The 72,089-nt window shown below is 44.1% G+C and overlaps 2 protein-coding genes across 2 annotated transcripts in view; one reads left to right on the top strand and one right to left on the bottom strand.

Moving 5' to 3' along the window:
- Positions 1-2,190: 2,190 nt before the first annotated feature.
- LOC146191563 (sodium-coupled monocarboxylate transporter 2-like) lies at positions 2,191-56,785 on the bottom strand. The gene is made up of 15 exons (XM_084600348.1): positions 56,456-56,785; positions 54,082-54,147; positions 49,217-49,268; positions 44,535-44,602; positions 43,553-43,710; positions 42,972-43,112; positions 25,402-25,531; positions 20,703-20,791; positions 19,501-19,610; positions 16,951-17,018; positions 15,974-16,060; positions 13,201-13,332; positions 7,877-8,024; positions 5,508-5,605; positions 2,191-2,277 (listed from the first exon to the last, which is right to left on the bottom strand). Exons 1-15 carry the CDS (start codon positions 56,783-56,785, stop codon positions 2,191-2,193), a joined length of 1,764 nt encoding a protein of 587 aa, XP_084456474.1.
- Positions 56,786-66,561: 9,776 nt separating this feature from the next.
- LOC146191564 (uncharacterized) overlaps positions 66,562-72,089 on the top strand; it is a 107,414-nt gene continuing 101,886 nt past the window's right edge. The window contains exon 1 of the mRNA XM_084602072.1: positions 66,562-66,841. Within this exon, the coding sequence (XP_084458198.1) occupies positions 66,709-66,841 (133 nt within the window). The 5' untranslated portion in view covers positions 66,562-66,708. The remainder of the gene's footprint in view (positions 66,842-72,089) is intronic.

Consider the following 72,089-nt stretch of genomic DNA (forward strand, 5'->3'; position numbering starts at 1 on the left):
CACACCAGGTATCCAGCTCTCCTCGTATAGCACCCGCAAGCGCGAATTATCAAAAATTCGGCTGTCATGCACCGAGCCTGGCCAGCTGGCAACAATGTCGAAGAATTGCAGCTGTGGCCCGGTGACAGCTTGCATCAAACCAGAAATATACTAGTTAGAAAAACTATAGGGCTGTGTACGGTGCAATTTTTTTCCGGCTCCAGAAAAACAACCCATGTATTGGGAACACTTTATACTGCAAACAACTACTGCTCACACGGTAGATTCGTTAACAAAACGCCAATTTAAAACATCCAAGAGATCCGCCCTTAGGATCTACAAGAAATAGATTTGTTAACAAAACGCCAACATCCAAGAGATCCGCCTTTAAGATCTATAAGAAAAAAAAACGTATTATTGTGGCGAACGAGCAGTGGGATGCATGGGAGAAGTTACTGACCCACCCTCGTGCGCTACGAGCACAAAAAAAAAGTATTTTACATATATCGTTCCAATTACGCACTGCATAGGAAATAAAGCTACATTCTAAAGCAATTACTGTGTATAAAAGAAGAAAAGGTGGACATCGAGTGCAGCGATTTGAGTACACAGAACAACACGTCTCGTTTTTTTTTTTTTTTTAAATTCCGATAACGCTAGACTCAAGGTAGTTCACAGCGCCGTGGAAAAAAAAAAATTAGCACGTGCGCAGCACTATAAAACAGCTCAGAGCTCTTTCATTCCTTACCTGGACATTGATAGAAAAGTACCCCTTGCGGTTGCGGAAGACTTCCGCGTTGTCACCGCCGGGGCTTCTGATGCGCACATGAGTGCAGTCGATGCACCCCGTCACTCCAGGGAACTCAGCCAGTTCGCAGAACTTCCGCATCACACTCGAAAACTGGGACACGGGTGGAAAATTCACCAGCATTGGACGCAGGTGCTGCGCTATCAGCACTGTCACCCTACCGACTGCGCGGCACACCGTTGATTGCGCAATCCTCACAAGATCTCCGGTTACCGTCTGAAAAGTACCGGCACCATAAAATCTCAAGGCCATGAGTAGCTGGAGCATTGGAGGCACGGGCTGTCCCCTGTTGTCGGCACTTTCTCGCAGCGGTAGCATGGCTAGCAGTCTTTTCACAGCGCTCTTTGAAAATCTATAACGAGAGAGGAACTGCTCGTCGTCGTATTCTTCAAAAGGGTTACCCCGATCACGTAGGGCTGGTCGAGGAATCTTAGGGAGGGAATGCGCTTCCGAAAACGTCACATCCATCGCGTAGCACGCAAATTCGAAAGACGCAATCCTGCGCGCAACGTCGCTCCGGCGGGCAGCCATGTTGAAAAACTCGTCAAGTCCGTTCCATGCTTGCCCAGAAGCTGACTTGAAACTAGGCCCGACTTCGAGCGAGCCAAGTCGAGCGCAAGCTGCCTTTGAAGTCAAGTACGATTTATGACACGCGTTGCGGCTGACTTGAGACCACTGGAAGTCAAGTCCGAGTCAAGTTACATTTCTGCATTCGGGGGCTAGCCCCGGTCGCGTTAAACACTGCCGGATATCAAATAAAGGTATTCCTCTTCCTCCTGCAGGATCAACAGCTTGTAACCATGTTTATTTGCTGGTTCGTGCGCAGCGGGAACTACATGTACAATCTCAAGAAATCGTACTTCGAATCTTGAAGTTTGTGAACACATTTCCGCCGCGTTTACACAACCTGAAAACGTATCTCACGGCCCCTCTGTCATTGACACAAAACCTTTAGTAAAACATACTTGTGAGAAACCGTTGCACTCCAAATTTTATTCGAAAAAGAAAGTAATCAGGGGCAGTCGCTCCTAAGTAAGGGGAAATTCATAATGGACTATGACATGAAATTAGAACTCCTTCCAGCAGTGAAGAAATAATGCAGTATTTTTACAGCACTCCTGATATAAACAATGACCTCTTGACGACGACTGTTATACACTTGCAGCTCTGGACAATCAGCACAAATTACATGGTGGTTAGAAACCGCCATTTATTCCTGAATCCAGATCATAACGTGACATGCATAGTAATGGATAAGATGACGTATTGTAGGACTTCGTTTAGATTGTTCCAAGGGAGAAAAGCTGGTGTAAGAGTTTGTGCCTGTTGTAAAACAGCCTCGATGTATTTTCACCGCAAATGCGGGCTTTTCTTTCGTGCTGCTGGCGTAGTGCTGCTTTCCTCTAGACGACGGTGTCCTTCTCAAGAAGCACCTGACTCTGCGAAATGAACTCCTGCTTGTTCTTGCTGTCGTCTGTACAGTGGATAACCTGTAAGACACAAGAAAAATATTGCAAGACACAACACACTGAATAATAATTATTTGCATATTGCGCTATTTAGAACAAAAACGTCATGAGGATGAAGTTTCAGGATATCAGTTTATGTGAAACAGATAACAAAATAAATGTGCTGCATGTTACGGGTTGCTCTTCCTGCATATCAAAAATGACCAGCGCTGTGAGAGAAAAGGAAAAGAAGACGAAAGCGACAAGCAATGGAAGACAACATGTCTGTGCACGGTCGGCGCTTTAACCGAAAGTGATTGGTTGATAAAACAAGAATAGCATTACCATTTACCACATTGGAGTTATGGGCTGCTATAGAAGAAGCTAATGGTAAAACTGCGCATGGACATGACGATGTTCCTTATGAAGTCTTCAAGAATTTAAAAGGAACCGCAGTTGACAGCTTGTTGGATGCGGTAACTGAGGTATGGCAAGGAGGAGAGATTGCAATCAGCTGTAAACACTCGGTGGTGGTCCCAGTGCCAAAGGCTGGGAAACCTCCCGCAAGCCTAGAATCGTTGCGGCCTATATCGTATAAAACCCACAATTTGCAAGCTCTATGAAAAAATGATAGCCACTCGCCTGTCGGGGTGGTTGGAAAGTAATAAAAAATACAATGCTCGACAAATTGGGTTCCGAACAAACCTTGGCACAGAAAGTGGACTGACTATGCTCCATCCAAAAAAAAAAACAGCGTGAACAAACGGGGACGACAGGAAGAAGCAACAGGAACAGCGCTTGTTCCTGTTGTTTCTTCCTGTCGTCCCCGTTTGTTCGCGCTGTTTTTTTTTTTTGGATGATGTATCACCAACTCGCCCGCTTAACTATCCTGTTGACTATGCTCGCTGAAGAGGTAATACACGTGTCGCCTTATAGCCACCTTGTGCGCACTGTAGTGGCTACCGACGTGGCGAAGGCAAACGACAATGTGCTACATGCCAAGATTCTTAGCAACATGGAATGTAGGGCATTCGATCCCTTGCAGGTCTTAAAAGCAGTACATAATCTGGTTAAGGACAGGACGTTTTCTATCCGGATAAACTGAAGACAAATTGGCAATTACACCTCGAACAGAGGCGTGTCACAAAGGTCAGTGTTAGCACCTTTGCTATTTAATATCGCATTGATTCCATTGGCGTGGAAATTAGCTGAAATGCCAGATGTGCGGTTCATTATATACGCAGGTGATGTCACGATTTGGTCTGCTCGTAAACAACTTGAGAGACAAAATCTGTATCTGCAAGAGGCTTTAAATACCATAGATGAGTCCGTCCAAGGTACAGGTCTCGAATTGTCACCTCAAAAGTCCAGCTACGTTCATGTTGCAAACAAGAATGGAAGGAAACAATTGGAAACGCAAAGAGTCATCCTAAGGATTGGAAATCAGGCATTGCAAGAGGTGGATGAGATGAGAGTTCTTGACGTAGAAATTCACAAATTCGGCAGAGCAACACAATGGCTCCATGAGGTGAAAAAAGTAGCTGCGACTTCCCTAAACATGATAAAATGCATTTCGTCTAGGGGATGGTTTGGCTTGTTTGTTTGTGAGGTTTAACGTCCCAAAGCGACTCAGGCTATGAGAGACGCCGACCTGGGGTTCTTTAACGTGCACTGACATCGCACAGCACACGGGCGCCTTGCTTTTCACCTCCATCGAAAAGCGGACTACCTAGGCCAGGATTCGATCCCGCTTCCTTGGGCACAGTAGTCGAGCGCCGTAACCAGTGCGCCAGGCCGGTGAGGCGTGTCTAGGGGAGGAGGAGCTCGAGCGGACATGGCAAGTCGGCTTCTACAATCGGTGTTACAGCCGAGGATACTATACCAGGCCCAATTTCAAAGGCTCACGAGGCGGCAGTGGGCGAAATTGGAAACAATAAATAGAAACGCAATACGCACAATCACGGCCTTACCAAACTTTACCCCTATCCCTATTCTCCAAGAATTTGCACAGCTGAATACGTTGACAGAATTAATTGAACAACGAGAGGCAGCAAGGTATATCCAGCGAAAGTACGTTATGCCGATATATCATCCTTGTATGATGAGGTGACAGTGCAAACACCAACAATGGCTGACCCCCCTCCGTGGGATTTCGCGACTATTACGACAAACAAGACTGCTCAGCTTCGTCGTAAAGAAAAGCCGGCATCTCGACCTCTGGTTGATGTACTTCCAGGTACCTGCATTGCATATACGGACGCATCGATTCTTGAAAATGGCGGTAGAACAGCAGCTACTAGCCCAAAACAGTGAACTAAAAGTACATAATGAATATGTACCAGAATACCCGGACCCGCTTGTGATGGACCTATGTGCAATCCGCGATGCTATGGAGGCCATAAATAAAGTATATTCCATAACAGAAGCCCACATCTATACAGACTCTGTAGCCGCCATAAACAACTCAAGAAAGTGACAAAGGCACTATATATAACCCAGGAAATCCACGCACTCAACAAAAAAAAAAAAAAACACGCATCCAGATACATTGGCCACAAGACGATGCTGAGAATGCTGAACAGCAAAAAGTTGACCACCTCGCTCACGAAATTCCAAACACTAATGCACCCTCCCCCCCCCCTCCCCCCCCCCCCCCCCAAGGCTTCCTTTTGATGCCCGCTCCGCTGCTGCCATCTTAGCATCCTCTTTCAGGAAAAGTACACGTGCCCTCATTACCCCTCCCTCATAACTTAACAAGATTGGAGGAGGTTTTCCTTATAAGGATAAGAGCTGAGGTGGCCCTTACCCCATCGGTAACATGCCGATTGGAATCTCAAGAGGACATTGGGTCCACCACATACCCGAAGTGTTCCACACCAGCTGCAGAAGTGGATGTTCGCCACCTGCTGTGGACTTGTACAGGGACAAGGGCATCAAGGACACAGATTCTGCAGGAAGTGGGACTAACCGCAATAAGGGAAGAGAACTTCTCCAAATGGCTCACTGAGAACAATAAGAGCACGAGCCTTCTCCGGTTCCTTACGGCAAATAATTTACATGGGCTTTTATAATATGCCTTATGGCAAGCTTGCGTATTAAAAAAAAGATAACTTGTTTCTATAAAACCTAGCGAAGGTGACTATTTCATGCATTCTCCACATATCATTCCATACAGGTAATAAGTATCAAGCGATATTCGTATGTAAATAGCTGCACACATTGCTAATGCTATCTGCGCAGGCCTTTTGTCTCCCGCCGTCGAAGTCACTCACATCACTATTTGTGTAAATGGGCGGCTTCTTCCAACATCCCCACATTCTCACAAGAATGTCATTGTACAGTTCCGGTCGTGAGCTTTGCCAAATTTCCCCTAAAAAGGAAAACATTTTAGAGTTATTACCACGTGCACTATCAAGTAAAAAAATTAGACGCATCTGGACGCATCTGCAACACCCCTGCTGAAACTTTCACTGGTGTTTCGGCGACACAAATAGGCAGCAGCGCGAACTTGATCACGTCGGAAAAGTTCTAGAACTAGTGATTTATGACCATTGTCATATTTTTGGCTAAGTTTCTGTCTTTCTATCGATCTTTCCAGGTCTTGTGATTTTTAATTGGAAACAAAAATGCATGCGCGTATGAAGTTTAAAACTGCGTCGTCTGCCTTCAAACTGATACCTTGCCTTACTGTTGTGGTCAAGAAGGGATGGCGCTTGGTGTCCTATTGCCACAAACAGAAATCCCTTTTTGCCAAACGAAAGATGGACCCTTCCTGATAGTTTCTGTATCTCAAATACGCCTGTCCTTCTTGAACAGCTTTCTAAATAACGGCAGAGTGCTGTCATGAATCAGAACATTCTAGTTCTGCCCTTTGTGATGAAGGCATAATGTAGGTCGTGTCCTTAGAGCCAGCGGCTGCAGTTCTCTCTTTTTGAAATTCATCTCAGCTTTTCGGGATCAGCTAGTCTGATAAAACAATTTCTTGCTCCTCAAAACAAAGCTTTCGTGGCTAATACATGACTGCACCTTTGTTGTGGCTCTTCCCCATTAAAATCTGGTGCTCTATTACAAAGCGTATTCAAACGACAACATACTGGACCATCCTACAATGCTCTGCAGCGATAGGCGAGGTGACTGAAGCGCGGACCAGTTTGATACCGTTCTTCCTGGCTTTTAAAAATGATCCTGCAAACCACTGGTGCCCCTGTAACCAGAACATCTCTGCTGGAGTTGAATGTCGCCGCTCGTGCATGTGCATTATCCTGTCGCCCTCTTCTTTTTATGCACCCCCCCTTTCTCGCCTAACAAGTGTCCCCAAATCTCCCAATTCTTTACGCGTCTTCTACTGGAAGCCTTTGTTTGCTTAGAAGGGCAGAAAGTTGGACAAGGTGGTTGAGAAGGATGGTTTGTAAAGCGCTTAATGAAACGTGGACGGCACACAGGAAGTGACACTGGCAGGCGCATTTCCGTGTCTCATGAAAAAAGAACAGTGCTGGCAGAGCAAAGGAGGAGGAGTTGTGTGTCCTCTTCCTTCTCGTCCTTTGTCTGCCAGCGCTGTTTTTTCCACGATGCTAACCCAACTCGCCCAGCAACAAACTCTCCCTGTCGCTTTTTGTCGGTCGTCCGCGTCGAGCTTTACCAACCATGCACCTACCTGACCTGTGTGCCATTGGTCATAAGTTAATAAAATAACGATATTAAGTGACATAAACACTGGAATAAAAGAGCGAAATAACACAAGGAATCAAGATCATAATGGTTTAGTAGCGTATATTCTATTCAGCAAATGCGCTGTTGTATGCCAATAACTTTGAGAAAGAATTATAGCACGCAAGCCATCGCTGGACACATGCACAGCAAATACCTATCGTTAGAAACGTCCAGCGAACGGTTATGATTGGCAGCTGAATTTGGTATTTTGGTTTATGGTGGAATATAAAGAACGCAAAGACATGGGGCGTATGAACACGGCGACAAATCTAAAAATGCCTATACCGGCTTTCATAATCCGGATGTTACACGTTCTGTTCCCGTCTCTACATACACAAGACCACTTTCGTTATTAATATCTCGTTTCAGTTTAGCGCTGTGTTTTTCTGTCTCTGCATCAGTACTGCCTGGCGCAGTGTTCCTGTCGTGATTGCCCCTGCTTCCCCACTTCTTCGACTGCAATGAACAAGTATACAACAAACCTCTTATCAACTAATTGGCATCTGGTCATCTCACCATCGATTGTACACAGGTGGTGCATATGCTGCACCTGCCTGAAAACAGCCCCGTGTGAATTCCTTCTTCATCCGAGTCAACCTATGACGGAGGCGCGATGACATTTTGCAGTTTGTCCGTTTGTTCGTTTGTTCTCTATCGGATGACGTGCAGTTGTAGTAAATAATGCAAGACAGAATTTGAAGGATCGACCATGGCGCAACCAGTGATGCATCAACTTGTGTCAAGATATTTACTTGAAGATCAGGCGCAGTTTACATTCCCTGCAACTGAATATGAACAACGAGTAACGTTCATCACTCTATCCGTCTCCGGAATACTAGCCCATTAGACTTCAAACAGCATGGCGACTAATATTTTAGAGCAAGTTTAAGAAGTTTTTCAAGTGTTGTTTAAGAAGAAAGAAGACTGTCACCAGTGGCGGCGCTAACGAGGACTCCAATGATGATTGTTGCGAATACAGAAAAGAAGCTTGACCACATATGTGACAAACGAAATATGATCATTGTATCTTCTGGTCTGTGGAAAGAAACAAAAACATTAGGAGGACGAGAAAGCTTTGCCTTGACAGTAGACGCGGTAGCAGATTTAACACCGCTTTTGAGTTCGCATCCCATTTACAACTTGGTGAGCCATAGGCACCACAAAGGGTGGGGTGCTCCGCTAACACACCTGGCACTAAAGACCCTTCGTACCTTTGACAAGAAAGAAAAAAGAAAAACCTTCATGGCCTATGCGTTAGGTTCCCGGCTGGCATGCGAAGGGCCTGCGTTCGAACTAATGGCGGCCAATTTGTTTTAACAAATTACTTCCATTTTCCAAAACAAACTGCTGCGATGATGCAGTGGTTAAGGCGCTCAACTGCTGCGCCAAAGAATGCGGGATCGAATCCCGGTCGCGGCGGCAGCTTTTAAATGGAAGTGAGAAGCAAGGCGCCAGTTCGCTGTCTAATGTCAGTGCACGTTAAAGAACCCCGGGTGGTTTAAATTTCTGGAATCCTCCCTACGTCTCGCGTAGCCTGAGTCGCTTTGGGACGTTAAAACTCATAAATCAACACTTAAATCAATCACACTTCTTTTAAGAAGGTCCCACTAGGGGGTGCCTCTGCACGAAATTTGGCAGTGTTTGAAGTTCCTACGCAAGATAGATCGTGTGGGTGTGACGTCATGACTCTGTCGACACCTGGACATTTTTACGAGACTGTTTATGAATGCGACAGGTGTTGGACCGATGCCAAGTTTACGGCTACGGCGGTGGCTTTACGATGCATCGTGCTATATACACTATTGCGCAAAGCGAGAATCTATTTTTGAAGTACGCAGGGCGTAGCCACGGAGGAACGAGAACACAGACGGATTTAGCATCCTAGACATCAGCTGTGCAACGCGAAACTTCGGTGCCAAGGAAGGCTTTGCATTCCACATTGAAACAGCGACCGCTACGTGAGACGACTCTTACGCTTCGAATATATAAAAGAAAAAGCAGTGTTCACTAGGAAGCTTGATAGGCGCTACTAGGCATATAGCGAACGCTAAATCCTTACTTCGTTTACGTTCTTCGCATACTCCAGGCATTTTTTTGCTATACGAGAGTCGTTCATAAAGTTCGTATTGTTTCCATTAAGGAACTCAGATGTGGTAGCGATAATTAGGTGTGAGTTTAATATTTATCTCTAGGTTTTCCGTCTAAAACCACGAAATTCTCCCGCTGTTGGACGAGCTGTCGCAAATATTTTCTTTAGTTGGGGAAGAATTCGACTTGAGTAATCACTTCCTTGTGGTTCCGGCAGCGTCACCCGCGCAGTGTGTTCTTCGTGGCAGGAAGGAGGATGAATTCACCTCATACGAGGTAAGCCGGATATGCACAATGGTACAATATTTTGTATTCAAAGACAACCAAGTGTGCCATCCCCACCTGCGCTGAGTGTACCAGTGCAACGTTGTGTCAAGGCAAACGTATGTCTTTTCCAAGAACGGTAACCTTTGTCATCTACAATCTATGATGAAGAGAGGGTGCACAATCATTGTTTTTGGTGTCTCGGTCACTTCATTACAAAATTTAATAGTAAGGCCGGGAAAATAGAACATGTGCAAAAACTTGAGCATTGCTACCTCAGGTATTTGCTTTGAATAAACAAACTTGTGACTTGGGAAGTCCAAGTGGATTTGAATCTATTTTTCAGCAGAGATTTTATATCTTGCTTTGGTCATTAAAATCAGCACTGCAAAACACTGAATAGTCAACTAACACGAGAGGAAGTGGTCCTTGCTGAGGTCACATATTGTATCAAACTGTGAACACAAAGATATTCGAACGTGCAACAGCATCCTTTCGTTGCGGAAATGTACTCTTATTTTAGGAATCATATCCTCTGGCTCTTGCACAGTTTAAAGAAGAATGTAGCGTAAAGGCTTGGCAATATTTTTAAACACTTTGACCCGTTTAATTTTCGAAGCCTATTTCTTGTGATATTCGGAGCTCAAGTTTCGCAAACGTTTGCGACGTTTTAAAAAAGGTTCTGGTGGTATAAGGAGTTTTCGAGAAGGTGCAGCCAACGACGCGCACTGCGAGCTTTTTTTTTTTTTTTTTTGCCGCCATGCGATGATCATTTCTGCCAAATAAGCTAAGCGATAATTCGAATAGGGAAAAAAATATTGTTTTCATTTACGTATGCGTTGACTTTAACGCAGCAGACTCATAAGATGCCAATGGGAGCGTACGAAAGAGTGCGATGAATTGTGGAAGAGCAGCGTTGCTTTTTGCTGCTACCCATCAAGGCTGGCTCTTGAGGGAGGCTAGAATATTTCACTGCATTGGCTTCGATTCGTTTCGTTTACCCTCTTGGTTACCTCCAGCTAATACGGGGAAAGTGATGGACGGCAAATAGCAGCGGTAGTCGCCTCGTTTGGACGCCAAACTAAATGGTACGCGAATTAAACGCAATGAATACAAAATTGATGAAATAAAGATTAAGCTTTTATCCAAGCTCAGCTTTGTCAGACACCTTATCAGATAGCCGCGCAAGCAGATGAAGGACAAAGAAGCAGTGCAAAACACAAATGATGGTCGCAACAATAACCACCAATGAAGACTCGCATCAGATGAAGGACAAAGAAGCAGTGCAAAACACAAATGATGGTCACAACAATAACAACCAATGATGACTCGCATCAGTGAGGTTGTTCTTCAGGCATCAGTGTTTGAGGTATTCGTTTCGACAAGATATGGTCAAGATAGGGGACGAGGAGTTCTATACAGATCTCTACAGTAGCCAAAGTAGTCAGGCCGTAACGAGTTCGGCGGTAGGGAAAAACAGTCAGACGTTCTACCAGTTACGAAGGACGAGGTCAAGAAAGCAATAGAAACTATGAAAAGGGGGAAATCAGATGGAGAGGATCAGATAACTACAGATTTGCTGAAGGATGGGGATGATATCGTGCTAGACAAACTGGCCACCTTGTATACGCAGTGCCTGGTGTCATCGACGGTACCGGAACCATGGAAGAATGCAAATATTATCCTCAATCATAAGAAAGAGGACTCTAAGGGCCTTAAAAATTACAGACCAATCAGCTTACTGTCTGTTACGTATAAGGTATTTACTAAGGTAATCGCTAATAGAATCCGGACAACCTTAGACTGCAATCAAGCAGAGGATCAAGCAGGTTTTCGGAAACGGTACTCTACTATCGATCATATCCACACCATCAGTCAGGTGATAGAAAAATGCTCAGAATATAACCTGCCCTTATACATAGCATTCATTGATTACGAAAAAGCATTTGACTCAGTTGAAACCTCGGCGGTTATGCCGGCATTGCGAAATCAGGGGGTAGACGAGCCGTACGTGAAAGTGCTGGAAGATATATATAGCGGCTGCACAGCAACCATAGTTCTGCATAAAGAAAGTAACAAAATTCCCATAAAGAAAGGTGTTAGGCAAGGAGACACGATCTCGCCAGTACTATTCACAGCTTGCTTAGAGGAAGTATTCAGAGACTTGGAATGGGAGCAGTTAGGGATAAGGGTAGGTGGAGAATACCTCAGTAATCTGCGATTTGCTGATGCCATTGCCTTGCTAAGTAACTCGGGGGATGAACTGCAAATAATGATTGATGACCTAGACAGGAAAAGTAGAAAGGTAGGCTTGAAAACCAATATGCAGAAGACTAAGGTAATGTTCAACAACCTCGGGAAGGAACAGCAGTTTACATTAGGTAGCGAAGTACTGGAAGTAGTAGGCGAATATGTCTACTTAGGACAGGTAGTAACCGCTGATCCGGACCATTGAAAGGAAATAACAAGAAGAATAAAATTGGGGTGGAGCGCATTTGGCAAGCACTCGCAGATTATGTCTAGCAGCTTACCGGTATCGCTCAAGAGGAAAGTATACAACAGTTGCATCTTACCTGTACTCACCTATGGGGCTGAAACGTGAAGGCTAACCAAGAGAGTTCTACTTGCGATGAGGACAACCCAGAGGGCTATGGAACGAAAAATGGTAGAGGTAACATTAAGAGATAGGAAGTGTGCAGAGTGGGACAGGGAAATAACTCAAGTTGCCGACATTCTAGTGGAAATTAAGAAGAAGAAACGGGCATGGGCAGGACATGTAGTGCGAAGAGAGGATAACCGATGGTCGCTTAGGGTAACAAACTGGATTCCAAGGGAAGGAAAGCGTACCAGGGGGCGGCAGAAAGTTAGGTGGGCGGATGAGGTTAAGAAGTTCGCAGGGGTCAAGTGGATGCAGCTAGCACAGAACCGGGTTAAGTGGAAAAATATGGGAGAGGCCTTCGCCCTGCAGTGGGTATAATCAGGCTAATGATGAGGATGATGATGATGATGAAGAAGACAAAATTGATGAAATAAAGATTAAGCTTTTATCCAAGCTCAGCTTTGTCAGACATCTTATCATACAGCCGCGCAAGCCGATGAAGGACAAAGAAGCAGTGCAAAACACAAATGATGGCCACAACAATGACAACCAATGATGACTCGCATCAGTGAGGTTGCTTTTCAGGCATCAGTGTTTGCGGTATTCATTTATTTGTTCCGCGTCTTCCTCCTGTGTTGTTTTGAAAGATGCAATGAGAGCGACTGTATGGAGTACATTGGCAAGCACTTTATGAACGTTTCGACAGAGCCAACGAGTAACCATCAATTGGTGGATTTCTCCTTTAAAATTCAAGTCCATCCCTAGAGCCTATTCAAATGTAATGCGCTGTCAAACTAGGTAATCAGCGAAAGAGTTTTCCTCGTCTTGAAACGGCCTACAAAGGAGGACTAGTAGTCGTCTTCTCCGAATGCAACTTGTGAGGCAGAAGCTAAACATACAAAAAGCTTATAATTAGTTAATTGCCTGACTGTTGCGAAATCTGTGTGCATATTCGATTGCATTCTGCTGAACTGAGGCTGACGAGCAATCACTTTTATTTATAAATGGCAAAGTTGGGGCTATTGGACTCACAAAGCACTAAATGAAAATATGTAGCGCATTGTAGCAGTAAGTAATATTATGGTCGTGAGCAGAAATATCTGTTCGACTCTAGGATATATTCGATGCTCTCGGCAGAAGCATTCGATGATATCTACTCATTCTGGTGGTTCAAGGACCGAGTTCTAACAAGCATGCTCATTTGATCGAAAACGTTAGAATCACTTACCTCACACGGATGCGACAAAGTAAAGTACTGCTTACCCAGTGTTCGCTGAAGGAACTGTGACGTTGGAAAAGTGAACGTTAGCGAGCATGTCTGCTGAGCAGTAGTCCAATGAAACTGGCATTCTTGGCGCCGTTCTTCCGCTGCGTAGTTTTAGCATCATGTGCCATAGCTGATATACAATTGTGACAGCAGTCGCCGTGCCAGCGCCCTACAAGGGGGTGATATATAACAGTTACCGGCGTACATCAGTAACACACCTTTTAATTCAAGTTGGCCTTCCGACAATAACTGAGCGAAATCGTTGTGCACGACTTAAATTTCTGTATCAATTAATTAAAAGACACTAAAGATCAGAACTCACCGATTTGCTTGTTTTTTCGTCCGGATACGCAACCAGACAACGACACCAGCTAACTTTAACTCCTTTTCGCGTTCGAAATAACTGCTTTAAATACTCATTCCTTCCACGAACTATTTCCGAATGGAATAACCTCACTAACAATGAAGTGCTGCAGCCATCACTGACGTTGTTCTCGCAACATAACACCTAGTTTCTTTTTATTGCATTTGTTATTTCACTGCTGTGTTGTATATGTTTGGTTCTATTCCTAATAGTGCAGAAGAGCTTCAACTTGCACTGTAATTATTGTTTATTTTTGCCTTTTTTTTAAACTGCTTAGTTTGTATTCCCATCCTGCTAAAATCCCGACACTGGGATTGCAGTATCAATAAATAAAATAAATAATAAAGTGACATCACACCCATAATTGATGGCCCAGAACTGTTGGGAACTAACGCACAAAAATGGCTGAGGCTCCGATACAGCTCTCAGAATGGTATAGGGCGCACAAGAATAAATCAATAAATGCGTTCAATTACTCTGTCTCGTTTTTCAGTTTTGTTCACCGGTACTAAACATCAACAAAAATATATAAACACATATCACTTGTGATTAGCGAAAGGTGTTGTTCACATTGAGGTTTCACATCCTATAGCTAAACCGAAAATATACTTAAATAAAGCATTTACTGAGCAAGACCTAAGTGACCGCTGAAATCAGAGCAACGACGCTATAGCTCATCAAGACTTCGACAAATGTGAGAGATGTCTAAAGGCACAACAAGTTTAAACGTTACTAAATCAAGCGGGCTGCAACTACATAGGTGAAAAACTGTGACGTCGACTTTCAACTTCCAGCAAATCAATTTGGCTGCATAGGCATTGCCATCTAAAACACAACTGCCCCATATTGTTAAGATAAAGGGCGGTTATACGGACCATTCGTAGAAAGTTTAGGTGTTTTAAAGTGCAATGTTCACATTCGGTATTCCTTGACCTCTCGACCTCTCGGGATCAAAAAACATTGAGCTGAATGCCGGTTTCGAATGCAAAATCGTGTACCGATTATGTGTTGTATTCTATGCAGAGGCTCGTGCTTTTCAAACTTCTCTGCTTTTGACAATAGTGTCTACGGTTGATGTTGCTTCTACGCGCAAGACAAAAATCACAATATAGTGCATTTACGGAACATACACACATGCTTCATTCCACTGCTGTGTTAGAAATATCCTAATCAATCACCCACGCTGTAAACCCTAACAATGCAGTTTTCTATGATCGTTTCTTCAGAGAACAAAACTCCTATTTAATAAACGTTGGGGTCAACGCACGATGCCACGTACAGATATTACAGACATTGTATGAGCAAATGAAATTCCTTTCCTCTACATACTGCAGAAAGAAGCATTAGATACGTTTCGTGCTCAAAAAAAGAACTCAAATGACACAGACTTTCAAGCTGCAGATATGGCGGCTTCAAAAATACATATCGAACTGTTTTTACTGTGCTGTATTTTACTCGCATTTCGCACAATAGTAGACTAAGAACGAGTTTCCAGGATTGCATAGCATAAAGATGCCTCTCATTAAAATCTAATTTTTTTTAGTGCACGTATTGAGGAAATTGAGAAGAACAGTGGAATAATATCCGCAAGCACTCACATTGAACCGGGCACCCCGCACAAACGCTGATGCTAGTTTATTTAGGCACGTTGTTGGGCAGGATTAATTTTCGGGCAGATGAAAGTTCTGCACCGTGGCAGTTTCATTCATAGCAAGCACAAAGTTTTCAAAACTATTCAGCGTTCAGATTTGTTCCGTGGATAGCGGATGATTACCGAGAGGTGGGGTGAGTGCTGCTGACCTTCTTTTACATTAATTCTTACCTATTTCATTTATTCCTTAACCCGTCTCTTCACGGTAATTTATAAGTATTCATCCGCTCTCAGACACCTAACGCGCCCTTCTTTAAACTACTCCCCATGCCTAATCCAGCATGCACCCTATGTGATTGCCATGAGCAGCGCCCTCGTGCCTCAAGCTAATGCGCATAGCACTAAATTTGTCAGTTTTACTCAGTGAAATGTGCAAGTATCACCTGTAGTATGTTCTTAGGTTAGGTAAACAGCGTTTGTTCGCTTGCCGGCTATGTGCACACTTTCGTGAATGGATTCCGACCGTTAGGCGACTTACTGTCCCCGTTCCGCAAGAGAAAGCGCAACGAAGCGCAAACCTCGGAAAGTATGCGGAGGTTCGCCACGTGATCTTGGGTGAGAGAGTGCCCCTCCCGATGACGACGAATGTAGCGCTAGGCACGTTAGAGGTCGTCGTGCCTAGCGCTACATTCTAGAGGGCACCCCATCTTCCCAACGATGGAAAACATAAAGCGAAGCACGTGGGGGGTGGTCACGTGTTTAGCGTGAAAGTATGTACGCGTGGGGACCGAGGTTATGCCCCAGGCACGAGTTGCAGCACAAAAATTAATAAACGTTTGGAGGTTTAAACTTTACCTTACAGTGTACAAATGGGAACAACATAGCCAGGATGCATAGCCCCACAAACGGCGCCGTAAGAGATGTGTAAACCATCAGGAAGACCTGCAGAGATGAAACGCTTCTAATTAAATATTTAAAAAAGCTAAAGTAAAAGACAAGAGAAGTGAAATTTATCTGCGACACAATGCTGAAAGAAAATAATTTGGTTTGATTCGCTGCACGTATGCTAGTTCAGGTATATGCAGCCAGATTTTTTATCTGCGACATTGTAAAACAGTTCACCATGGCTATAAATACATCAATTGTTCTCCACAGTCCCTAACTATATAGTTATTATTGCAGGATTATTCTTTTCACAGTTCCACGCTGCAATATTTGCATATATCAACAAAGGGAATACGTCTATAGAGCGTTATGAAACCCTGAGCACTGGTACCTGCATCATGCTGGAAAAATGTCTCCAGTGCAAAAGCAGTGTGACCAAAAAAAAGTACTTTTACCAATAATACTTATAATTACTTAATTAAGAAGGCATATTTTGCTCATGTTATCAAAAATCAAAGTCCGTGTTTTTTTTCTTTTGTTTTGTTTTTCATATTACCACTTACGCTGTCAATGCTTTTACAAAAATAAATAGTCCTGCAGTGGCTAGCGCACAAAATATTCTATTTCGTTTGGATCTTTCCTGCTTATTTAAATTTTATTTTCTTTACTCTGCAGCCTACTCCGAAGAGAAAATTCTCAGCATTCTAAATCAAAATAAAAAAACACAGCCGCGACTTGAGACAAACAGAGGAAGAGAATAACGAACAAGCGCTGACTTACAACTGAAGGTTTAATGAAAAAGAAATCGGAGCGGATATTTAAACATTCCTTTTTTCAAGGACTAGGACGCATTCTAAAACATTGATCAGATATATTAGGTCAGAATCAGTAATAGCTGAACTTAAAAAGAAATACGATAAAGAATCGCAAATGAATATCTTACTCACCCGTGTTATTGGTCCCATATACGCGCATAAAGTGCTGTACACCGTTACTGTTATCCCGAAAGCAATAGCTGAAAAAAGAAATGCAGTGGCGATGAAGCTAGCGTTTTGCCGTCTATTAATGCCAGTAAATATTTCACGCGTACTTAATTTCGCCAGAATGCACTTCTATAAACAGCCCCAATCCCGTTCAGCCTTCCTTGATGGTGATGATAGTGAGCTTACAGTGAAGCAATTTATTTGCACCATTTTATCTGGCCTTTTTTCTTAGCGCTTTTCTTAGCTGCATAAATATTAAGCATGTCAAAATGCATAACGAAAGAACAAAGTGACAAACTTGTACCTTTTATATGCCAAAGGTCATGCGTGTAAAACTACATTTCATCCACTGGACGCAAAGAAAAAGTATATATCTAGTACTATAAACTAGAGCAGCAGTGAATTGTGTTCTGCGTGTCTATACACTTCGGCCTTAAATAAAAAATGGGAAGAGTTCGCAATATATAAGGCGCCAACCATACGGGCTGCCCGCAGCGTACAAGATAACGATTCACATGCTCCAGCAACGAAGCGGGACGTGGCGATGGCCTTCTCTCAAGAAAGACTGTGGAAGAAGTAATGCTATTACCATAACGGCCTTTTTACGCATCTCGCGGCATGCGATAAAATGCAACAACTATAGTTGTTTAAAGTTTTTGAAAACGTATCAGAAGATATCGAGCGCCATGAAAAAACACCATCGTACTCTGAAAATACCAGCAAACAATGAACATTTTGACAGGAGGCAAATCATAGAAACATTATTACTATTACAATACCTTTATACCTTTATTCCTATAGCAAATAAATTCAGCTATTTTTCATACACACCGGACATTGGCATTACTGAATAAGCTGGCGTCCAATAGGTTGTGTTCATGTCTTAAGCCACGCCGTGGTTTGATGTTGACTACCGTTTACAAGGCAATACTTGGCACTGCTATGCTAGTAAAATGCTAAGCCGGTCTGCACGCGCTTCATGCGGCTCCTGGCGTTGAGCTTACACCTCTCCTCTTTCAGAACAAGTGTGTAAGTTGAAAGGGAACGGTCAACATGAATGGATTCCATACGAGCGTGCTTGTAACATTCAGTGGCTTGATATTTTTCGGTATCTTAAAATGATCTCAGCGGCACAAACTGCCGATATTTTTCTGGTGACCGAAAAAGCCTGGTTTCTTTTACAAAATAGAGAGAAACATGACGTCGATCTTTTCAGCAAATTGCTTCTGAGGAAAAGATTGATTCGTTGTTGTACGCTGTGGATTAGTCCGAAGTTTTGTAGTGAAAAATAGACTCACTCTTTACAGTTTCTTTACATTGCTAGCTAGAAAGGTCGAGCTTAGGAACAAGCTCACATGTTCTTCGTGGAGCTTACGCCGAAAGAAGGTTTCTTGAAGGCTGCAAGCCGCTTCATATGTTTTCCGAAACACAGCACCATCCGAACTGTCACTATTTTAGCAGATAAATGAGAAAGATTGCATGGAAGAATGCCATATACAGTGACTGTATGAAGCTGTTTTGCAGTTTTCTGCTGGGTTCTTTAATGTATTACATTGCACAGCCGGCGCTAGGAAAAGGGTTAGTCAAATATTTTAGGAAATCTCCCAAGGCGGAGAAGATTTGCAATTAGGGAGAAATTGTTCATTGACATCCACCCAAGCGCAATCATACGGCTGCAAAGGAAATCTGTACAGCTTTCTCCGAAACTCCATATTTAAAGAAAAATTGGTTCTGGTCAAGGGATCGAACCCGGGACCACCGCTTTTCCAGGGCAGTCGCTCTACCAATTGAGCTAACCGGGATGGTCTACGGATCAGAATCAGCAGAGAAGAAATGGGAATAACTAGCAGTGGGAATTATTTCCGCTTCGAGTTATTATTCCAACGTCGAGTTACTGGTCAGTTCCCTCTCGCCCTACTATCTTATCTGCTGACCATTCAAATTAGCTCAGTTGGTAGAGCAGCTGCCACGGAAAGAAGGTGGTCCCGGGTTCGATTCCCGGACCAGGACGAATTTTTCTTCAACTACGAAGTTTCTGAGAAAGCTGTGCAACTTTCCTTTGTAGCCATATGGCTACGCTTGGGTGGGCGTCAGTGAATAATTACTCCATTTTTTTATGATAAAAGGGTTCTATCTGCCCTTTGACGACGTCAATAATGTCGTCACGTATGGGCAATCACAACAGAAATACCTCTAATGCAAAACCAAATGATTTCCGAAATATAGAGAGAACAGAACTATATGGTCAAGCCGATGTGTGAAAGAATAGGGTGAGTTGAGAGCTGCAACATCAAAACTATGCATAAATGGGCGCTAAAGCTAGTAGTATAGATGTGCACTATTAAATCTCTTGTGAACACCTCATTTCAGCTCCTATATAGATATGGTGCATTTATGACATATATAACAAAATTGGCAGTTGCCTAAGTTTGTGCCTCTGTAACCTGACACAAAGCATCCGTGCAAAAGACGCAGAGAATTTTAGCGATGACCAAGGTCCCCGCCTGCTCTCACCCGCACAACGTGTGATCAACAACACATGGTGTTCAGCGTCCTTCCACCGTGGGGCAATGAAATCTACGTACAAAATCGTAGCTTGTGAGTTAATCACGGATGAGATTGTGCTGCAAGAGAGGAAAATACGTGATCTTGAGAAAAATGCTGAAATTCACGGGGAAAATGCTGGCAAAGATTATGCAGCTAGAAAGAAATTGTGATACGATAATGGTCGAAAGTGTGAAAGCAGTGTCTCCAACAGCCTTTTGTTTCAGATTGTACAAGTAAAACTGGTCAAAGAGGGACGTGGAGAGTGGTTGGCCTCAGATAAGCACGGATTGCTACCGCCATAAAACTGTATTGTCCAGAGCGTAGAGCGTTAGAGCATGAAACAACTTACAGAAAAATTCTCTGGAGAGGTTCAAGGTGCCCACCCAGCAGGACTACCATAAATGTCGCCGCTGTTATTCATTATTATAGTTTAAAATATTATTCTGTATGAATTGCCCGAGTGCTGCCATCATGAAATAATTTAACATGCTTTTACTAATATTTTTAGCATGTTAAACTATTTCATGATGGCAGCACTGGGGCAAGTATTACAGGGTAATATTTTAGACTATAATAATGAACAACAGCGGCAACATTTATGGCAGTCCTGCTGGGTGGATGCGAGTTACCTTGAACCTCTTCAGAGAATTTTTTTGAAAGTTGTTTCATGCTCTAACACTGGTATTGCGTGCGTTTTAGTTATGGCTCAAACCGTACCAGAACTCAACACGCTATTTTGCAATGTGTATGGTCCTTTGGCTTTGGTATAGGCATTTCTGACCTTTGCACGTCACTAATCCTTATTAGTATTGCATTATTATCTAACCTCCGCAAAAAAAAAAAAAAAAAACAGTGCATTCTTTACTATGAACCATGTTCATTGTAATTGGGTTCTTAAATCTACCGCCTTCTGCTGAAAATGGCATCCTCTTATAGCAGTTGCACATCTCTTGCAGCCATTGAGCCGCGACAGTTCTCTTCAGTGTGCTGCCTTGTTAGTTTATGCCAGTTCTTTCCACTCAGTAAATAAAGCTCGCCCGCATTTACTACCACCAAAACTTCGCTATATTTTGTCACATTTTTCTTTTTAACAAAACTACTGCAACTTCAGGATACGGCTGCTTTTCTTATGCTTATCTAATGATTATCTAGTACGTTCATCTAAATACCTTGTTGCAGCGCAGACAATTCCAGCCATGAAGATTCCGCAAAATCCAGGCACGTGTATCATGTAGTTATTGATGTAGTACGGCAATATCTGAAAATCACGTTGCACAATATTAGTGAAATAACGTGCTGCAAGTGCAGTGTAGTTTTGCAGAGCTTGAATGCATCAAGACCCAGCCGCTAAGCACCGTCGAGATAGCGAAGATGTACGAAAGAAGAAAGGAATGAATGATTCGATCGTAGTAAAATGCTCTGACGGGCTAGTTGTTACATTTGAAGTGAAAGGGTGAAGCGGCGCGAAAAATGCTGGACTGAAAGACACACAATCACAAACAAGGCGCTGACTTCAACGAAATTTATTTATGAAACAGGTGGCTTATAAACACGTTGAACATAACAAGAAAGACACTATTGCGGAAAACTCCTGACTTAATGACAACAGCACTTTACAGCAGAATTATAGCGGCTGTGCAACCCAAACGTGCATGCCCTGCCAGATACTGAATCTCTTGTCACGATAGTGATATCGACGGTGAACTGACGCAGCAATCAGGAAGGCTTGCATGGCCTCCCCTTGAGGTTTGTCTCATGTCTTACAGGGGAAAGTGGTTTTGTCCAGATAATGAACGAATCCGCACCTTCTGCAATGCAATTGTAAATGGCTGCCTGTGCCGGTGCGAATCAACCTATTGTGTTCAAGGGCCCGCTCATTGAAGCACCGGCCTGTTTCGCCGATGTATACTAGACCGCAAGACAGACGTATCTGATAGATAGCACCTGATGGACTCGGCCAGATGGCTTATTTTGCAGGCGCTACGCTCCGTGTTTCTTTCCTTTCCTGCTAAATGCAAGAGATAAATGTTTTTCAGCTTGACGGGAACCGGAAAAACAGCATCTATCCCGCATCTACCTACCACGTTCTTGATGTTATGAGAAAGAGCAATAATACGGCATGACAAATGCAGATGCTCGGTCAGCCCACCGTACTTTCCTTTCAGTGTTTTTCAACTTCTGAAGAAGGCCTTCACATCAGTCCCTAGCTCACCATATTATGGAGACCTAGGGTTAGCGGCATCCAGCACTTCTCAGTTTTCAGTGCTTCGTTACTTCGACTGAACCTGGAATACTTTTTTACTAATTTCTGAGAAAATGAAATAAACGTGTTACGATCCCGTAGCGCGCTCTACATTCCTTTATTTCTTTGTTTAGTGAATTGTGCTTCCCTAAACTTTCTTTCGTTTATATGGCAGGGCAATTTAACCTTATCAATATCCTTTGAACTGTCAGGTCGCGCTAAGCAAACTCTGCTTTGATATACCCCTGATAAGATACTGCGACCTCAAACAGAAAAAGAAACATGCATAATTCTTCATGCTTATAATTATTGATCAGTTCTTGGGAAATATTTTGAACGTTATTTTGTTATAACTTCACGGCAACAAACGATTTATTATCCGCAGGTCTCTCCTCGGCAGGTTTCTTGTTTTTCGCCATTATCTTCAAAAATTCGTCTTATTGGATGTGTACGGCTGCCTGACTTCATTATTGTGAACAGACGGCCCACTTCTGAAGCTAACTTTTTCTGCGCATCAGAAGTTTAGGGCATTTTTACCAACACCTTCATAAAAGGATGTTACAATTATCCCCAGTTTTCACGCTGCTATTTAAAAAAACGCAGCTCATTAGATTTGAATGATCACAGCAGATTGTGGCAAGCTCTCCAAGAGATGGGAGTTCCAATTCACCTCATCTGTCTCCTCAGGAACCTGTATGAAGGGCAAGAGGCCACAGTCAGAACTGGGCATGGTCTTACTGATTGGTTTCCGATTGAGAAAGGAGTGAGGCAAGGCTGCATACTGTCGCCCTGCCTATTTAACCTATATGCAGAGTGCATTATGAGGAAAGCCGGTCTGGACGAGTCTTCAGCTGGAGTGAAGATTGCTGGAAAATGTATCAACAACCTTAGATATGCGGATGATACCACTTTAATGGCAGAAAGTGAAGCGGAACTCAAGGGACTTCTGATGCGCGTACAAGAAGAGAGTGAGAAGTTTGGGCTTAAACTGAACATTAAAAAGACAAAGATCATGGCGTCTTGCCCTATCAAGTCCTGGAGCATCAAGGGACAAGAAGTGGAAGCTGTGACATATTTTCTTTTCTTGGGCTCCAAGATTACCTCGGAAGGAGACTGCATCCATGAAATTAGGAGACGCCTGCTTCTGGGAAAGAGAGCAATGGTTAGCCTTGACCGCCTAGTAAAGAGCAGAGACATTAGTCTGCCAACCAAGATCCGTATAATTCGTGCTATGGTCTTTCCAGTTGTGATGTATGGATGCGAGAGTTCGACTGTGAAAAAGGCTGACCGCCGAAGAATTGACGCGTTTGAATTGTGGTGCTGGCGAAGACTCTTGAGAGTTCCTAGGACTGCCAGAAGATCAAATCAGTCAATATTGTCGACCATAAATCCTGACTGCTCATTGGAGGGTCAAATTCTAAAGTTAAAGCTCAGCTACTTTGGTCATCTGATGAGAAGAGAGGTGTCGCTGGAGAAAGATTTGATGTTGGGAAAGGTTGAGGGTCGCCGGAGGAGGGGTAGGCAGCGAACGCGATGGTTAGATGGCATCCTCGAGGCACTGCAGATGAAGTTATGTGATGTTAGGAAGATAGTGAGAGACCGGAAAGCGTGGCGTGACATGGTCCATAGGGTCACGAAGAGTCGGACACGACTGTACGACTGAAGTGAACTGAACTGCGGGCGCACAAAATTTCATAAAGGTAAATTTTTGCTACGCATCGGAAACTTTAGAATGTTCCCACATGCGTGTGCATATACGTACCGAATAATAACCCGCGGTAGCCTCACATATAACATTCACAGAATTACTTTAGGACTGTTTAAGAGCTGAAATAAGAAACATCTGTCTGTCTTCCGCTCATTTGTTGCGCCCGACAGCTTAAGACTACCGTTCTATGGTGTTTTCTGGTAACCTTGGTAGACGGCGCCGCATGTCTGTTTATATACAGCAAGGCATGAGGAACCCCTGAAACAGGCTTCACAACGAGCGGAACACGTACATACTGCGAAGGCGATGCCTATGGGGCTGCAATCGCTTTGTTATGGTCCGCGAGCTGTGGAAAGCAGTTCATGTACTCCCACTGTCATTTGATAACGCGGTCATTTGTGTGACATCGCCCCCAAGGGAGTGGCTTGAGCGTGGCCAACGAGCGGTGGGACGTCTGGTGCCGGGGTGGCATGGGCGAGTGACTAACGAGGCAGGGCAGGGAGACCTCAGTTGGTCGACCTTCGAGGCTCGAGAAGCAAAAAGAAAAATAGCCTACGATGGCAGGCTGCGACTGATGCACAAAGATGGGTGGGCGCGCAGAGCCTCCGAAAACTTCTTGCGGACTACATGGGTCCAGCGACTCCACCACCTTCGTCGCAAGTTCGGCTTTTTCAGCAACAAAATACAAGCCGACAGCGCGAAGAAATGGGCCACAGCAATTGACGCCAAAGTGCACGCGCAAGAGCGAGAAGCGTGGATGGCAGCCATGGAAGAAAAGTCGACGCTTGAACTGTACCGGGAAGCCAAGCAAGACATCTGCGTCGAGAGATTCTACGACAACAGTGTGGGTAGCCGCTTGCTGTTTGAGGCACGCCCGGGTGCTATGCCAACGCTTACTTATCGAAAGCGTTTTGACTCTACTGTCGAATGCACCCTGTTTAGAGCCTGCACAGTGTACGAAGAGACAACGGAGCACATCATCCTGTTCTGCGAGAATCTGCCAACGCCACCACAGGAGGGCGCTACGCTTTGCTTACTTACTTTACTTACGCTTTGCTTTCCTACGCATTACTAGCAATGGTTATGTACAGTTGTTATTTCGGATGTGATGCCTTTAGCTCGCGGTTATTCATTTAATCGTTTTGAATTTTATTGTAGTCTCTTTCTTTTCGTTACAATCATGTTTTTTTTTTTTCTTACAAGTGTGCGTTGTCCACATTTTAACTTCATATTCCTATTCATACAGTTGGTTGGTATCCCTTAGTGTGAGTGCCGGTGCAATACAGCCGTTATAGGCTTCTCGCTTGAAATATATTGTTAAATAGTCGTGCATCCACTGAGAATGGCCACAAAAATTGCTCCGTCCTAATCTTATTCTCCTAGTAACTTCACCCTCATGAAGTGGACCTGCGCTCGGTATCTGCCCTGAATAGATGTATTTCCTTGTCACAAACGTATGTTTCCTTTAGACCCCTCTGAACATTACCTTATTTTCTCTATAATAAAGCTATATCAATCGTCCGGCTTTGCTTGTACATGTCTTAGATCATTCTTTGCACATTGTTCTTTGTGCTATGTAGTAAGGTGAATTGCAGATTACTTGTGTTCGCTATTATTTTTTTAATCCAAACTATCCCGAATACAAACAAGCGATTTTTGAAACATAGCAAAAAAATACGTCCAGTGGACGCAATGATGCGCATCGACCCAATGCGACTTTTGAAGCCGCCCACTCTGGTATCGTGCTAGCACCGGTCTTCTATGTATCGCTTTATCAGACGAAGTCACAAGTTTTGTCCCTTGTTGCAGAGTTCCTACTGCCGTCATCTGCATGTTTGGCCCCGTGAGAGGTATTTGTAGTGAAACGTCTGAGGACAGGTGAAAATGTTCTGATTCTGCATGAAATGCGCAGACGTACCTGGTCGATGCTGGTAATCGCTCCCAAAAGTCCAGGATCACAGCCACGAAACCATATAGTAAGTGAAGCACCCATTACAGTGGTCAAGGCATACATCAGGGAAACCAGAAGCGCAGTCGTAAAGGTGGTTCTGCAAAAACATATCGCATTTTAAATATAACGGCATTGAAACTGATCCTCCGTAAGCATCAAAAAATACATTGCGAAGATATCCCTTTAGGCAGTATGTTTGCTGAAAAGCTTGTCTGAAAAGCATCATACTGTGTTGAATAAAAGTTATTTTCTTCTAAAAGCTTCCATGCAAAAATGCCAGTATTTTGTGTTCTTCCTCTGCTTCCTTCTAAAGGGCGCGGAAAATTCCCGCTGACCAAATCTTTTCAAAACCGTTTTCCCATGAAGATACCATTTGTTTCAATTTCTTTCAAGCTGCATGTAAGCAGCTTTGTTAATTTAGACAGCGCAAACAGGAAGACACAGGACAACATGCAAGGAAGCCACATTACAAGCGCTGTACTGTGGCTTCCTTGTATCTTGTCCTGTGTCTTCCTGTTCGCGTTGTTTAAATTAACAATGGACGTTTAGCAACTCGCCCTACAAAGTATCTATGTAAGCAGCTTAGTTTCCCCGACCAGAATCGCCTCGCCATAACCTCAAGGCGGCACCAAAGAAGAAACCAACGTGAGATTATCAAAAGATATGCTTTAATTGAAGGTATAGTGGTAGAAACGCGGCTTGGATCTTGTCATATTAGCATATTTCCTTTTTCCAGATGCTTGTTCTATTCTGCGCAGATCATTGACGTGGCTCTTCAAGTAATGTATCCCAATTCAGACAAGTAGCACTGTTGCGTTTTTCACAAGATAAATGTTGATGTATAATTCGCGATACAATTTACAGAACATTTTCTGGAAATCAAAATACGCCACTAAGCTTCTTGAGTTTTGCCCTCTCAAAATTAGGAGGAAATAACCGGCTTAGTATGGCATCTCCTTGCGTGCGATTGTGCTCAGTGTGGGGAGGATGAGGGTGAACGAAAAGACAAAACTCAATGTCGCGTAACTTTCCACTCAATCCTTACTGTGTACCGCAGTACCTGGATTCGAACCCGACCACCGGCGGCTGCGTTTCGAAGGAGGCGAAACGAAGTGGTGTCCATGTGCTATGCGATGTCAGTGCACGTTAAGGAACCCAAGGTGGTCCAAATTTCCAGAGTCCTCCACTACGGTGCCTCTCATAGCCTGAGTTACTTTGGGACCGTCGACCTTAAAAACCAACCAACCAATCTTTATTTGACATAAACGGACGTTTCGTGTGGAAATGCTTAGAGAGCGCCTACACTTGAAAGAGTTACAGACGTCATAGCTCTGCTTTATTGCCTCCATTTGAGTGTTGAAATCTTCATTCCTACCCCCTAAATCTCACCACAAGCCAATGTTGCAGAAGGAATGATAGCGAAACATTTCATCTTTTGCTGATAAAATATGCTTAAAATGCTTCCCTGCCTAGTGGGAACGCCTGCATATAGTAAGTACACGATTTTTCAAATTTCAATTTTTCGTTTTTGCAGATTATTAGCAGATTATTATGGCAGATGTTATTGCATATTATTAGCGGATGTTACTAGTTATTGTTATTTTAGATTATTATCAGATGTTATTAGGTTATTAGCAGATGTTATTGCAGATGATTAAGACGGCAAAGGGCCAAGACATTTCGGTGAACTGCTAGGTTTTGAAGTGCTCTCTGAAATTTTTTATCTTACAAGTTACCTTGTGAGAGCATCTTGAGATATATGGTTTATTGACAACAAGAACACAATTTCTAAGAAGTCATGATAGCTTTATCTACAATATTATCTCTTTTATTCATTTGGATTGTGTTTGAGTTACATAGCTGTGTGTGTACGTGTCAGCGCGTTTGTACGTTTTAGGTATTCTTACAAGGGCATGCCATTCATGAGGCGCCCTTTATTTTATAATATTTATTTCTCTATCTTTAACTAAAATATACTGTAGTCATTAAAGAAAAGAAAGGAGGGCAATACAAGTTAGAATGCCACTCAGTATCATCATTAGCAGTAAGAAAAAGGAGATGACGAGCCGCAAAGCAATGCATTCGAAAATACACGAAACTAGCTCAGCACGACCATTAACAAGCAGTAAAAAGAAGAAAGCGAACAGCAATGAAATTGGCTGCATTTCTCTTGTGCTGTGCCCGGTGCTTAAGCGCGAGAGTTTTCTTGTTTTATGTGACGTGTTGAGCGAATTTCTTTATACTATAGACTATAGCTACACTTAGTGGTTCATAAAATTATATTAATAACCGAAGGAGCAGGAAACATTATAGTAATGCTATTTATTAAGATTGAATGGTGAAAGAATGTTATTTAGTATGTAAAATTAGGAGTAAAATTACTAAACCTTCATGAACACAGGATTGATCTTACGTTACCATTTAATTCCTTCAAATCAGCATATAAAGCATTCCTAAAGACCACAGAATATACTTATTGAATATAGGTGCACCTATCTGATTCCAAATGATCAGTTTTCGTTTTTCTTGATGATTCTTTTTTCCTTACAGTCCTGTCAAATACAGATCTATATTTTTATTGCATTTTTCTTCTCATCTTCGCGCTGTCACATATTCTCTTATGTGTTTGTTTCGCTCCAACGTGGTGTTATACTGTAAACTGCATTGTGTGTTGATATGCATCTTGTATATCTATTTTTTTTTTTTTTTTGCTGTATTGTTAATCGGGACATTTTCCTGTGTATGCATCGTAACGTGTTGCCTGTTGCGAGCTGCACATGGGAGACGAGGCCTTGTCAGGTTACACGCCTTTTGCCTCGTCTTCCACTTTCACTTGAAAGGAAAAAATAAAGTGAACTGAACTGAACTGAACTAATCATTTTAACGTCGCGTTATAATATAACATGGTTTCCTGCCTTTGAAACATTTACGCAAGGTTTCTGATAAACTTAACTGCTACCTTTGGCAATGGAACATTTTTTTTTATATATAGAACTGTGTCAAAAATATGACAAAATATCCTGTAGTTCTGTCGTAACCATCAAAGTTTTCTGTAGTTCTGTAGTACTTTTCTGTAGTTCTGTTGTTTTCCTGTAGTATATTTCTGTTGCCTGTAGCTCTGTAGCACTTTTCTGTTGTAACTACAGAAATTTTTGATGTTACTACGGAATGTTCTATTGTCACAACAGGTTTCCCGCCAAAAACCGCACAGACATTCTGTCGTAACATCAGAAAATTTTCTCTAGTTTTTACGACTGGGATTTCCATATTTAAAGAAGTTCAGGTCGCACATAAAACTAGAAATTAGAATTAGAAACTCGCAACGATGTAACATGCAAATAGATAAACTATATGAAGCTTGCACCATTAACAATTCATGCTAAATGTTAAAATAAGAACCGGCCTAATGGAAGCCATGACAAAGCTTTTCATTAATTTTGTAAGCATGTTTCAGCAATGTTTAAGGAGCACTAACCTATGACTTTATGAAAGCGTTCCAGATAAACATAGGCTTACTTCAAGCACCTAATTCACCCCTGTTCTAAGGGGTTTTCTTTCATTTTATGCGGAAACAATCAAAATTCAACAGAACTGCACAACAAAACCGCATTTTTGTCGCTGAGTCAAAGACTATGCTGTGCTGTGTGCGTGTGCGTCGTGTGCTGTAGTGCTGTACAGCAAGTAATGGCATGTGGTAACTAGAGTAAGACTCAGTTCTGCTGGTTCTTCGATGTGCCGAGCAAAAATCTAATCAATGCAAGGTGCCCTTCTGGTAGCGGTTTGAAATTGACTGTTAACAGTTATTACACCTAGTAGTTCGCACAAAAACACTGCTAAACACTGCTTCTTTAGCGGCGCGATGTTAGTTGCCCCAAATAGGTTTAGAATAGAGGGCACAGCCTTGGGGCCCCCAAGGAGATTGGGGCGTCGAAATGCTCACGCGCAGAAAGTAAGCAATGTTTAGTGTGTTGGGTAAACAATTGGGGCGGCCCCTATTTTTCGAAAATGTCGTTTTCCCCAAGCCACCCCGCCGTTGGGTCGCATGGGTTACGGTAGCATGGTGGTGTCCGGCCAAGCGGCGGCCGCTATCCTAGGCACACATTTGTCTTTACCCGGCCATGGTGTCACGCATTCACGGCAAACAAAACGCGCATGAAGCTTGTGCTATGTCTCATGATGCCCGCACTACCAAATGTTATCGATAAAACGCACAAAATGTTTATTGCTTCTGGATTTACCGAGTTGTTAGGCTTAGAGAGTTCGCCTCCTATCGTTGCCATGGAGACCAGATGTAAGAAAGCGCGGAAGATTCAAATGAGGGTTCCCGGCTCAGCCTGGATTGGCTATTGGCCGATTTCGTCCTGTCTGAGGAAAACGGTTTTAACGGGTAGTTTTGAGATACTTTTTTACAATAAAAGCACTTTCTGATGATTAAAACAGCATTGTTGGCTTTTATATATTTCAATGCTTTTCACGGTTTACCGTCGGGATGCTGCAATCGACGAACGCAAGCCCGGCTCCGCTGCATCGGGAAAACCCCAATTCTAAAACTCGTCGGTCGGCTCGCACGTTACGCCACGACGCGGTATTTTTTGGGCGGCCCCAAGCCTTCGGTCCGCCTATTCTAAATCTCCCTAATTATCAGGATAACATCCCTTTACTGCGCTATACATTTGTTTACATTTACATATATTGTCACCAACACACGTAGCAAGCAGCACAACAACCGAGCTGGCCCTTTTTAATCAAGCGAAAAACTCGAGAGAGACGAGGAAGAAGCTTAGCCACTTGCCAAGCCATTCGGCCACTTGGTGGCGCCAGAAGATGGTCAGCGGTGTGGCATTGCCCCCCTTCCAAGGAGCATCGACCCGATGCCGCAAGCGTAGGGGAATAGTCGAAAAGCGGGGCAAGTAATACGGGAAAGTCTCTGGCTCTGGTTTGGATCCTGAATTGGTTTACCGATTGTAATAGGGCTTCATTCTGGCAACGTGAACTATTTCAGATTTCGGCTGCCGAGAGGAGCGTACAGTGCCTTGTGGTAGCACCTCGTAGTTCACCGCGCTGAGGCGGCGGAGCACCTCGTAAGGTCCAAAGTATCGCCGCAGAAGCTTTTCAGAGCGCCCTCGCAACCGTATTGGGCTCCATACCCAGACTTGGTCGCCGGGCGTGTAAGTCACCTCTCGGTGTCGCAGGTTGTAGCGCTGGGCGTCGTGTACTTGTTGGTGCCGAATTCGCTGTCGGGCAAGCTGGCGTGCAGCTTCTGCGTCACGAATAAATTGGTCAGCTCCCACGACAGTGGAGGGAGCAGAATCTGGAAGAAGCATGGCATCCAGCATAGTCAAGGGTTCGCGTCCATGAACCAAATGAAATGGAGTGAAGCGTGTTGTTTCCTGGAGTGCAGTGTTGTATGCGAACGTGATGTACGGCAGAATCCGGTCCCAGTTCCCATGATCATCGTCTACATACATAGAAATCATATCGGCAATTGTCTTGTTAAGCCGCTCAGTCAGTCCATTAGTTTGAGGATGATAGGCTGTTGTCTTGCGGTGGGTGGTGCCACTGAGTCGAAGTATCTCACTCGTGAGTGCCGACGTAAACGAGGTTCCTCTGTCAGTTAAGACGACTGTTGGCGCACCATGACGGAGTACAATGCTGTGAATGAAGAAATGCGCAACTTCATCTGCGGTACCACGTGGAATGGCCTTGGTCTCACAGTAGCGGCTAAGGTAGTCAGTGGCAACCGCTATATACCTGTTACCCATGGAGGACTTCGGAAATGGGCCCAGTAAGTCCATGCCGACCTGTTGAAATGGGAATTTCGGGGGATCGATAGGCTGTAAGAGCCCAGCTGGTTTATTGGGTGGTGTTTTCCGCCGCTGGCACTCACGGCAGGTACGGACGTAGCGGTGCACAATGGCAGCTAGCCTGGGCCAGTAGTACTTTCGGCGTATCCGTGCCAATGTGCGAGAAAACCCGAGATGGCCGGAAGAAAGGTCATCGTGGCACGCACGAAGAACTTCGTCATGTAGCGTTGTGGGTACTACAAGCAGATAAGCAGTTTCTGTTGGACCGTAGTTCTTCTTGTAGAGCACACCATCACGCAGGCAAAATGACGACAGTCCGCGCCTGAAGAGCTGAGGAGGAGATGACACGGTTCCTTCGAGGTATTCAATGAGGGGTAAAAGTTCAGAGTCAGCCCGCTGCTTTCGGGATAAGGTGGACGTCGCGATAACACCAAGGAAAACGGAATCGTCGTCAGAGCCGTCCGCGTGGCAGGGAGTAGGGGCGCGGGACAGACAGTCAGCATCACTGTGTTTTTTTGCCGGACTTGTGCACGATTGTAACGTCAAAATCTTGCAACCGAAGGCTCCATCGAGCAAGCCGACCCGATGGATCTTTCAGGTTTGCCAGCCAACACAGAGAGTGATGGTCGCTCACGACACGAAACGGACGACCGTACAAATACGGACGAAATTTCATGACTGCCCACACAACAGCGAGGCACTCCTTTTCGGTAGTTGAATAATTAACTTCGGAACGGGACAAAGTGCGACTGGCGTAAGCGATGACACGTTCTGCACCGTCCTGCCACTGAACAAGGACCGCACCGAGGCCAACGTTACTGGCATCCGTGTGCAGTTCCGTGTCGGCCTCTTCGTCGAAGTGGCCAAGTATTGGCGTACATTGGAGACGGGACTTGAGTTCCGTGAAAGCGTTTTCCTGGTCGGGGCCCCAAAAGAACGGCTCGGCGTCTTTTGTCAGGCGGGTCAGAGGCTCAGCGATCTTGGAGAAATTGTTAACAAAGCGACGATAGTACGCGCAGAGGCCGAGAAATCGACGCAAGCTTCGTTTATCCGCTGGTCTGGGGAATGAAGAGACAGCGGCCGTCTTCTCTGGGTCTGGGCTAACACCTCGAGCACTGACAATGTGGCCGAGAAATTTCAGCTCGTTAAAAGCAAAGTGGCATTTTTCGGGTTTTAGAGAGAGAGCAGCTGATCGGATGGCCTCGAAGACAGCGCGCAAACGTTTCAGGTGCTCGTCGAACGTGTCCGAGAAAATCACAACGTCGTCGAGATATACGAGGCATGACTGCCACTTCAGACCAGAGAGTACAGTGTCCATCATTCGCTGAAATGTGGCAGGGGCCGAACACAGGCCAAACGGGAGCACTTTAAATTCATACAAACCATCTGGCGTAATAAAAGCGGTCTTCTCACGGTCTCGCTCGTCAACCTCTATTTGCCAATATCCACTGCGGAGGTCAAGGGACGAAAAGTAAGTGGCATGGCGAAGGCGATCGAGGGAATCGTCTATGCGTGGTAGGGGGTACACATCCTTTTTCGTGACGTTGTTGAGGCATCTGTAATCCACGCAAAACCTCAAGGTTCCATCCTTCTTTGCCACGAGGACAACAGGCGAAGACCAGGGGCTCGTCGACGGTTGGATAACGTCATCCTGGAGCATTTCTGTTACTTGGCGGCGGATGGCATCACGTTCTTTTGAAGACACCCGGTAAGGACGCTGACATAGCGGACGTTGGTCATCGGCAACTATAATTCGGTGCTTCGTTAGTGGCGTCTGTCGGACCTTGGAGGTTGATGCAAAACAATCTCGGAACGAATTGACAAGATTATCTATGCAGCGTTTCTCACTGGGCGAGAGGTGCGGGTTCACATCAGTCTGAATGGCTGTAGGCGTCGCATTGTCGGGGTCTGACGTGTTGGTTAAAGCGTACTGGCCTGTACATTCTCCAAGTTCTTCAAAATAAGCGACCGCCGTGTTCGCTGTCAAATGTTGGGGTTCACATGTGAAGTTTGTCACTAGCACGTTTGCTTGGCCACGGACAAGTTCGACAAGGCCCCGAGCTACACAAACTTGTCGAGTTAGAAGCAGTGACATGTTAGCTTCAGCAATGCCACTCGTGCCGGCGCTATGATCACATTCGACTGTGACGAACTTGCTCGCACGCGGAGGGATCGTTATGTGGTCGTCACAGACACGCAACATCGTTTTCCGGAAGTCCGTGTTGCTATCAACGGCTCGCTTCGTTGAAAACGATACCATGAGCTGCTCCCGAAGGTCTATAACCGCACCATACTCTTGAAGAAAATCCATGCCGAGAATTAGATCTTTGCAGCACTCTTGTAATACGGCAAATGTGCCAGTGAAAGTAAAACCGCAGATCTCTATGCGGCAAGTGCACATGCCAATCGGCGTCATTACATGACCACCGGCGGTACGCATCATTGGCCCAGACCAAGGCGTCAGAACCTTACGGAGTGCCGTGGCTAGCTGGCTGCTCATGACGGAGAAATCGGCGCCGGTATCCACAAGTGCGGTCACATCACAACTGTCGGCGGTTACAAAAATTTCCCCGGAAACAATGCGTTCGCAGCACGTCGGTAAGTTCATCGGATCGGGTCGTCGCCGCTCGGGCCGTCGCGTCAAATCGTCGGGTGGAGGCTGTTTAATCTGAAACGTAGCGGCGGCCCCACCCCCGGAGGTCGCCGTGTTTAGTTTTCCCGGTGAGGGGACGTGCCTCTGAATTGCCCAGAGGAAGAGTACCGACTGGGCGAAGCAAAACGCTTCGGAGATGTCGATCGCGACCGCCGTTGTGGTGACGTTGGCTGCATCTCGTTAGCAGCCAGGTACTCCTCAATCTCCTGTGGTCTTTCGCCATAGCGGGGTCGAGGCGCGTTTGGTGGAAATCCTCTCAAGCCTATTCTCCGGTATGGGCAATTGCGAAGAATGTGACCAGGTTCGCCGCAGTGATAACAGAGTGGTCGTCTGTTGGGCGTGCGCCACAAGTGCGCCTTGCTGATAGCGGGACGCTGGTATTGCTGTGGCTCGACGGGGCGCAGATCTTGTTGCTGCTCGACGGGGCGCATGTAGCGAGGTGGTGGTCCGACAACGGGACGGAATGGATTTAGCTCGGGAGCAGGTCGACGTAAGACATCACTATAAGTCATGATGCATGGCTCCGGTCGTGGTGCTGGTGGTGGTGGTGGCTGCACCGCTCGCCGAATTTCATCACGGATGACGTCCACGGTAGGATAATTATTTGCAGAGGGAGCATTCAAGTGGAGGTTTCTTAGCTCTTCGCGGACAATGCTCCTCACAAGCTCCCGCAATGCCTCGTCGCTGGCTGCTGGCACGGACGCACAGCAGGGTGTGGCCGCTACGCTTGCCTGGCGGCCGTATTGGGTACTCCGCTCCTGCAGGGAACGTTCCATGCTGGTAGCTTCTCTCGCGAAATCTGCGACAGTTCTTGGGGGGTCGCGAATGAGGCCAGCGAACAACTGCTCCTTCACCCCGCGCATGAGGTGCCGTACCTTCGTTGCCTCAGGCATGGTAGGGTCGGCCCGATTGAAAAGCCTCATCATGTCCTCGACAAACATGGCCACACTCTCATTTGACTGTTGAGACCTTGAACGAATTGCAATCTCTGCATTTTCTTTGCGTGCACTCGAGCTGAATGTTGTAAGTAACTCACGGCGAAAGGCTGCCCAGTTGACAAAGGATGCCTCGTGGTTCTCGAACCACGTCTTGGCCGAGTCTTGCAGCGCGAAGTACACATTCATTAGCTTCCGCTCGTCGTCCCATTGGTTAAATGCAGCCACACGGTCAAAACTGGCCAACCAGTCTTCCACATCCTCTAACCGGTCTCCATGAAATGATGGCGGTGATCGCGGTGCGAGAAGGACGAACGGTGGGGCGTTGCTGGAAGGCTGGCTTTATGGACAGGAGTCGCGTCCACGCGTTGATGAGCAGCGTCAGTGACGTCTTCGGGGGCAACGTACATGGGATCTTACCCAGCACCTCCACCAAATGTCACCAACACACGTAGCAAGCAGCACAACAACCGAGCTGGTCCTTTTTAATCAAGCGAAAAACTCGAGAGAGACGAGGAAGAAGCTTAGCCACTTGCCAAGCCATTCGGCCACTTGGTGGCGCCAGAAGATGGTCAGCGGTGTGGCAATATCAATGGTCCAGAGATACTAGCTTTTCGGCCTGCATGAAAAAATTACTTTGGAAATGAAATAATTACAGTATAATTCCTTTGAAGAAAATCGCAAAAATGTAATTAAACAACATTACTCAATACTCTCATAAATATAATGAAATTACATTAAATTACTTTTGTTGGGTAACTGAATCACATTCAAATTACTTTTTAGTTTTCCCCTATTCAAGAGATAAGTAAAGCGTGTAAACAAAACAACAACTTCCCTCCAGGCGGGGCACACAGAATCTTTCGTATTTCCGCCCAATTCTGTCGCGGACAACTACCCCTCCCCTACAGCACGTGTCATTATAAAGTAAGACGACAGCAACAAATTAACAAGAGCAGAAGCATGATTGAACTTCGCTACCCAGAGCTGTCTCCGCCGTTTGAAGTCCTCGCAGAAGCTAGGTTATTTACTGCTTCCGTGGTTCAAGGATCCGAACTCGGCACCTTGCGCTCAGTAATGCTCTCGCCATGGACCCTTCCGCTTGGCGCCCCCCACCCTATCCCCTCTTGTTCCATGGTGGCGAGTGTAACCAGTCACCACTGTGCTCCAGCCGGCGCAACAGGGAGTACCACTATGAGCTCCCAACTAGTTTTGAACTTCGGCCGTCTTGCACCATCTGTTCCTTCGACAGCCTTTTCGTGCCTCATCGCCTGCTGCTTGGGAAATTGTTGCGACTACTCATAGGATAGAGGCAATAAGTGACCCAGTTCAGTTCAGTTCAGTTCAGGCGTTCAGTCGTGTCCGACTCTTCGTGACCCTATGGACCATGTCACGCCACGCTTTCCGGTCTCTCACTATCTTCTTAACATCACATAGCTTATTCTGCAATGCCTCGAGGATGCCATCTAACCATCGCGTTCGCTGCCTACCCCTTCTCCGGCGACCCTCAACCTTTCCCAACATCAAATCTTTCTCCAGCGACTCCTCTCTTCTCATCAGATGACCAAAGTAGCTGAGCTTTAACTTTAGAATTTGACCCTCCAATGAGCAGTCAGGGTTTATGGTCGACAATATCGACTGATTTGATCTTCTGGCAGTCCAAGGAACTCTCAAGAGTCTTCGCCAGCACCACAATTCAAACGCGTCAATTCTTCGGCGGTCAGCCTTTTTCACAGTCCAACTCTCGCATCCATACATCACAACTGGAAAGACCATAGCATGAGTTATACGGATCTTGGTTGGCAGACTAATGTCTCTGCTCTTTACTAGGCGGTCAAGGCTAACCATTGCTCTCTTTCCCAGAAGCAGGCGCCTCCTAATTTCATGGCTGCAGTCTCCTTCCGAGGTAATCTTGGTGCCCAAGAACAGAAAATCTGTCACAGCTACACAGAATACAAGAGGTCTCAGACGCAGAGCTGTGTCTCCTTTCTACATCCTCTCTCCATTCTTCTTTCTCTGTTTCTGTTTCCTTTTGTCGATTCGTTACGATAACCCAGGCTTGCCGCACGTTGTTCCTGCTTTGGCGCCATTCTACAGGGTTGTCTATTTTAGTAAAAGTAATTTGGAAAGGAATTAATTAATTTATCTGCGAAATTAGTGCAAAAAGTGATTCATGCTACATAATAAACTACCAGAGTGGAAAAGTAATTATTTTCATTACAAATTTACCGAAAAAGTAATTAAATTACAGTAATTTCCTCACTGTAATTCAACTACTGCCATGTATAATTTTTGGCCACCTCGCAGACAAGTGGCGCCGCCTGACGCCATTATTGAAATTCTTGTTTGAACGTATGTGCACCGCGAGGCGGTGGCCGCCCTTGGCTCCTGGATGCACGCACTAGAAAAATGTCCCAGTTTAACATTATATTTGCTTGCACAATTTCATTATTATAGGTAGTAAATTAAAAAAACGTTTCGCAGTGACTACTGCTTCACTTGACGATATTTGAAGCAATACGTGCACAATTACACTCGATGATTTTGGAGACTTCAGTCGGCCTCACTAAGGCATCTGTGGTTGTCCTGCAGCCTTGATGGACGGAACAGTGACGGACAATGGGAGTTGGAAATGTACGCGTTAAATGCATTCCTGCACTGAAACTTCTTATTTACACATTACCCCAAACACGTGTCAGGGCTCTGCTTATGGGTAGCACGTATAAGCATACGCGCGGGTTAACAGCGCCAGGTAAACACTGGAATGCTACATGCCTCATAATTTTGCAATGCTGTAATGTGCTCTTGTTGCTGTTGTAGCACTCTTCACTCAGTCATAATGAAGATGCTAGTGCACATGCACGCAGTTACGAACTGCAGAATATAGCTTCTCAGCTTTGTACCATTAAGCTTGCGGAATGGTTATATACATTTTGTCACAAGATACATTATAATTACTTGCGTAATTTTTAAGCAGTGCTTGAAAATGAAAATAAAAACGAGAATTAACGTTAGAAAACGCGAATTAGGTTACAGTGTTTTGCCGCTGTTTGGAATAAAACGCAATCATCTCCCAATGAAGCCATCCGCCGTGTCCACTGGGTTTCGCTGCCAGCGCCTGGCCTTACCGAGGCGCATACTTTGCACGGGCAAGGATGTTCACAAATTGTTGGACCTGATTTTACTTTTCATTAAATGTTGCAACTTCTCACTCAGCGGAGTGCTGTCACATGTAGGTCCTATAATTTTTGGCACTATTTGTGATGAGTAGATAAGGCAGCTTTTGGATAAATTCTAAGCTCCACCCAGTGGTGCCAAGGGCGTGTCACTGCCGAACTACTGAGAACATATTGTCAACTGGGCCGCGTGCTGTGGATACCTTGATTGAGATTCCTCAGTGTCTATTGCCTTCCCAACATGATCTTACACTGAATCAAGTAATATGCCAATATTTGTCATTACTGAAACCCCCGAAGTTATGATAGAAAGAAAGAGGAGAAATTTTATACAGTAGTAAGACAAAAAAAAATAATTGTATTGTATGACAGGATACTGTAAGATATGGCATGAGATGGGATAGTATAGCATGGTCTGGCGTGGTATGATATGGTATTGTAGGGAATAGTAGGGTAAAATATGGTATGACACAATATGGGGTGGTATGGTATAGTGTTTATGGCATAGTATATAGTATGATAATGACAAGAATGTTATAACATCACGGACAATAGAGGGCGTAGAAGTGTTGGCGCGTTCTTGATGCCCTCGTTCAGCCACTGCAGTAGTTTTGTGCAGTACTTCTGTGTAGGAACTGTTGAACGTCTGGTGGAGATGCGGGGTCATTAGGTTCAACAGCGAACCTATGATGCTCGATATAAGTTATTGTAGTCAGTCATGTCATCACTAGCAACGACTCGACTGCAAGAAATATGAGAAAGCGTCCGAAACAAATATTAAACTCCTTTAAATGGCACAAACCACACAAACGCTACGAGCACCCGTTTCAATTCTTCTTCTGCACATATACAATTGAACCTACCCTCAACTGAAAGCAAGCGTGTGGTTACTTAGCCTCACAATAAAATTGTTTAGTGTGGGGTTGGAAACACCGACTATGCGTACCCACTTTCAGCAAGGCTTTGTCAACAACTCATCCACTGTTCATTCCCTTTCGCTCATGTGGACCTATAGTGAAACATGCGTGAGCGTGCATTTTCTTCCGTTTAAAACTGCCATCATGACCTCTTGCCCTTCTAATATGTAATGCTAGTGTACCGCGTGTGTTTCGCTGTGGGCAGCAGTACATTCTGCGAGTCCTCTACAAGCGCAGCTTCAACAGCAACAAGAAGACGCTTCTGTTTGTTTTACCATTCCAGTTACGCTCCCAACTGTTGAGCGCTTGTCATGGTGGCTTTCCGACGTCCGCTTGGGGATCAGTCGTTCGCTGGCAAAGATTCGGTTGAAGTATTATTGGCCCAAATTACTGCCATCAGAGTGTAATTGCGTAAAAGTATATTGCAATTTCCAACGGCGCAAGTCCCTCCTCTAAACCCAGCCGGCTTTCTGCAGCCTATAGCACCAACAACCCCTTTCCAGCAAGTTTGCATGGACATCATCGGCCCTTTTCCGAAGTCGTCCACTAGAAAACGGGGTAGATTGTGGTCGCGACGAATTAGTTAACATGGTGTGCTGAGATTATGTCACTTGCAAGCAGTACTGCTGCTGAAGTTGCCGAATTCTCTGTGCACAACATCGTCCTGCGTCATGGTGCTCCAGCGGCTATCATCAACGACCGTGGAGCTGCGTTTATGACCCCCTTCACTCAAGTTGCGCTGAAGCTTACCCACGCCAGCCTTACACTAACAAAGGCCTACTACCCTCAGACAAATTTCTTTGTGAAACGCTTCAACAGAACCTTGACAAACATCATTTCCATGTATATTGGTGTCGAGCACAAAACATGACATCAAATCATTCACACGCAACATTCGCGTATAATACGGCGCAGCAATAAACGACGCGGCTCACCCCGTTCCACTCAGTCTTCGGTCGCCAGGTTACAACGCCGCTGGACCCTCTGCTCCCGCTGATCCTGACAGTCATACTTAACTTGACCTCAACGTCGCCACTAAAGTTCAGTGCGCGGAGACACGGCAACTAGCTATAAAACGAATCCACCGTCAGCAGCAGATCGATGCTGACCGCTGCAGTCGTGGACGCCACTTCGTTTCTTACACCCCAGGAGACTGTACGGGTCTGGACACCCGTTCATCCGCGGGCTGTCCGAAAAAATTAGTTGTGGTGAATTGCGATAGCAACGGCGGAAGCTTCTTTTGCCTGCTACATTATTTCCCAATCACGCCCTATCAGTGTAGCATGCTACATTTTTGGGGGCACTTTAACTCGTTCTTTAAGAGCATGAAGCGAGAACGTAAGCTGCCAGTCCACATATAAATGAGAAGGGTTCAATGCTGCTGAACCGAATGTGGAGCGAAAGCATTAGCGTCGGTGACCGAGCGTTCTTCTTCTTGATTTTCTTCTTCTTAATTTATTCTTCTTCGTCCTCGACTTCTTCGCGGCTGTTCAAGGTCAAACTTGGCCCTTCCCGGAATGACGCGACGGGCCGAAACCTGGTGCAGTATTCCTATCGCAGTAAAATTACTTCGTCGCTATTTCGGCCCTTACCTTGTTGTCCGCCGCCTCGGCGACATATACTAACCCGCTCATCGCACAGCCGCCAGCAAAGCGACATTGTGCATGTTGTGCGAATGAAACTATTACCAGCGACCTCCCGACTGACTTTCATAATGCCTTAGTCAAATTACGCAAAGAAAGGGACAGTGATGCGTATGTTATGTATATAATAAGATACCACAGACAGTGAAGTTAAACGACGTAGTAGAGTAGGAACGTTCTTGGCATCCTCGTTCAGCCGTTGCAGCAGTTCTTTTGGGCAGTACTTCTGTGTAACAACCGTTACAACATTATAACATATGGTAGAGTGTAATATGATGTGCTATTTATGGCATATAATAGGCAAAAGATAAATTGTTTGAAAGACTCAGAGTTAAACCTTTTCAGAAATGAATTATGGAAAAATTAGCAGTTCTACTTTACCAGGAAACTAAAAGGGATTTGATATGATTCCTGCAAATATATAACGAGATTCTATTGGTCTAAGATTTGCGTCTGGTTTCTTTGATTGCCCCTGAAATACGCACAAAGTATATATCACAGGCTATCCGCCACCAATTAGTACAATACTAAAACAAGTACCGAGCCTTGATTTCGGGCGCTCTAGAATTCCACACTCCTCCTCAATTTAAAATAGAAATGCGTTATATTCTTTTAAGCCCTAGAACACCTTTTGATGAGCCCCTTGGTAATCTTAAATTAATTTAGTGTTTGTGATTGTGCTTTGTACTAATCGTATATGTATTTAATTACTTCGTTTTGTTAACATATGTTACTGTTTTGTTTCCAACATTGAGTGGAATTTTTCTCTCACTATTATGTGTAACATATCTTTTTTCTTCCGTAAATCTACCAAATACTTTGCTCCTGTTTTTCTGCTGGCTGCCGCTGAAATGTGAACGAGGTGTGGCTTAGGAGGCATAAAAGCTTCTTTTTCTCGCACCTCGTGGGCATATTGTACAAGGTACTATATATCTAATAAACATCAAACTTCAATGATATGGTATGGTAAGATATGGTACGGTTTACTATGTTATGGGGCGTTTAAACTCCCAAAGCGACAACGACTGTGAAAGGCGCCATAATAGAGCGCTGCAGGTTAATTTTGACCTTCTGACGCTCTTTAACCTCCCTGAGATCGCCCAATACACAGCGCATTCTGTTTCGCCTCCATGGAAACGCGGCGCGCAAAGCCTCTAACCGCCTCCTCGGGCTCAGCAGTCTAGTGCCCGCCCCAAGCAAAGCCACTGAGGAGAGGCAGACAGCCGTGGCAAAACGTTATGAGTGACTCCTTTATGGCTATGATGTTTTAGCTTAGGGGACAACAAGACTTATAAAACATCGCTTTCTCTAGTGGCACAAAATGACGGGCCCATGTAGGTCTGACATGGGAAAAATGGGCACGAGGCTGCTGATATCAAATCTTCATTCTTCCTTCTTGGGAAGAGTGCCGAAAAAAATACACTTCGGCTGTCCACACCATACCTGAACGGGCCCCTTGAAGCCTGCCCATAGGCTTCACAGGTGCGGCAGCCCAAATGGCTCCAACAATAGACACCTGGGATGATGCCGAGGGTTCCACGGGGGCGAAAGATGGGCACCTCCCCTACATAATGCCAATGTGAGGTTCTGCTGGGGACGATTGCGGAAGTGTGTGGGCAAGCAGCTAGAATGCCAAGCATCTAGAAGGAGCTGGAAGGGCACAGAAGTACTGCGTAGTATATAAGAAGGCTGAGCCCTTGGCACTGCAGGGGCGAAGTGTGGGCGCCCCCGTAGCAAACCGCCACCGTACAGCCCAGAGTGGATTTGCAGAAGATGTGTCCGGGCAAACAGCTGGCATTCCCGCATCTAGCCCACAGACATTCCATGCAAGGCATACCAGGGCTCAGCCGTGATATTGCAGTTGGCGAACAAATAATCAAGTCATATGAGTGTACTCGAATAGCCTAAATGCACAGTGCCTGACTTGGGATCTTAGAGAACTTTAAGGCTTATTCTTATTCCACATTCCCATCAGAAATAAGCGATCCGATTTGACAGTTCTAACTTCCTGACATTATGTGGTTTCGTTAAGTCGCATAAACCATCGAAGAATCCGTACATGACTATGCCACCTGCCATCTACTACATTCAGCGCCATGCTCGGCATTTTTCTCACAACACCAGCACCGTATTTTCTCATGATGACGCCCTAAATGCTATCTCGTTAAAAATAGTTCTAGACACATAGAAAAAGAATCAGCTGCTTGGCATGGCATGCAACTAAGATAATGAATTCCTTTTCAATACTCTACAATTATTACGGTTGGAATACGCAATGTACCAGCAGGAAAATAAACGTTGTGGATTATTTTTCACGTTTATAATTGTGTTCGACAGAAACAAAAGCCTGCAGCAATGTGTCCTATTCAATAAATATTCTACTAAATAAATTTTTTGAGGTATTCATACCTTTGGGCCACCTTGACTGTTCGAGATGCCAAAAGTCTTTGGGTCACCACTTGGTCGAAGCACAACCGGTAAAGTGCGATCGCCATCGTCCCAAAAGCGCAAGCCCATATGTTTTCATCACTCGTGAGATCCAATCTGTAGCTGTTCAATGAGATAGGTTCAAGGACTGTAAGCGTTTGTGTAGTGGATTTGTTAAGCTGGAATTTGACCCGCCTTTTTACAATCCACACTCAATAACATTTTAACTATCTTTCTTACTGTGTGAAATGGGTGTCAAATTACAAATAATGTTTAATTGCACTGTGACATAGTTATGTCAAAACGAAACTGATCTCAAAATTCTTTGTTTTATCGGCACGAATGTCAATGGCGCCAGACTTCGCACCTCATTATATTAGCTTTTATTTATGTTTTCAAGCTAATAATAAAGGCAGCGCATAACGCGACTGATGCAGAGCACGCATGTGTAAAGTTTATTCTCACTTTCAGCGATCCCCAAAGCATAAATATATTGGAACAGACTGCAATGACTATGTTCAATATTGTAGTTGTGAAAGGATATATAAATGTTATGCACTTACTCTGCAATGTATGTTTTAACGTCAAGGTCGGCTACGGGCTTAACTGTTGAATTCGTGAAGACTGAATCGTATACTATCTGTCCAACTACGATGGCAGGGGCGCATGCAATGAACAGAAACTGCATGCAGTCTGTCCACACAACACCGCGCAGTCCTCCCTACCAGGGAGAGAGAATTTTTGCATTACTTATTTGCATATCGAGGAAGCACTGCAAAACTAATCATTGGCAGTGCACGTTGGTGTATTTTCTCAAGATTAGCGTTCTGCATAAATCATCATAGTCCTTACTTTTAGCAGGTTACAGGGAAAAAATATTACAAAAATGATACAGTTTAGTTGCAACCCCGCGTTCAGTACGTCCCCCACAAAGTTGGAAGATTATGCTCGGAAATAAATTTGGCAGCATACCTGGAGCCAAACATAAGCGTTAGCACACGCTGTGTTAGTTTAATTATCTAAGAGTCCGTGGTAAAGATTACAGTCTTAGACAGGCCTCCGCGCAGTGCATGGGTGCTACCTGTACGACAGCATTTGATAGGGGCTAGGCCCAAAAATGTTTAGATACTGATAAAAGTCATTGTTCAGCAAGTATAAAAGAAGACGAGGAAATCCCGGATGGCTGTTTTGTAATAAAATATGTTACCCATTTGACGATAATTATATGCTTTTTCAGCAGGTTTGCCGCGCTTTCCCCAGAGAGACCTTGCAGAGTTGTTTCTGTATCCTATAGCCGGATGTTTTGTCCATGTCTCTACCACCAATTGTTCTCGATGTATTCGCGAGTGGGCACCTCCATCTGCCCTCTTTCAGCACTATGCTCGTTATGTCACTCTGTTGACCAAATGCTATATGATAATACATGCAATTCATTTTGCATAGCCACCTTAGTATTCCTGCATCAAGCATGATGTCTAGCCTTGCGAACACTTGTAGAGCTATTTGTTTGTTATTATGAGGCAAGAGAGGAAAAGCACTACTTACCAGTGCGGTGTAAATTGTTGCGCTGAGTCCAATGGCAATATTACTCCAAAGAAGTGGCGCATTAAACACTGCGCAGTGGTTGAAAGGTGTTGACAATACGGAATTGGGTTTACATTGTTCAAGCTATAAATATGAGAAGCATGACTATAAAAGTAAAAAATCATGATGGGGGTGTTAGCATTTTGGCAGGAGTGTGGATACCCCGCTGTTCTAACGGGACGCAAAGCCTGACATCAACGCATGCATATGTATATGTATCATCTTAAAGATATTAAGTTTGTTTTTAAATGATCACTGATTCAACTCCACCCCGCCGGGGTGGCGCAGTGGTTACGGCGTTCGACTACTGTTCCCAAGGACGCGGGATCGAATCCCGGCCTCGGCGGCAGCTTTTCGCTGGAGGCGAAAAGCAAGACGCCCGTGTGCTGTGCGATGTCAGTGCACGTTAAAGAACCCCAGGTGGTCGAAAATACCGGAGTCCTCCACTACGGCGTCTCTCATAGCCTGAGTTGCTTTGGGACGTTAAACCCCACAAACCAAACCATTGATTCAACTCCAATAAATCATTCACGCTGTAGCAGAGGAAATTTAACGGTGTAAGTAAAGTTTGGTTTAGTTTATGAGTTTTACCGTCCGAAGCTACTCAGGCTATAGGAGACGCCATAGTGCAGGGCGCTGGAAATTTTGACCGCCTGGAATTCTTTATTATGCACTAACATCGAACAGCACACGGGCCCCTTGCTTTTCGCCTCCATCGAGAAGTGGCCGCCGCGGCCAGGATTCCATCCCGCACCCTTGGGAACAGTGGTCAAGCACTGTAACCCCTGCACCACCACGGCGGATGAAAGTACACTGAGTTCTAAGAAAGCACAAGTCTCGTCTCGTAACACGTTGACCACTTTTCCTATCAAAAAAGGAGAATACATGAATACACTGCTGCGTACTTTTGCGTAATTGAGTATATTGGTATTATTTCTAAATAGCCTTCAGGAAGCCACAGCAACCATTACTAAACATATTGTGTTTTGTAAGGTTTGTGAATGTTTCTACAACAACGATAGCGTTATGGAAAAACAGGCATGCAGAAGTTGCTACAGTAGGATTCAATAGACATTCTATGCTGGTGTTTTGAAGACATAGCAGCAAACTCTTGCGGTGGCATCCAAATTTTACTAAGTAGTACGATGTACGATGCCGACTCATAACGCATGCTATGTGAGCCTCTCTGTGTCAACTTTTGCTTGGCTCCATTGCTTCGTAGGTAGTAAAACACTCGTCACGCATCCCGTACGTCGCTTTGAGCTCGCTGTAGCCTAATGTTTTGGAGCGAAGCGCTGTGTCTCGAGGCTAACTAATTGAAGCATGAGACTTGGATCTTTCCGTGCATCTCTCTATCATGAAACTTTGTCACCGCCGGTAAAGCTGCTTAGTCGCAGGCTGCCACATATAGGATAAGAAGTCAGACGTTCGGCTACACCCCTTTATTTAATAACGCATGAAGCGAGGCTACCGTGCGATGGATAAAGACAGTTCGGTAAACTGGTTGAAAGCGACATATCCTTCGCGTTTTGCTTGCTGCTCCGCTGGATCAAAGTAGGACTGAGCTTAAGTATGTGCCGACAAAAATGGTTGGCATTTTGGTCGGCACGTACTTAAGCTCAGTATTTAATGGCAGGCAGAGACAGTATTACTGACACCCGCTTGCTGGCTCGTTCTTCCTATTCTCGTTCGCGTACACAAACCTCATTGACATGCCCTTTGCTCCTCGTTTAATGACTGTTCTTTTAATCACTGCCTCACTTATCACAAAAATACTCTTTAAGATGCAATTGGAAGCTACGATAATATGTGAAAGACCAGACTAGACAGATATAAATCATGAATTTAACCAAGCCTTGCGAACATGCCCACGTAGAGGAGGGATTGCGCGCCTAAGAGGGAATCCAAGCACCTTGGTTCGATTAGCATCTATGGCTCTTGACATTTCTTCCAAGCGCATTGCAGGGCTATGTATGTATGTATAACTTTATTAGGGAGCCGGCAAACGACGGGTTAAAGCGTCGTGACGCTGGTCAAGCGTCTACGTGACTCGATGATGCAGGCAGATTTTGATCTATGAGCCAGCCGCTAGGTGGCACGGTTGTCCCTGTCAACGTTGTGTGCAGTTAGGCCACGGAAATGCAGAGTATATTCTGTTATCCGCAACAAAGCCTTGAGGGCACTGGCCCTGAACTTCTCAAGTCAACTTCACGATATTAAATAACACTTACAGAGAAAACAATTTCAACCGCTCGTCGGGCAATGAAAGTAAAAAACAAAATAATCGGGCCTTACAGTAGGTACTTTAATAGCTCAATAAACAAGTCCGCTTTATTGCAATTACTCTGAGGCCTTCGAATGCTGTGCTTCTCGGCGACACAGTGAAACTCCGGAAAGTTCAACCCTGCACAACATTCTTGTTTTATATTTTCAAAGGAAAGGAGCAAAATTAAGTGTCATGCGGCGATACAAAATACGTGCAGCTATACTTCCATACGAATGTTTTCCGAAGAGTTTCACTCGAACCCCGATCAGCGCATGAAGAATGTCCCTACTGAGGACACAGCTATTTCTCCTTACTACCAAAACCAACGACGTCAGTATCATTGGTTGTATTTTAGTGCATGCTAAGTAATTTTTAGTGTCTATAAAAATAAACAGAGAACGAGTGAGTGCAAAAACTAAACGGGCTCTTGTGTAGAGCAGTTATAAATGTTGCCCTGAAATGATATACATCAACATGTCGCGAAGAACGTATTTACCCTAAATGCTGTCGCTAAACCTTCCGCTTCACAATAATAATGGCACAGCTCTTAAGGTGAATCATCAAACGTGGATTCATCCACCCAAACGCAAGCACATGGCTTCAGCAGAAAGCAATGCTGATTTTTCAGTAGCGCTTTCAGAGGGCTTTCTTCAAATCTAAGATGTAATCATTCCCTTGCAGAGGTAACGTCATATTAGGTAGCGTTGAATATTTCATTTCAATACTTGTTTCTCATCCCTGGTTTGTTCGACTCTATTTCTCCACCATCCACTCCTCTCTAATGGCTCACATATATCAAGGTTAGATGCATTTTGCAAAAAAAAGAGTGCAGAAAACAAATTGACATGAAGAGCGAAACTAACGAAAGCCAGAAAAAGAGATGCATAAAGATGACTTGAAAAATAGTCAGCTTAATAATGACGGAAAGGTATGGCCGTGTGAGAAATGAAAGCTCTGGAATAAAAAGGGCGCGATAAAAAGACAAAAATAAATTGCCCACAAAGCACATTTTAGGCCTTGGCGCCGAAATCAGCAACCCAGACTCCAGCTGACACGAGGAGTGTATTGTGATAGGTTTTCTTTATTAGCAACACAATTTCATTGTGTCTGTATTAACAATATTGCCGCAAACAATTGTTATCTTCATTTATTGCTGCCAACAGCCGCAGGCATCAGGCTTTATCAGCTTTCTTGTAATGCGCAGAATAGTTATACCACGAATACTTTGTTCTGTACGTGGATGCTCGAAACCACCTGACGCAGCTTTATTCCTTTCTGTGTCGCGCAAGATGCGCCAAAAATTATTGCAGCCACGAGCATCTGCTTCCAAGTTGTTCTAGTCAGCTTTGGCCAGTATGTCTAGACGTCTCTTTGCCGGGCTTAAATTTACTGCTGCTGAATGTAACGGGCATTCGTAGTTCAACAACCGACGAGCACGCTTGCAGTTATTGCAGCAGCCATGTTGCTTTGTGCGCGTAAATAAGCCCAATATAGAGACTCTTTCAGTGCAATCGTAGACTCTCGGTTTGTTTGTTTTTGTCCCCTACCACCATCGCGTGACAATGTGCTGGTGATTTATATTTTCCTAATCATGCACGCTCTACATTATCTGTTGTTGCCGGTGCCATTTGTCGATCTGTACGAACCTGAGAGTAGTAGATGTTCGATTTCATGGTATCGACTTTCACAGAAAACTAAGGCTGGAAAAAACTAGGACGTGAAAACGGCCCGTTGTTAATCTTCCAAAGCCCTCTTTTTATCGCATCTTTCATTCCTGCGAAGCTGTTACAAGGAACGAAAAAAAAAAAAGGCAGCTGCTTCGACTTCGACAGCACAAATGAGGGCGCTTCAATTGAAACATGTGAGAGGGTACTGACGTTCGTTCCATGGGCGCCTCTTGCTTTTTTCAAATAACGGAGGCACGGTTCCTGACTGTGCTGTGGGGCCGGAGTGTGAATTGAAAGCAGTAAAAATGCCAATGACAGAGCTTCCATTATATTAAATAATGTAATGCACGCCGATAAGTAGTTGTTCAGCTGTACTGCTATACTGTCATCCAAAGCACACCACAACAAGAAACGGCTTTTGGCTCTAAATATTATTATGGTCAGATGTGGGCTATCAAGCCGCGTCGCCTTGTGCTCACGAGGTTTCATCCACAATGCACGCGCGTTAATGTAGCTCCTGGGTTTTGAGCAATGCCCTTAAATCTTTGTAGGCAGATTTCCATAACCAAGATTTGTTAAAATTTTAACAAAGAAGTACAAAGCAGGTAAAAGCAGCTGTCAGCCGAATACTCATATGCCTGTAACCACTGAATAAATATTATTAGTGTGTCTAAGTCAACATTTACTGCGAAGTATTCAAACGAACGTACCTGTTACCAGTGTCAGCGAAGCCGCGAAAACAGAAAAGGCTCCCACGCTTTGCTGAAACAAGAAGTATGAAACATTCATACTAGGAATCACTCATTGCTCAATCGTGTTATGCTGCCACAATGGTTGTTGTTTTTTAGAGTCTTAAGCATCTTTTATTATAGCTATTACTCGCGGTGAGCCGAATAGTTGCAAGTATCAAATAACCACATGGTACGTGCCTCCAGCCGAAGTGTGCAAGCTATCGACCAATAAAAGCCAGTATATAAGACAAACATGTTGGTGACCTCTCTGTAAAGTACACATGCATGTTGGGCGTAGTTGATAGAGAGAGTACCATCTGCCTCGCTTTTCATGTACTTTCTGTAGAGTTTCTCTTTTAGAATGTCTGATTACAATGACCGCTTAATAAACGCATGAGACTAAGACTAAATAGCCGTAGCGGAAAAAACGTGTTTATATTCAAAAGTAGAGAATACACAAATTTGCTGGAACCCTCACGAGACATGCTTTTAATTTCCCTTTGTCCATGATCTGCTCCTGCTGCACTGCGAAATCGCTTTCGACGTTCGTACCATTTATTTCATTGTTTACTCCACGCCCTGCATCCCCAACATGAGTAAAACTTATTACAACTTTTCCCCAACGAGTAGAACCGTTGGACTGGTCTCCGTGTGATAGGTTTGGATGGCATCTTGACGACACACAACCGCATATGTGTCCGTCTCAGTCAACAAAGAGCTCCAAAATACCCATCTGTTTCATACCGAAGGGATTATTTGTGTTGTGCATTACTATCCAACTCCTGCGGTGCTCAACCTAGTGGAACTTGAAGATGAAAGGTACAGCCGCCCTGATTTTTAACAATATAGCGCGAGCATCGACCAAACTGCTGGTCAGCACCTTACAACGGCGATAAGCGTGCAACACGGCGAGAGTTCGTGCATGCGCAAGAATGCGGAACGTCGCTAACAGATATTGTGGCAGGGCGAGTGTCTTCGTGATCCGAACAGCGTAGCAGAAGACGCTCTCTCTTCGTGCGCATGCGCGAACTCTCGCCGGGTTGCACGCTTATCGCCGCTATAAGGCGCTGAGCAGCAGTTTGGTCGACGCTCGCGCTATATTGTTAAAAATCAGGGCGGCTGTACATGGGCTGGTCATGATTGAAGGAGTTGTCCCTGAAACATCACTTCCAAAAATTTGCATAATTTTCGACTGCATTTTCTTCGCATACTATACCAGGGACGGCGATGCAACAAAAAAAAAAGCGCGGTTTCTTTACTCGATAGCGTTTACAGCTCGTTCGATCGAAAAGTTCCCGTCTCTGGCGCCATGTGTCGAGAGAAAATGCACAAGCGATTTCGAGCCAGAACTGTGCCACAACCACTCTTGTTCAATGCTCAGGGTGGCAATTCATACCATTTCGGTTCCCATCTGACATCTCTATGCCAGTCAACTTGAAGGCTAATTTGCGAAACGAGTCCGAACCGATGATCTATACACCTCCAATTGTATGCCGTCACTTTTAACTGCAGATGTCCGCTATGAAGGCAGCTTGAGGGCAGCTGCACTAGTAGTAAATGTTCAGATGTCATTGCTGCACGGCTACTCTCCATCAAAAAGCCAAAAGAAACCCAATGTTCATCAAAGCTGTACTTCATTGAAACGCTGCGGGCACTATTCAACTGCAAAGGATGACAACCGGTCAAGAATGACGGGTGCAAGTGCGATGTTCACCTCTACGCTATTCTCTGCTTCGCAACCTTTCATCAGAAACGTATTACACCCATCATCTGAGACCACAGGGAAGAATATTTCCATAGCTGTAATTTCTGTTTCGTATAACTTCATGCAATATCTGGCTTGAACATGTGTTAAGGTGCTAAAAACAATTATTTTTAGAACTTTTAGTTAATTTGCACGAAAAGAATAACTATGAGCGTATAAGCATTGAAGGCGCTATCAAATTTACTGTCAAGGCGAAGCTTAAGCATCCTCGAACGTTTTTACAGGTTCAAAGATAAAATGTTTTACCCATTAGAACAAAGGCGGGCGTGTGCTGTGGTTCTTATTTTGGATATTGTGACGTGGTCGAGTATTAATCATAGCCTCCACGTTTGCAAGCACTCATTCTAACTACTCAAAAGGAAGCATTTCATGGCCCAAGAGTATGTAAACAGTAGCTTTGATACTCTTGACCATTCTCAAATGACACATCACGTGTCATCATTTCCACTGCATTCTTTCTGCCCAATAATTACTAATATAGTATAGCATGAACATTGTTAACGAGGTCGTAAATCTTGTGGTTCGGCGCTGCAAATTACCTTTCGCTGTAATTCAATATCTTGCGATGATTTTCTCGAACTCCGTACGTTAGTCCCCAGGGTTAAATATATCAAAGTGGGTTGTTGGGCGAGTTGGTTGGACACAATGTTAAAACAGCGCTAGAACACAGACAGACAGAAAGAGACAAGCAGCGCAATGTGGGTTGTCTCTTTCTATCAGTCCGTGTTCTAGCGCTGTTTTAACATAAGATATGGACCACTTTCTCAAAGCAAAGCGTGGTGGAGCCAATGAGAAGCCTTCTATCGTCAGATCGGATATTAGCTTCTAGGCGAATCGCTTTTGTTGTTCCGCACATGAACAAATTAATGTAACCTTTAGAGCTACAATTTCTTATTCTTGTCTACTAATGACGGGCCCCATCAGTACCAACAACTTCAAACGATTGAGCACAATTCACTCTATCACTGAGAAGATGATGCTGGTGCCGCTTTATGGCCTTGTCAGGAGCACACGGGACAGAATGCAAAGAAACTTGAGTTACTGTCGGGCGAGAGTAATGTGAAACAAGGTGAACACTTTTTTCAAAGTTCAATGCATCCCATTTTGTAGGGTGCAGAGGTGAAAATTGTCAGATAATATCAAAAACGTTTTGAAAGATACTCAAAGATGCCTAACAACAATCAGAAAAGAAATTATATCATACGTAAAGGAACAATGAAAAGGTGTTTACTAATGCTAGAAAACGAGCAAGAACGGCCGATGTTCATTCCCGCATCTACACTGCGAAAAAAATGTTTATGTTCGTGTAAATAGTATTTACCGTATTGTTAGTGAAATTTGAGGTTCCTCGTCTCCCCTTGCACACGGAAAAAAATTCCAGAAGGCACTTGTGCGATTAAAGGGCGATGAGGGGAAAGCCTCATGGTATTAATTTTGGCGACATCACGTGGTTATTAACGAATTGCAAATTAATAAACAATTAACTGTTCGGGTATGTTAATTATTTTCAAATAAGCCTATTAAAGTTTCAATCAATAAATTGATTTGTATTAGGGTTCGATTGGTTACACATGACTTTTTGTTTACGATTACGTCACTTGTTGGTGGGTGATGACGTCATTTGATTGACAGGTTAACTGTGACACTTTCTACGGACGGACGGAGGCATGTACGGACGCAGACTCATGAGCCTATGGGGAGCTTGCATGAAGCGATGCATGCATGGTAATCCGCCGTATTGCTGTCGCTGGCAGCAGACGATGCAGCACGGCACTGCCCCCCAGCATCGTCTGCATGGTCGCGTAATGCGCGTACACGATGCTGGCGCGATCGGACAGGCCGACTGTGGTTCTTCGCGATTCTAAAAATACGTATGCACGAGTGCGAGGAAGCAAAGGATGCCTCTAGCGACGCCGACGATAATCACTCGCCCCTTCTCACACGGCTCAACGGACGCGAGATCGACGCCAATCCGGCCAAGTTATAAAGCTAGTCGCCAGAACTATAAATCATTAATAACGGCGTTATCGACGGGCGGCCACAGGTCCAGACGTGTAGTGCAGTCAGTTGTCTGCGCGTAGCTTGACCGGGTCCGCGCCGCAATAGTTTGCACTTCTTAATAGGGTGCCCGATATTTCGGGAGCAGAGTCGACGCTTACGCTCATCAGGAGTCTGCCGACATCTTGAACACATATAAGGGCCGCCACGAACAGCCGTGTGTTTGCTCAGTAGACCATCGAAAACGACAAGGCACTCGGTCAATTCAGGCTGGCTGCGCTATGATAGCTGTGCTGCCCGCCGTCCGCTGTCGACAACATCATGGCGGATTACCCATCATGCATCGCTTCATGTAAGCTCCCTATAAAGGCATAAAAATAAAGAAAAGCCGCGACTGCTTTCGTGTCACTTAGGAGCGCCCCCTATCAGGACTCATCCAGGCGGTCTACTTTACGTTAGCGGGCAGAGGAGGAATAGGATTGATATGCTGTGAGGGCCCTGCGAGAGCAATTTCTTGAGTATTTGGAAAGAACAGTTCTCAGTGGAACACTCACAAACACCTCTTCTGTCGAAGCCCAATATGACCTTATGTGTTGTTTGTTTTCTTTTTTAAGGGCTACTTTAAAATAGTGATGGCAACAGAAGCTAACGTACTGCTTGTTATGACTGACAATGGCAACATTTACCGCACTACTTGTGATGGTGGGCGTTCACCATGTTCTGGGGACCGCGTGCGTTATAAACTATGTCTCTGTATACTTCCGCCGTTTGGTCTGCAATTTTTTTGTTTTTTTTTTAGGTGGCTTTAAATGGATTTCAACGTAGCACGCCTTGCTTCGCGGATTTCGTTTATAGATTCCATGGGTTGAACATGTGTTCCTTGACTGAACCCATTCTCCCTTTGGAAAACGGGTAAACGCTGACAATACCCGTCGCGGTAAATTGCGGCTTTTTTTTTACGCCAGAGAAAGTCCATTGAAGTCTGCCCCTGTAAAAAAGCTGACAGCGGTTGCAGTACTTACTGCCTGACTTGGGTCACGGGGAAACCGCGCAACACCAGAATATGATCCGTCGAACTTACCGTTAAAAAGATGTACGCTGCACATGCAGTCATGGAAATGCCAGTGTTGAAGCGCATTCGGAGATACTGCGCGAAAAAAAAAAAATAAGAATTGTTTATTTCTTCTTTCACTTTCTTTTCGTAAACTAAGTATGGATTTAACAACACTTTTATGTTCAGCTTGCTTGTCAAATGCTTTGACAAGCCATTTTTCAAATATATATAAGAATGTCTGCCCTTACGATGAGCAGATAAACCTTGATTAACACTTCTTTTTGGGCGAGTTGGTACATTTTTGGAAAACTTTGAAAGAGCGCGAACACACACGACCACTAAAGACAAAAGACGAGACACAAGCGCGGCGCTTGTGTCTCGTCTTTTGTCTTTAGTGGTCGTGTGTGTTTGCGCTCTTTCAAAGTTTTCCAAAGATAAACCTTGGTTACGAAGTGGTCCTGCTGTAGAGAAACTGGGCTCAAATTAGTTTTGTTTACTTTTGCAATGAGTAGTCGAAAACCACAACCGTAGATAGCGCAGAAATTCGCGGAACTATTGGTAATCATAGTGCGATTTTCGATGTTCGAAAATACTCATGCAAATTTCCTTTCAAAATATGCCCTTGACTCGAATTCATGGGTATGCTGAAATATATTAAAATAAACATACTGAGCTGCATTTCCCTTTAATTCTCACGAATGTTGCTCTTAAGGAAAGCAGAATTCATTTTCTTTATTTAGCTTGCCTCCCAAACCTCATTTCTTCAATTCTTTCATTTAGTCTACATATATAGGAATCACTTACTTTCCATTACTATATTTGTATAGGAAAGGTGGGAACTCAGCTTTTCGCGAAGCTGGTGCAACCAAAGCAATTCTGTTGAAGGTAATTGACTTTGACGTTGAATAATGACAGCGCCCACCCGTTAGCCCAGCATTATTTCAGCGGCTCGCTATCAGTAGAGAATCCATGCATTACACTTTGAATTGGAACCAAACGATGTCACGAAGCTTAAGGGGAAGGAAGCTTAAAATGCCCCATATAACTGAATTAATTAATGTAAAAATGATCGAAATTTTTTTGTTCCAGAAGTTAACGCTAAGAGGTTGTCCTAACCAAGTTGATTCTCTTTTTTTTTTTTTAGTCGCAAAGAATGTTCAACGGTTCGATGCACCTAATTAGTTATTAAGAGCATTAAGAGGAAACGCTGTGAGGATGCTCAAGTCATTGCTACAAGTTTGTCGCAATGCAGCCGGATGCGGGCGATTTCTTTCACTTTCTCTTTCGGGCACTAACAGGAAGTTATCCATTCAACCATCCCTACCGCCATCACACATGCCAATCCTCCCATGAATTCACACGTATCGGTGACTATTCAGCGGTCAGTCATGTCATCTGTCAACTGTCGTTTTCCGGAGCTTTTGCACGTCAAGTGCTGGTCCCGCGACATCACACAGCCGGCCAATCAAGCAGTGCTCAGCCATGTCACCTGCCACATGTCAGAGCACCTGTCAATTCGACCACGTCCCGTGGGCTTATGCCGTTACGCACACCTCTCCAAACAACCAGTTGTCAGTTAGTAGGTACGTTACGTGGTTGCCTGATCGCTAAGCGCTGATTGGTTGAGACGCTGATGACGTCAGAAAGTAACGTGACCTCTCTCAACCACTCAGGGAATTCTGTTAAAGTGAAGCCTACTCTTCTGGTATGACTTCAAGTATAATGATATCCCATAAAACATCGCAGAGCGAAACGTTTCTGCGACGATCCTCAATTACTTCCAGATTCTCAATTTATTGAAAGGGCAGAGGGGGATGGAATTCTCGGGTGCACTCTATCTCTTTTACAGTCAGGATATTATCATATAATTTAAAGATTAATCGTCCGATCCCTATACTGCGTATCTCAAGTACTGTACTGCAGTACGAAAGGTACAGAAAGGCCACCTGACCAAATCAGGATGGCGCGCACTACATGATTGTATTCCTACGCGCCTGTCGTCCAGGGCGTAAGCATGCATTAGGAACACAATGATGTGCGCGTTATCATGATTGGCCCAGGTAGCCCTAACCTTTCAAAGAGCTGCAAGCACCTTGGGCAACGGAGCATAGTCAATATTTCAGACAGAAATATTGGTGTATTTTGGTATAGATGTGGCAGGCCTGCGGCTCGCGAGTCAAGTAGTTTAGTGTACTATGTAGTTACATGAAATGCCTGCCGTGGCTATGGTCAAGAGATTAAACTTGCACACTTCGTCAGCCGCTGGTGATGCATCCTTTAGATCTTCTCTTGAAACAAGCGATTTGAGCTTAATGTCACCACCGCCTCACCTGCTAGGAAGCAAAAATAACCCTTTAGCGTTGGGAAGAAGAGGACGGCAATTTGAAAACTGCATACTTGCCTGGAATATCGAACTGATGCCGAGTGTGTAGAGTACGGGCACAAAGAGGCGGCTAGCCAGTGGGAATAGCAGCAGAGGTGGAACGCCAGCCCACACGACGTGCCAGCCGTACGCGTAAAAATGTGCCGGGAACCCCACGAGCCCCGTCGAGGAGAATAGGGAGGCCACCGCCGAGGCAGCCAGTGGAAGCATCTTAAGTGTCCTGCTCCCAAGGAACACCTCTGTAGCTGTGACTCCGGCCGACTTCTTCCAGAGAGAGTAGTACAGCCCAAGGAAAAGGTTTGCAGCCACCAGTACGGCGAAGGTAGCATATTCCAGCGCCTCTGCCATCCTGTAACATCCACGAAGACCTCTGTGGTATCAACAACCTGCAAAACAGGCCAGTGGGAAATTGCTAAAAGGTAGAGGTACAGTACGCCTCGGTTTACCCTCCGTTTTATACCTTTTAATAGGGGAAGAGCATCTGGGAGAGTATTATTTTGACAATTGTGGCAGGAAACATTTAGGTAAAACATCAATCACGTACTTACTGCTTTCTTTTGCTTTTAATTTGACGGAATTCTTAGTTTTGCTTTGTGAAATTAACTGTAGCTCGATCAGCAACCGCCTAACTTTCGTTTAGGTAACACTAAAAAGACACCGTCACATGTACACAATTAAATAACTAATACACATCAACATGCAGGTCTAATTAAGCATGGACAAACAGAGCAGAGCATATTGAATCTAAAGGTGGAAAATTCTTCAAAAGGGGGAGGGGGAAGCAAGATTTAATTTTAAGAGGCTATAAGCTTGACTGCTATTAAAACCATCTAAAAGAAATAAAAAGTTTAACGTATCCGAGGATGCTCCTTGGAAACGTAGTTTCAAAGAATATTATGTAACACACTGTTCCCACGCTATCGCAACATTTGAAGAAGTGCACCAGGCAGAATACTTCGGCCAGAATTATCCTTCACTGATGAATGAAAGGTGAACGGCATTTCTCGGCGCAGGAAGTTTTGTAAATGCCATAATGTTACTGATTAAAATTGTCTAAGCGTGTAAGATGCTCATGATTGAGCTTTGTATAACATGTTTTATAAAAAATTTTACTATGATGTATTTTTCAAGCGAACAAGGTTAGTAGATTCCACAGAAAGGTGACCACTCTTTTTGCTGGCGCAAGTTTACACGTTCAACACAGAAAGCGAGAAAAATGTCCATTGGTGCGAGAGTAGCAGAATCTATTAATTATAACGCGCCATACAACCAGGGTCGCTTACATGCCCAACCCAATGTCGAAATTTTTAACAGGTGCTGTACGTTGCAATCGACGCGTGCTCAGTGCACGTCTATAAAAACGAACAGTCAACACTCCCAGTATCATATTGGAGAAGCGTACCAGAGTTCTTCTCCCTTAATTCGAAGTTGCTGGTTAAGATTTTTATCTGGGCCCAAAGAGTGGTTCGTAAACTGATGGGGCTAACTTAGACATGTATTTCTGCTACATCTAAAAGTCCTACAATATATTCGAAGGATTTCAAAATTAAAGCTCTGACTTGAGCCGCCTCTATAGCAGGTATCTTCCACATGTTCATGCTCTTACCTGCACGCCGTCACGAGTGCCCTTATTCAAGTGATATCTTCGTGTAAAAGATGAAAACATCTGGTTGCTCTTGTCCACCGCATGGAGACTGTACGTGTGACCGACTGCATTGCATTATCTATTTGAAAAACTTTTCTTTTTTGTTGCTTTTAATAGCGAGTAGGGCGACGTAACCCTCACAGGCATGCACTGTAAAACTGCACACAAAGACAGCAGAAGTTATATGCGAAATGTCCTCGATGTTGAAATGATAAAGCTCATAGCACATGTGCACCTGTACCGACTGATCGGTTGCTCTGATAAAAAAAAAACTAAAAGAAGGCAAACTATGGAGGTCATGAAGGCTCCACTACTTAATAATCAAACAAGATTTGCTAAGGACAACAATTTTCTATTACCAACTACGGTAAGCACACGGCTCTTTTTGCTTCTTTACAAATTTGGAATAACCTCCCTTCTCATGTCAAGCAATCCCCATCTCTGTCCGGTTTTAAACAACAACTGTTATCTGTATAATCACAATAGTGTCACATAACTTTCAAACAAGTTTTTTTCTTTATATACATACCGCTTTGTTCACATTCAATTCATGAGTGTTTTCATATGCCCGTTGGGAAGATGTATCACTTTGTATATAATTTTCAAATACTTTATTTTAACAATACCGGCCGCGCATGAAATTTTCGAGCTTGTATTGAATTTATACTTTTTTGTTTTTACCATATTGTGTTCGCCGGTTCTGCCTCTTTTGACTGCTTTTGCTGTACCAATAATATTTTTCATAAGTTTATGCATTCATCCATAGGGGGTCCCGATACAGCCTTGAGCTCTGGGACCTCCTTCTGTATTATTTATGTAATACCTGTTTTCATGAATAAACAAACTTCTTCAAGAAAAAATACATCTAGCTTCTAGAGGCTATAAATCAGAAATTTAACTCCACTACGCCTCAGATACGCCTCAGAATATTATAAAGACTCTTTCATAGTCTTACACACTGTTTTATTATTAGCGCGAAAGCACTCAAACAATCATGAGAACCGAGAAATAAAATGGCTGTGAATAACTCCTGATCGCCTCCCCCCATATCGAGACCTCCAAATCATGACGTCAAAGTCTACGTGTACTGGCGCTGGTAATTCAAGCAGTGCTTTCACGCGGTGCCATCAGTTTAACCACAGCACTTCCATACTACCAGTAGCACAACTTCCAATACGGCCCATATAACAAAAAACAAAGGTATTGATTGGTCAAAATTTGGGTATTTATGTATGGTGGTGGGGCCAGCAGCCATTAAAGGAAACCACGTCTAAGTTGCAAACTACCAGATTGTTGACAAATGCACAACCAGCTGGAAAATAAAATCAACAAAAAAGATGCAATGGGAAAAATTATTGAACCTAGGAGCCGTTGAGATTATTAAGGGGGTAAATAAAAAGAGAAGAAGCGATTGTCAGAAGACAGTGGCGGAAATATGAGATAGTTTTTATTCGCCAATTCTTGATGGATCCGCAATGTAAAAGCACCCCAAAATGCATACTAAAGCAAGTCACTTTACGAAGCGGAGTTTCCTGTACTGTCTGATCAAGATCCCCTGATTATACCTACATTGTATCCCAGAGAAATTTAGTGCGAAAGAGCGACTTCACAGGCTCAGATCGACCCAAGAATGTTGTGGCTAGCATATGTTGAGCTCAGGCGAAAAAAAAAAAAAAAACCCTGCAGGGTGGAGATGTTTCAAACCCGGGAATTTCTCGCAGGAAGCGATTAGGTTATTCTTGACCATTTCTGCTCTTTTTTTTATTTATTGCACTCAAAATATACAATATTTATGCAGTAAATGTCAGCCGTTTTAGACTGATGCAAACTGGCTAAAATTCTTTATAAATTTGAAGGACTGAATGAGCAGAAGTCAGTCAGACGCTAGATCGACAACTTCTAACGTTACAGTGTCTTAAAATGTGTACTCTCACACTAGCCGTGCATCAACATCTGCGTGACGCACCGCCATCCAGAATTTGCATATACTATGCAGGCCTAACGCCATTACAAGATCGTATGGAATCATATTCTATCTTTACGTGGCCTTTCGCAAGTTCGTACTCGATGTACGTTAAACTCCTGCATTTGTGCGTGTGCGTGTGCGTGTGTGTGTGTGTGTGTGTGTGTGTGTGTGTGTGTGTGTGTGTGTGTGTGTGTGTGTGTGTGTGTGTGTGTGTGTGTGTGTGTGTGTGTGTGTGTGTGTGTGTGTGTGTGTGTGTGTGTGTGTGTGTGTGTGTGTGTGTGTGTGTGTGTGTGTGTGTGTGTGTGTGTGTGTGTGTGTGTGTGTGTGTGTGTGTGTGTGTGTGTGTGTGTGTGTGTGTGTGTGTGTGTGTGTGTGTGTGTGTGTGTGTGTGTGTGTGTGTGTGTGTGTGTGTGTGTGTGTGTGTGTGTGTGTGTGTGTGTGTGTGTGTGTGTGTGTGTGTGTGTGTGTGTGTGTGTGTACGCGCGTGTGTTTAGTTTGCGTGTGCCCTCTTATAATAACTGGATGGAAGGTTGGTCTTTAAATTCTCACATGTTCGTTCCAGTTAATTATGGGCCCACAAACTCTCACGCAACCAAATAGGGGGTCGGGAATATCAAGTTATGATAATGTTTGCAGAAGCAGTTGGTGTGACACGTCGAAGGCCTTATTAATCATCTAGAAAAAATGGTGTCTATTGGTAAACAATTGATATATTCGATGCAATGTTATGAACGAATTCAGGTGCACACGACAGTCTTGACTGAAAACAACTATTTTCGGCTTTTCTCTGCAGACAACGCATAAAATATTGCAGCGCGCATTCAATTCACTGAATCTTCACAGCAGCACATAACGTTTTATCGTATAATCTTAGAAATTGTCGACGTGTGGAAAGTTAGTTACAAACCTAGGCGTTTCGCAAAATCCACTTTGTGCTATGACCAAGCTTGGTCATAACTACCGGCGAAATATGTATAATAGGTAATCATTTCATAAAGAATTTCATAAACCACTGCGCCACCCCTGCGGGGTGGCGCAGTGTCCTTTGTAACACATCCCAGTAAAACACCGCATCCCAACAATCCAGGAACACGTGCTCAACTGTTTCAGGTTTCCTACATAGTAGACAGTTTGAGCCCCAAGGTACAAAAAGGCCCTTTTCTTCCATCCATGCCATTGACGCCACGTGGAATTCGGTACTTGAGAACTATTAATGATGATTTTCAGCATGACCTCATCATGCTACTGGGCCTTCACAGTATTTGGAGGAGTAGGATGGCTTATAGACACTGTGATGTCGATGCACGATCTGTATATGATTATTTTGTTGAACAAGTGTATAAACTAAAAGAAATTTTGAAGCAGCAAGACGCTGCGGAGGAGGTCTTGAGTCTGATGGGCGAACTTGTGGCAATGAAAGTCCATTAGACACGGTTGTCAGCCAAGGGGCATCGCAGCCAAGATCTTTTATTGATGTATTTGTACCAATTCATGCAATAAAGAAAAAAAAAAAGTCGGGGTGGCGCAGTGGTTACGGCGCTCGACTACTGTTCCCAAGGACGCGGGATCGAATCACGGCCTCGGCGGCCGCTTTTCGATGGAGGCGAAAAGCAAGGCGCCCGTGTGCTGTGCGATGTCAGTGCACGTTAAAGAACCCCAGGTGGTCGAAATTTCCGGAGTCCTCCACTACGGCGTCTGTCATAGCCTGAGTCGCTTGGGACGTTAAACAACACAAACCAACCAACCATAAAGAATCCGTTGTATGTCGGCAGAATAAATTGAAACGTCCAGCCGTAATGTTCTCTGCATTATGTTCCCCATTACTGCATTCAATAAAAAAGTAAACTGAACCTGACAAAGCCGGATAGTTGACGGAATCTGCTTTGTTTGGTTTATATTTTTAGTATAAATTTACAATTTATTTTGTCAGCCCGTGTCATTATAGTTTAACGTCCCGAAGCGAGTAAGAGTTATCAGAGGCGTCGTAGTTGAGGACTCCAGAAATGTCGACCACCTGGGGTTATTTAAAGTACACTGACATCGCATAGTGCACGACCGCCTTTCTTTCGCCTCCATCTAAAAGAGGCCGCCGCAGCTAGGATGCAACCTGTATCCTTGCGATCAGCGTTTGAACGCCGTTACCACTGAGCCACTGCGACATTGAAAACTGAATACTAAAAATCCACATACTCATAATCGAAACAGCTGCTCCTGCACTTTAAACTTTTTGCACTCCGATAAAAGAGAACAAAATGCAGCGGAAATTCCTTTCAACTCAACCTCCGCAAAAAGCAAATATGCCAAGTGGTGACGTCACTACAAGTGAAGTAAAAAATGACCCCAGTTAACTTCCCATGTCCCCATGTCGCTATCCGAAGCACCAACTATGTTGAACGACCTGTGCAGGTAGGCAGGCACAGGGTTCAGAAAACATCAGGGTAGCGTTTCCAGGGCCCGTACCCTAGTACGTGGGCACTGCTGTCGCGGGCTGCGCGTATAATCACTTATGTCACCCCAGTCTCTTTCCGTCATTTGACTGGGAGTGAATTGATATGAAATTTGGCGACCATGCATCGCAGCATGCTTGCACTTAGTAACGAATACGCAGAACGGAAAGGTCAAAGGATGAAGTGGGGCCTTCAGGTTCCCTTATCTGCAGACCGCGCACCTGGCCACTACTGGGAAAAGGCTGCGCACATAACAGTTGTGGCAAGAATATTCAGCCATTCGCCGTCGTTCAGGTGAAATCGGCGAAGGTTTCCGCAAAAAGAGTCCGGAAATTTTCCCTCCCAAGTATTCAGTCAAGGGCGTGGAGCTTTACTCGTTTTACGAATACACCAAGACACACCTCGTAAAAAAACCTAACGTGGGCGGATTGGGAAATTGCCCTGTCAGCTCTGATCTTGCAGCGCAAAGGACTTTGCTTCCGAGAGTTCGGACCAGGGTTTCAGGCAAATGAGTCCCTGACTGGGGACTCGACCAACCGAGACTTAACCCATAATTCATTTTTCTCAAATAACTACTACATTTTGTTGTTTTACTTCCATATATACTTCTGAAACCGGAGCAATTTTAGAAAATTTTCAGCTTGCTCTCTCTCTCGATTGCAACGCGATCAAGAATACGTTCCTACTCGAAGAAAAACCTCTGCCAAAAACGAAAGTCACCCAGAAGCGCCAACAGATGGGGCGGAAGAAAAACACACGCTCTGTGTTTTCTCCCATTTGTTAGCCGTGTTCAATTGTTTCATTACCCATCAACCAGCCCGACTTATCATATCTCGAATTCTCTTATCCGTTGAATTCTCACATCCCTTGAATTCATCCTGTCTGTCATCTGTGGGCACGTCGTCCGCGCGAAATTTCAGAATCTGAAGCGCCGACCTTACTTAATGCCACACGCTTGCTGCATTTACATACACACAAACGCGCACACGCACACACTGAACTAAGCGCCGCAGTGAGAGTCTGTGCAGATTTTCCTGCACGTTTATTGCGCTCAACTTTGGCTTCGTGTGGAAAAAATCGCCAGATTTACTCGAACTGCAGTGCTTTACAAAAATCAGCTTTTTTTTTTCCTCAAAACCTGCTATGGCGTCGTCTTGCTCGGGGCCTCAAACTCTATGTTCGAACTGATTTGCCCACTACAGTAAGTAAACAGTTAATGATCTAGTTCGGTTAATTAGTTTTACAATTATAAGAGATTTTAAGAAAATAGCGCCAGCCATGAACACATTTCTTAGTGGAAACATTATTTTCTATTTTGAAGATTCCGTGTGTGTGTGTGTGTGTGTGTGTGTGTGTGTGTGTGTGTGTGTGTGTGTGTGTGTGTGTGTGTGTGTGTGTGTGTGTGTGTGTGTGTGTGTGTGTGTGTGTGTGTGTGTGTGTGTGTGTGTGTGTGTGTGTGTGTGTGTGTGTGTGTGTGTGTGTGTGTGTGTGTGTGTGTGTGTGTGTGTGTGTGTGTGTGTGTGTGTGTGTGTGTGTGTGTGTGTGTGTGTGTGTGTGTGTGTGTGTGTGTGTGTGTGTGTGTGTGTGTGTGTGTGTGTGTGTGTGTGTGTGTGTGTGTTGTGTGTGTGTGTGTGTGTGTGTGTGTGTGTGTGTGTGTGTGTGTGTGTGTGTGTGTGTGTGTGTGTGTGTGTGTGTGTGTGTGTGTGTGTGTGTGTGTGTGTGTGTGTGTGTGTGTGTGTGTGTGTGTGTGTGTGTGTGTGTGTGTGTGTGTGTGTGTGTGTGTGTGTGTGTGTGTGTGTGTGTGTGTGTGTGTGTGTGTGTGTGTGTGTGTGTGTGTGTGTGTGTGTGTGTGTGTGTGTGTGTGTGTGTGTGTGTGTGTGTGTGTGTGTGTGTGTGTGTGTGTGTGTGTGTGTGTGTGTGTGTGTGTGTGTGTGTGTGTGTGTGTGTGTGTGTGTGTGTGTGTGTGTGTGTGTGTGTGTGTGTGTGTGTGTGTGTGTGTGTGTGTGTGTGTGTGTGTGTGTGTGTGTGTGTGTGTGTGTGTGTGTGTGTGTGTGTGTGTGTGTGTGTGTGTGTGTGTGTGTGTGTGTGTGTGTGTGTGTGTGTGTGTGTGTGTGTGTGTGTGTGTGTGTGTGTGTGTGTGTGTGTGTGTGTGTGTGTGTGTGTGTGTGTGTGTGTGTGTGTGTGTGTGTGTGTGCAGGCACAATTAGTGGTCCATACCGCCCCCTCCCCCCTCCCTTACTCGTTATTACGAGGAATGGAACAAATGGATGCCGTCTGACTTTCTACAACATCCTTGTGGCTCGCTGGCCACCATAGAGAACGAGGAAGCCGCCTTTCCGAAGGGGAGCTTGATGGACATTTGATTACTATTAAGGCGAAAGCCTTCAATCCCTTATGCTGTCGTGGACAAAATGTGTCCCGCTTTTGCGGCGTTCTAATTAGCCGAGGCGGGATGCGTCCCTGCCATCTGCAATGCCACACTTGAACGTACGCCAAGGAACGCCACGCGACAGGAGCGATGGTGTACCGTCCAAACTCTCACTTGCCGGAGGAAGTGCGATAGATACTGCGCCTTTCATTTCGTGTAAACCAATTATAATTACAGGTAGCACTGCAACGAATGCCAACAAGAGGCTAACGATAGTATACAAACTATAGAATAGGAAGGGTAGGCTTTCGCCATTCTCCTCTAAAAAGACATGTCTAAGAAAATCTCTAATCTTTTTTTTTTTTATCCTTTCCAGCGCGCACATCGCTCTAGTATTTTTTTTTTTTTAGAGACTGTCTTCGATACCTGATCGTAGCATTGGGCTTGATTGTTTAAAATCTAACGCTGTAGTGAGTGACATTTTAAAGAAATTACTTCGCAGCCCGTCACTTTGTTGGTCTAAAATTAAAGGTTGTTGGTAGAGAGGCACGAGAGCAGAAAACTCAATTCATCTGTGTGCAAAGCGTGTCCTCGGTACCTTCCAACGGATTAACGCTTTGCGCTGTCCACTGACAGATTGATATTGTCGTAGTTTACAAAACGGCCTAACACAAAAAAATTTATACGTCAAACGCTGATTTCTCATTCTACAAAAAAAAAAGCACTGCGGGCAGTAGGCGGCTTTAGGGGGATGCTAGTCACATCATTCGCCCATCGAGCGCAGCATACTGGGCTTGCGATCTCGCCCCCTGCTAGGCGCCCATCCCCTAAATAATAAGTTGCCCTATTCATAAACTATGTAGTAGCCAATTTCCACGAACCCTCCGAACTAAATAGAACGGGGCGTTGTTCTCTAGCGTTGACCTTCTATTGATATGTTCCCTGGCAATTTTTGAATGGTCCTAACGTTCTTCTTTTCTTTGGAGCGTAAGTGCTGCCAACCAGAGACACAAAAAGTTCAAATCAGAGTTGTCTCGTAAACCGGTGAGCTCTATTATGTATTATGTTTCTCGCAGCCTGTTTGCTTAAGTCAGCTTTCAATTTGTCAGAGACAAGTAGTGCTATCAGCTTGTCATCAGCGCGTGCTTTTGCATAGAATTTTGCGTATCTATTTGCAAATGAGGGCTTTCCAGTCTCAGCCTTTTTTCTTTCTCACGGTCAAAAATCGTCCAGGGTATTACGCCGCTCATAGCGAAAACTCACAGCAAGTGTCCAAGGAAAACTTTCACGTTAAATATCAGCGTAGTTTGTTTCGGTTGTTTAAACGTTGATGTGTTTTTTTTTTTTTTTTTCTCGTGCTTATCAGCCTAGATACCGATGTTCCGTGTCGCATTTGAGTGCACACCCTTTGGCGACCAAATTCACTACCTACCAAGCAGCTTCCCCTCATCATTCCTCGCCAGTCCAGTCTCGCCATCATGAACAAGACATTGAAAATGCGGAGCAGTTTCCGATCGGTCCTAATTCGTGCCCACCATGCAGCCCCTGATGTGTCGAGCTGGGAATGAAATCCCCGGGTCGGCAAGCCGGAACTCGAAGCAAGCAAAAGAGCAGCGGGCACCAAGATTGCAGCCTCCTTCAGCAGGCCTGATAATGCGTGTCAGATGCGGCTTAGCCTTACCACGCGGACAGCGTTGCTCCCGTCCATTTGGCGCAACGAGTTCTCCCGAGGCAGGGTTGCGCCGCAAGTAGCGAGATAAAAACGTTCGCCTTAAGCAGCGTAGTTGGGATGCACCAACGTTAATTTGCAGAGATAGAATTACTTTTTTTTTTTCACTCTTACTTATGAGAGTGTGCTCGAGTACATTAAATACATCACTACAGTCCCACCGAAGAATCAACAGCCAACTGATGAAGCCCACGGCGTTGACAGCATTCTTCAAAAGATCGGCTTTGCTGCTCGTTTTGCTACTCCATGGTTAGTGCTGTTTTCTGAACTTATATTTAACGTTGTCGAAATGCCCGTTGCCTAAGTGAGGCCGATTACAGTTCGAAACATTTTACATAGGACTTGCATAGCATCATCCTATGATGCTTGGTTTTACGAATCTTGACTGGCCACGTAAAAAGCGATAGTTGAAGTTCTTTGTAAGGTAGTTTAATCACTGGCTTATCCTGCCTGTTTACTGGTCACAGGAGTTTGGCGGTACACGTGCCCCGAAATTTTGGAGATTTTCTAAAACCGGGTTTTAAACTTAGTTTTCGTTCATGTTGTTTGGCATCAGGATACAAATAAGTATAACCGCAGATCTCTCAAGACTTCTTGTTTTTTGCTATTATTTTCAAAAACGGGCTTCATTTGTTTTCTTGGGCAGACCTAATTACTCTCTGTGAGCGACAGACGAAGTTCGAAAGCAAAAGTTCGCAACGCATCGGGACCAATATGCTCATAAACATTATCTTATGATATTTCAAAGTTCACTTAATATTTTGCCAAGGAGAAACGCACCCTATTTCTTTTCTATGATAGCCTTAACGGCTCACTGCAAACGCAGGAAAAACTTTAAAAAGAAATATTTCCAGGTATCAAAAGCTTAAATAATTCCTATCAACATGTGTATAAATGTATCTTACAATATCCCAGAGTTGCCTCAGAATTAAATGATGTCCTGGAATCCCGGACTCGCCTCCTATGTCGTGTCCAGCTTTATCGCAATGCAAAAATTAGCTAAAACATAGACTGCGCTGTTTACTTCATGCAGGAACCGCCCTGTATTTTCTTATTTATTGTTGCCCTCTCTTCGTTCAATATATGTTCTGGAGCTTATAACGAATAAAAAATGCAGATGCCTTTTGGAAAACGAAAGGAGTAATAAGAGCAAGGAGAGGGGGGGGGGGGGGGGGGGGGCTGGAAAAGAATGGCGCACAAAAACATATAGTGCAATCTTTTCACTTCGTGCCCAGCAAGGTCGTATACAAATTTTCGAGCAGGCGTGGCAGGGCTAGCGTCTTTCCTAGAGCTTCATTTCTCGGATACTTAATTCTACTTTGCAAATCGAAGGCATGGGCTTCTGCGGAGCCTAAGGTCACTGGTTCGAATTCCCGCTGTTCGGGTTGCATTCATAGAAAGGCAAGTGAGCCCATTAAAAATTTCCTATGATTCGAAATAAATTCAGGTGCGTCACCTTTGCCACCTTTCACTACTAACGTCAGCACCGGGGACATTAATCTTGTCATATTCCCCACCATACCACACCTTGCGCATCCTAGAATACTGCTAAGCTTGCCGCATGTCAGCACATTTGATGTTTTCTTCTGTAAAGAGAAACATTTGTTGGAGGCACTTAGATTTCTCTTAACTGCAGTAAGGCAGAAGCCTTTACTGAGACTGTTTGCATTAATTCGCTGCCTTTTCACCCCTTTCCTTTTTGCTCTTTTTTTCCCTTTCTTATAAAACACTAGGTGTATACTTTACAGACGATATGTCATGGAACGACAATATCATTTCCTTAATTAATAAGCTTCTAGAACAGTTGGTATCATGCGCCGTCATTACTTTAATTTACCTTTCTGTTAACATGCTATTTTATAACTGTTTTGTTCTCGTCTATAATTAACTACGGTTGTCTCATATAGGCGACAACAACAGCTGAAAATATTAACAAACTTACTTTACTAAAGTTCTATATTTTCATCACACCGCTGGTCTTTTTCATACGCACAAAATTATACCAATAAAATCGATGTATAACTGTTTATAATGAAAAAGATGACACCCTGATCAGTCTCGCTGGGTTAGACCAGAACAGTGTATAATGTCCTCAAAGCAGAGAATTGGTATGTCCATAAATGCCACATCAATTAAGGTCAACAAATGATGCAGTACGCGTTACTTACACTCTAAATTAAACGAACTGTACTGCTGTGATAATCTTCCTCTGCAATCAATAACTTTCAAGCAACTTCGCGAAATGTTCACATTGTAGTTTTTTTTTTTCCTAATCCCATTTTTCCTGCTCGTGTCTCTTCATTGTCTGATAATCTCCTCCACTATAATCCTCTAGGGTATTCCTTTTCTAATATATGCATAATATGCAGCAGGTGTGTTCCTTGTTCTTTTTCTCAACATTCAGCATTTTATCATTTATTGTCATGTTTTCTTTTCTTCTGCCGTCTTACTTTTGTTTACCGTCAATGCAGCTCTGTAAAGAGGAAGTCAGGACCCCTCAAGATGTTTATGCCGCTTTTTCCCTAGCTTTCTGGTCACTAATGGTTGCAAATAAACTTTAAACTTTTTTTTATATCTTGCTTATTTTTTTTTCTACTTTTTCCTCTCTTGATTGTGTTCTCTCTTTCTATTCACTATTCTTACCCTTTTATTTTTTGTTTACTGCTTTTTTCCCTTTCTACTGCATTTTTTCCTCTTTTACTCTTCACTCACAGTTTTAGACGATTTAACTCAATGACAAGGCCTAATATTAAAGCTTTGCCACTTCTTGCACGTTTTTTGCATTTTTGACGTATATTTCCGAATTTCAACGTCCGTGGAGTTTTGACATCTGCACACTATATTGACGTCCTTGCCTCTTTTGACGTCGAATGGACTTTTTTCACTCATTATTTAACTAATTGTTCCACACCAACTAAACTTTGCACATACACAGATGTTTCACCTTCTGCCTCATAGAACTATTTTAATTATCAAATTATTCCATTTCTTGACATTGATGGTGTGACACCCTCCGCGGACATAAATATCCTGTCCACACACATGATCTTATAGTGTTTCACTTTAAAATTGCAAGCTAATGGATAATACCCTTAAAATTAGCCCGAGCTTAAGATTACCAGACTACGAATTCCTGGGGATGAATTTGTTAATGAACAATGTCCTTCCACAAAGCGTTTTGAAGCACTTTGGGAAACTTAACTTGCACGCCTTGGGGATGTAGCCTTCTCAGGGTGTGTGTTTAGCGTATAACCAGAGAGCCCAATAACTTTCCGCTATCCGTTTCAGTTCTAGCTCTGTAGCACATGATTCTGCGGAAAGGTTAGTAAATATATACATTATCATCACAACACAGGCAAACAAAAAAAAATTCGAAGAGTACTGTGGAATCTACTCTGGAGAAATGCGAAAGCTGGTGCACACGGTGCATCACGTTTGCGCTCATTATCATTATCAACTAAATGCATCGTTATTATCATTGCTAATGTCGTCATTGTCATTATCACTAACTGCAGCGTCATTGTCATCGCTACTATCTGCCTCACCATAGACAAGGAAAATTATGATATACATTTGATGATCCGGGGTGTGGCCCAGTTGGTTAAAGCGCTTGGCTGGGGATGCAAGGGACGGTGGTTCGATTCCCAATGAAGGAAGGAATTTTATTTTTCTAATGACGTTATGATGACGTCATTTGAAACTGACATCTAAAATGTGACCGGACGATTAACGAACGCCGACAGTATTAGCCATTAAAGGCTTTCGCCTTAATGTTAAAGATCATTGCTGTCACGCCTCGTGCATCAAGGCAGCCTTTTCGTGTGGACCTGCATTGGTTATTTATCTATGGCGAAATCCCGTCGCTGTTGTGTCACATGCTGCTTTTTGTGATCTAGACATTATTACTCAGAACAAACGTAGATAATATCAGCGTGCATACGTGTAATGTTTCCGTGTGAAGTTGAAACGTGCTCCCTGAACGACGCTCTACATGCGAGTAATCAACGCGAGAGAAAACAAATGAGTCCAGTAGCGTATACCCGGATCTTATTTCTAAAAAAAATAGTTTCTCAAACGAGATCTCCTGCCATTAGCTATCTTTCTTTCTTGCACTGCGTGTGTTATCGTTTTTAGCGCTCCTTTGTGAGGCAGTGGTCTTTAAGCATGAAAACAATTTTTAAACCTTTTAAACTCGAACATAACTCCACATTTTTCCTTCAAATTCTAGCAGGCTCTTTGTAGCAATTTGCGTAAAGTTACTTAAGGCAGTAAAGATGCATAGCGAGAGAACACGTGGAAGGCGTCTTCATCCCTAAATGCCCAACATGTCTTTATACCGCGTGCTGATAATCCCAAAGATAGGTGTACATTCCCTTCTGTGTACCGTCTTTGCCAAAAGTAACCAGGCTGCCTGTTTTGCTTCTCGCTTGTATTCTAAAGCCAAAATTGATATCCAGAGGATCCGAACTCATTAAGGAGTAAGGAGAGGTGCTCGTCTTCACTTTGCAGAGATCTAAAAATTAAGATACGGTATGAATTTAGCACCACGCGGCCGAAAAGCAGACCCTGCAGCCTGGTTACTTTTGGCAAAGGCGGTACATTCCCTTTAAGAAAGGAGTTCCCGGTTATGATAGTTACAAAGTCGTCATTGAATGAGCAGACATTCTTATTATGGCACTTGCGCTCAGTACGCTAACACCACTGTGGCTTTTCTGTTACAGTGTGATATGCAAGAAGCCAGAATTAAAGGAAATATCCATCGGCCGAGCTGTTCAAGCGCAAATAGCACACGTTTTACAGTGTTTTTGTTGATGAAGCGATCGGGCATAGGGACAGAGCGTAATTGAGCTGAGAGATTTTACTTCACCTGTAGGCTTTTATCTTTATCTCATAACACGAGTGAAAGCGAACGCATGCTGCCGTAGTGGCACTTGCGCGTGGCGACATTGACGGCACCTCCGCTAGGAAACCGTTTAGCAGCCTACAAGTTTGTAAAAATAACCCAATTATTCACTCTAATCTTTCGCTAATACGGCTTTGAATCCTTACCCGTGATGTGAATTTCAATTTTCCCGGTGCAGCGCACCCTGAGCAGTGCGCGTGAGCAAATGCACAAGCCACCAAATGATGGCGCCACAGGTGCAACTGGGGTACTTTACGGAGTACAATGCGCAACATTTGACTGTGTTTGACGCAGAACAGAAAGGGGAGGGAGGCAATTATAAAAGGGCCACGCAGTTATTGTATTTATAATATATACAGCAAGCAGTTAGTAAGGACAAACGATTTGAACTATAAGTGAAATGTAGTAACGCGTTTTTTTTTTTTAGTTGTTTTTGTTGTCAGCGGTTGGTAGCCCATAAAGTTAACTAATTTTGCGAAATCACACCTAAAACAAGGATGCCAGGAGCACAAGGGTAGCAACCATATTTATATATATATATATATATATATAAGACAGTCCAAGAGTGCTCAGCCCCAGCAAAAATTTAAAAAA

This window comes from Amblyomma maculatum, chromosome 4 (assembly GCF_055883805.1).
Source record: "Amblyomma maculatum isolate TAMU_Amacu chromosome 4, ASM5588380v1, whole genome shotgun sequence".
Taxonomy (NCBI): Eukaryota; Metazoa; Arthropoda; class Arachnida; order Ixodida; family Ixodidae; genus Amblyomma; species Amblyomma maculatum.

What these genes read in the sequence shown, in the direction of transcription:
- LOC146191563 (XM_084600348.1), bottom strand. Translation starts at nt 56,785, where the DNA reads ATGGCAGAGGCGCTGGAATATGCTACCTTCGCCGTACTGGTGGCTGCA. An exon ending in TTCGCTGACACTGGTAACAG is followed by an intron (nt 44,603 to 49,216) that starts GTACGTTCGTTT and finishes ACCACTGCGCAG; the next exon opens with TGTTTAATGCGCCACTTCTT. An exon ending in CCTCGTTAGCGCCGCCACTG is followed by an intron (nt 5,606 to 7,876) that starts GTGACAGTCTTC and finishes TTTCCTTTTTAG; the next exon opens with GGGAAATTTGGCAAAGCTCA.